Source organism: Centropristis striata, chromosome 5 (assembly GCF_030273125.1).
Source record: "Centropristis striata isolate RG_2023a ecotype Rhode Island chromosome 5, C.striata_1.0, whole genome shotgun sequence".
NCBI classification, from domain to species: domain Eukaryota; kingdom Metazoa; phylum Chordata; class Actinopteri; order Perciformes; family Serranidae; genus Centropristis; species Centropristis striata.
The window spans coordinates 3,750,762-3,822,850 of NC_081521.1; the positions used below are offsets into that span (position 1 = coordinate 3,750,762).

At 37.2% G+C, this 72,089-nt stretch overlaps 2 protein-coding genes across 4 annotated transcripts in view; one reads left to right on the forward strand and one right to left on the reverse strand.

Moving 5' to 3' along the window:
- Window positions 1–13,402: 13,402 nt before the first annotated feature.
- On the reverse strand, window positions 13,403–33,231 carry cacnb3b (calcium channel, voltage-dependent, beta 3b). The gene is made up of 14 exons (XM_059332904.1): window positions 32,968–33,231; window positions 26,448–26,567; window positions 24,960–25,082; window positions 23,539–23,660; window positions 23,257–23,309; window positions 22,411–22,430; window positions 22,083–22,163; window positions 19,201–19,259; window positions 18,896–18,996; window positions 16,919–17,070; window positions 15,633–15,728; window positions 15,369–15,539; window positions 13,880–13,927; window positions 13,403–13,775 (listed from the first exon to the last, which is right to left on the reverse strand). The coding sequence occupies exons 1-13, from the start codon at window positions 33,010–33,012 to the stop codon at window positions 13,898–13,900; spliced, it is 1,173 nt and encodes a 390-aa protein (XP_059188887.1). The 5' UTR covers window positions 33,013–33,231; the 3' UTR covers window positions 13,403–13,775; window positions 13,880–13,897.
- A 26,411-nt stretch (window positions 33,232–59,642) lies between these two features.
- Window positions 59,643–72,089, forward strand: part of LOC131971445 (adenylate cyclase type 6-like) — a 92,115-nt gene continuing 79,668 nt past the window's right edge. Inside the window, exons 1-3 of one of the 3 annotated variants that reach the window (XM_059332900.1) lie at window positions 59,643–60,449; window positions 64,458–64,651; window positions 65,822–66,716. In XM_059332900.1, the coding sequence (XP_059188883.1) occupies window positions 65,823–66,716 (894 nt within the window). In that variant the 5' untranslated portion in view covers window positions 59,643–60,449; window positions 64,458–64,651; window position 65,822. The remainder of the gene's footprint in view (window positions 60,450–64,457; window positions 64,652–65,821; window positions 66,717–72,089) is intronic. The other 2 variants (XM_059332901.1, XM_059332899.1) reach the window with 2 other exon arrangements.

The following is a 72,089-nucleotide window of genomic DNA, read 5'->3' on the forward strand; positions in this document are numbered from 1 at the left end:
AACTGAATCCATTATTATGATTAATGGATTTGTCCCTTCTCCCTGTCTAGTTATTTAATGTAAAACAGTTTGAGACGTCAGGGCAGTCAGTCAGTGCAGACTGGTTTGTCACCTGTGGCTCCTGTCACTGCTGCAAAGTGATTGATTAGATTGACTTGACTGGCTGGATCAATAGCAGAGCTGTCTGAGGACAAAGGGACTGATAGACCAATCCACTGTGGACTAATTAGTTTACTGTCATCTGCACTACAGACTCAAATCCCTTAGATTATTTATATATATATACACGCTGTATAAAAAACAACTGTTGTTTAATGTGAGTTTTATATGAATGGCACTTTACCGTGTTGTGTGTGGAAGGTTCTTTTAATTATTTTTTTGGTAATTTTGTGTCTTTTTAAAAATAATTTTTGTGTCTTTTTTTTGTAATTTTGTGTCTTTTTTTGGTCATTTTGTGTCTTTTTTTTAAAAGTAATTTTGTGTCTTTTTTAATAATTTAATGTATTTTTTGGTAATTCTGTGTATTTTTTGGTAATTCTGTGTCTTTTTTGGTTATTTGTTTCTTTTTTAAGTAATTTATTTTTTTCCCTGTCATTTTGTGTCTTTTTTTAAAAATAATTTTGTTTCTTTTTTGGTAATTCTGTGTATTTTTTGGTCATCTTGTGTCTTTTTCAGTCATTTTTTGGTCATTTTGTGTCTTTTTTTGTCATTTTGTGTCTTTTTTTTGTAATTTTGTGTCTTTTTTTAGTAATTTTGTGTCCTTTTTTGGTCATTTTGATACTGCCTCCAGCAGCCCCCAGGTAATTTGAGAGTGAGACCCCTGGTATAAGTGGTAAAATGAAGAGCCATTTGGGAGCCGGATCACTAGAAAGAGACCAGATTCCCATCACTATTAGATGTTTGTGGTCAGAAGGCAGTGTGAGCTGAGTGTCAGCCTGGTGGTCAGTGTAATCCCACCATGCTGACATGTAGTGGGAGGGTGTGAGACCCCTGATAGGGGACCAGCCATCAGCTGCCACAGGGTTCAAGTCAGAGGTCTCCCCTCTCAGACCCCCAGAGACAAACACACAGGCTCTGACTCTCACACCCTGGAGGTTGTTACTGTATGGAAACAGCATCTCATTGTGACGAAAAGGAGAATTAGAAGATAAAAGTCAATTAGCTGCCTCCCCCCTGAGTCTGGCAACCTACTGGATAATTGACTTACTGTTGCCAATCAGAGCTCTGGTTGTTTTTTGCCCCGGTGGGTCAAAGCAATTTGCCTTTGTTCACCAACAGCCCATATCACTGACACCACCACCCACACACACACACACACACACACACACACACACACCCCTCAGCAGGACCTGTCTGTGGTTTACAGCCCAATATGTCTGGTTGTCATCGTCAACAGCTCTGATTTGTGAGGGTTGTTTCTGTATGCCGAGGAGGACATGTTTCCTATTGCTGATATTATTTTATAGTATATTATGTTATGTTATGTTATGCTATGCTATGCTATGCTATGCTATGCTATGTTATGTTATGCTATGTTAAGCTATGCTATGCTATGGTATGCTATGGTATGCTATGTTATGTTAAGATATGCTATGCTATGTTATGTTATGTTATGTTATGCTATGCTATGTTATGTTATGCTATGTTAAGCTATGCTATGCTATGGTATGCTATGGTATGCTATGTTATGTTATGTTATGTTATGCTATGCTATGTTATGTTATGTTATGTTATGTTATGTTATGCTATGCTATGTTATGTTATGCTATGTTAAGCTATGCTATGCTATGGTATGCTATGGTATGCTATGTTATGTTATGCTATGTTATGTTATGTTATGTTATGTTATGCTATGCTATGCTATGTTATGTTAAGATCTGCTATGCTATGTTATATTATATTATGTTATGTTATGCTATGTTAAGCTATGCTATGCTATGGTATGCTATGCTATGTTATGTTATGTTATGTTATGTTATGCTATGCTATGTTATGTTATGCTATGTTAAGCTATGCTATGCTATGGTATGCTATGGTATGCTATGTTATGTTATGTTATGTTATGTTATGCTATGCTATGCTATGTTATGTTAAGATCTGCTATGCTATGTTATATTATATTATGTTATGTTATGCTATGTTAAGCTATGCTATGCTATGGTATGCTATGCTATGTTATGCTATGTTAAGCTATGCTATGCTATGTTATGTTATGTTATGTTATGCTATGCTATGCTATACTATGTTATGTTATGTTATGTTATGTTATGTTATGCTATGCTATGCTATGCTATGCTATGTTATGTTATGTTATGCTATGTTAAGCTATGCTATGCTATGTTATGTTATGTTGTGTTTTGTTATGCTATGCTATGCTATACTATGTTATGTTATGTTATGTTATGCTATGCTATGTTATGTTATGTTATGTTATGTTATGTTATGCTATGCTATACTATGTTATGTTATGTTATGTTATGCTATGCTATGATATGCTATGCTATGTTTTGTTATGCTATGTTATATTATGTTATGTTATGCTATGCTATTTTATGTTATGCTATATTATGTTATGTTATGCTATGCTATGCTATGCTTTGTTATGCTAAGTTATATTATGTTATGTTATGCTATGTTATATTATAACAAAATTGTGGTCGCAACATTAGCTGACATTTCATAGCTGCGTTACAATCGTGCCAATTCAGCACATTGCAGAAGTTAGCAGAAGTATTAAAAGTTATTATAACTTATAGGCCTAATGTAAAATTATAAGTTAGTATAACTTACAGTTGAGTTGACAAAAATCTGAATTCAGAGTTGAGCAAACTCAAAAACAAAACTTAAAATATTAAGTTTAATTGTCCCACTTAAAATTTTATCGAAGTTTGTTGCCTTGAAATTTTGAGTTCACCCAACTTTTCTTTTTTTTGCAGTGCACTAAACACTAATGCTTTTTGTCATCCGTGGAGAACAAAAAGAACAAAACAAAAAGAAGAAAAGTTGCAGTGGATGAACTCTCTCTAACCCTTTTAAAATCACTGCAGTGCATAGACGGAGCTGCTCTGATGGGACAGACAGGCAGAGAGAGACAGGTGGCCCTGAATAATCATAAGGCATAAATTGACACTTTCCAATATGTCTGCTGGTGGAGGATGAGAGGGAGGATACGGGGGAGGCTGACTGCTGGCAGGGCAACGCATCGACGCCTTAAACTATCACACCTCCATATATCTGGTGACACTGCTGCTAATTATCATCAACACAATGAGACTGACAGCATCAAAACACTAAAACAGACAAAAGCTGAGTCACAGTTAGAGATGCGAGCGTTATTTTCCTGCCACAAACAGAAACCGATGGTTTCTAGCAGGATTTTCACACGTGGTATTCTAGAAGTAAAACCAGCCAAAAAGAGAAGTGATAACATGCTACTAATAGATGATAAAATGTGGTATTAGGAGTACGGAGGCAGATGGATAAACGATGCTGCTGCCCAGATCGAGGTGGTAATATCATGGATCTCTGTGGGAAATGGAGCACCAGCTGAATGTGGATGTGAACGTGTGGCACATGGCTGCAGTGATAAATGACTTGAACAGATGGATGTACAGTGACTCAGCAGAAAAAGCATGTGTGGACTGATTAAAGACACTTGGAACATGTCTCAGGTCCCGAGTTGTTGTCTGCTTGTCTCTGACCTCTGGCTCCTCTTCGCTGTGGCCAAAAGTATGTGGACACTCTGAACATTTTACAGTTTTCTCAGTCACTTTGGTGCATTTCTCACATCAATATTAACAGTTAGTTCAACCTCCACAACATTTAGTCATGTGTGCTCATCATAGTAGCAGTTTCTCATTCCTTACAACACATTATTAAAAGGTGCAATAAAACGGACATGTGCAATACAATTGATATGTGCAAAACACTCAATTTACCTCATGTATAAATTATAGCATTTTAAGTAGCCATTTATTTATTTTTAGACTTATTTATTACATCACATGTCCTTGTTCTTGTTTTTGTCCTTGTTTAGCTCGGTATGTTTTTACTCATGTTGTTTTGTGTTATGATTGTCATAACTATGCACGTTATGCAGTGGCACTTTCAATTTCATTGTATAGTGAACTATATAATGACAATAAAGACTATTTGATTTTGATTTTGATTATAAATACTTTTGGACAGTCATCAAGTGCTTTCATACAACTCTCTGCTGATTTATAACATTATTATTTGCTTATGTCATGTCAGTCATAATTAAGTTTACTTGTGAATGCTGAATAGTCATTCCATATAAAACTTATAGTCCTCATTTCATTGCTTGAGTCATCACGTACAAAAATGTTGAACTAGTTGTCAAAATCTGTCAAGCTAATTTTATATATTTTCAAAAATCTTTATTTTTTATTGAAAATGTCTCTGGAATTAAACAGAGGGAGTTTATGTTTGTTGTTAATAATAATTTTGTGTATTTTAAAATAATTTTGTGTATTTTTTGACAAGTGATGTGAGAAATGCACCAAAGCGACTGAGAAAAACTGTAAAGCTAAACATCTCTTTCCAAACCACGGGCATTAATGTGCTCTTCTTCTTTCCTCAGGCTTTCCACTGCTGCAGGGATTTGCTACCATGCAGCCAAAACAGTGTGAGTGAAGAGTTGCAGACTGATAAAGTCTGGCGAGTTCATCCCAAAGGTGTTGGATACACTGCAAAAAAGGGGTACCCAGGGGAGTTCCTGGTGGCACACCTGGTAGAGCGCCTAACAAAGACGTCTCTCACTTCACTCTGTCTCTATTAAAAATGACCAAAATATATCTTTTAAAAAAAAAAGGCGAGGGTGTCTAAAACGAGATAAAAAACACTAAATCTGAGGGAAATGATCTTGCTGCATGGACAGATAATTTACCTTGACAAGATTTCTTAAATTAAGATTATTAAATGTAGAAATAAGCATGTTGAACACTTAAAATAGGAAATTAACTCTTAAAACAAGATAAATTAAAGCTGCAGAGTGCACTGCAAATGATTTGTTTCTTATCAAGATAAAAAAATAATTAAGATTTAGAAGTGTTAGATAATTTATCTTGTTTTAAGAGTTAATTTCTTATTTTAAGCGTTCAACATGATTTAATTAACTTAATTTAAGAAATCTTGTCAAGTGAAATTATCTGTCCATGCAGCAAGATCATTTCCCTCAGATTTAGTGTTTTTATCTTGTTTTTAGTTACACCTTTTTTGCAGTGTAGGGTTGAAGTCAGGGCTCTGTGCAGACCAGGTAAGTTCACCCACACCAAATTGCATGTGAAAACATTTTTGTTTTTTTTATTGACCTCTTTGTGCACGAGGGCACTGCGATTTAACCCTCTGAACCCCAAGTCTTTCAGGGTGTTTTTTGTTTTTTTAAATTTTACACACTGTGCCTTGAATCTCATTGCAAAATCTAAATATAAGCCCTGCAGCTCTATGAAATCAGCACAATCATAGCTAGAAGTGTGAAAAAAACTCAAAAATGAATTGTCAACCTTAATGTTCTTAAATTATATATTACAGGAAATTCTATGTAAAAAAATACACATCATATTACTGAATGTAAATTTAAGGGAACTCTCTGGGGTTTTTAAACAGTAAATGTCTAAATTTAATGTAAAGAAATGTCAAAAGAAATCATCAATAATGGTTAAAAATACACTAACCTTCATATTACAGCAAAGTAAAAGTCAACTTTTTGACAGATTATCTGTAAATTAACTTGTACTGTTATTACATTGTATTTGGAGTGAACTTACCTCTCAAAAAGCTGTTTTAAAGAGAGACAAAAGTCATCAGTGTGTGTTGTGTCTGGGTGACATTAGACTGATTCTTCTCCACTATAAAACAAGCTGCTGCTGCCCTCTGCTGGTGGTGAAAAGAAATAAAAAGACCACAGACAGAAATGTTACTTAAATGAGTGTTTTTTATTCACCCCCTGTTTTAAATGTGCTAAAGACAAAAGATGCACCCTGTCTAATCATGTGTGTCATAGTGTCTCGTCAATGCTAGACTTTGTATTGCATACAGAATTTAGGCAAGTGAAACGCAATAGGAAATGATAATTGTAGAAAATTGTGCTTTGGACATCCAAAGAATAATTTTGTGTCTTTTTTTGTAATTTTGTGTCTTTTTTTGGGTAATTTTGTGTCTTTTTTTGTAATTTTGTGTCTTTTTTTGGGTAATTTTGTGTCTTTATTAAAAACAATTTTGTGTGTTTTTTGGTAGTTCTGTGTCTTTTTTTTTGGTCATTTTGTTTCTTTTTCAAGTGATTTAGTTTTTTTCTGTCATTTTGTGTCTTTTTGGTCATTTTGTGTCTTTTTTAAATAGTTGTGTCTTTTTTTAAGTAAGTTTGTGTCTTTTTTTGGTCATTTTGTGTCTTTTTGGGTAATTTTGTCTTTTTTTAAATAATTTTGTGTCTTTTTTGGTCATTTTGTTTGTTTTTTAAATAATTTAGTTTTTTATGACATTTTGTGTCTTTTTTAAAATAATTTTGTCTTTTTGGGTCATTTTGTGATTTTTTTTTTTTAGTAATTTTGCGTCTTTTTTTGGTCATTTTGTGTCTTTTTTTTGGTCATCTTGTGTCTTTTTTAAGTAATTTAGTTATTTTTCTGTCACTTTGTGTCTTTTGCCCTCTGCTGGTGGTGAGTCATAGAGAAGAAATAAAAAGACCACAGACAGAAATGTTACTTAAATGAGTGTTTTTTATTCACCCCCTCTTTTAAATGTGCTATAGACAAAAGATGCACCCTGTACACATCATCATCATCAGACACTGTTGGATATCATTTATCTTGTCGACTTGTCAGAAACCACATGAAATGTTGACATCATCATCATCATCATCATCAGACCAGACAACTTGTTCAGTATTGGAGGCGGGTACAGCATAACATTTAGTGCATTTATTGCATCATAAAGCAGACATATAAATGATAGTAGTGCAATTATACCCCATCATAACTGAGGAGATATCTTGATAGTCCCAGCTAGTGTCTCGTCAATGCTAGACTTTGTATTGCATACAGAATTTAGGCAAGTGAAACGCAATAGGAAATGATAATTGTAAAAAATTGTGCTTTGGACATCCAAAGAATAATTTTGTAGAAATTTCCTGCAATAAAAATGAAGCAATAGAAGTAGCTAATATCTATTTTTTATTTTTATTTTTTTCCGAAAGAAGGTACTGTGCTCTCTGTGTTTCATCAAGTAGAAGTTATGTATCTCAAACCTGGTCCTTCAGAAATGGATGTGGGTGTCAGTGGAAGAAAACTTTACGGTGGTCTTAACCCGTTGATGCACAACATGGTCTAAAGTGACCTGACAGAGTTTTTATGTTCAATATCTTTGCAATAAATCATTTTCATCATTCAGTATTCCAGGTTTTCCTCAATTAGTTTGTTTTTGATCATCATACATCCTAATTTTATGTTTTCCTTTATTCATTTTTGCATAAAATCCCTTTTTGTGTCACTACTCTTCTAATGCACAACATGGGTCAAAAAAGACCCATATCCATTTTTTAGCTAAATTGCTTGCTAAGCTAACTACTTAGCTAACTTCTTGGCTGAGTAACTTACTAAGCTAACTACTGAGCTAACTTCTTGGCTAAGTATTTAGCTAAGTAGCTTGTTAAACTAACCACTTAGCTAACTTCTTGGCTGAGTAGTTAGCTTAGTAGCTTGCTAAGCTAACTACTTAGCTAACTTCTTGGCTAAATAGCTTGCTAAACTAACCACTTAGCTAACTTCTTGGCAAAGTAACTTACTAAGCTAACTACTGAGCTAACTTCTTGGCTAAGTATTTAGCTTAGTAGCTTGTTAAGCTAACCGCTTAACTAACTTCTTGGCTAAGTAGTTAGCTTAGTAGCTTGCTAAGCTAACCACTTAGCTAACTTCTTGGCTAAGTAGTTATTTTAGTAGCTTGTTAAGCTAACTACTTAGCTAACTTCTTTGCTGAGTAGTTAGCTTCGTAGCTTGTTAAGCTAACTACTAAGCTAACTTCTTGGCTGAGTAGTTAGCTTAGCAAGCTACTTAGCCAAGTAGTTAGCTATGTAATAATACAAAAACCGTTTTTCTTAATAAAGTATGAGAGGCAAAATGGAAATTATGATCTGTTGTTATCAAAAACAAGATATTAAAAGAATACTTGGAATATTCAATCATAAAATAAGTTGATATCAAAAGATAGAGCAGCAGCATTAAATAACATGAAGGAAATGAATGTGGGTCATTTTAGACCCATGTTGTGCATTAGAAGGGGTTAATATGTTGAGCATCAAAGGGTTAAATAACTGCAGTGCATCATTCTAAAAGAGAGGAAAATACATATAAATACATGCTTTCTGAGGCATTGAGTATAGAATTCTGTACTGTGACTTAAACCTTTCTACTCCCTGTCAGCATTTGTTGTTAATGTGCAATTTGATTATAACAATAACAATAATAATATCTGCATATTGAATATACAGTATGTACAATTAAGTATTGATACATGTGACTGGTTATTCTTTTCTCTGAGGAGTGAATGGCTCATGTGAGGATGGTCCTAAAAAGCCCTTCTGATGAAACAAGAATACAATATGTCATGCACATACTTTAGATTATTTACATTTTATGTGGTATGTTGGCTGAATTCTACAGTTTTACATGGTAAAAGCATTAATGAATAATAGAGATGCTTTTTAATTTTTTGTGAGCACTGTAAGATATTAAACTGATGATTCAATGAAAACAAAAGAGACAGTTTTTGGTTGCCGTGCAAAGTTTGGATGAAGCTCTTTGCAGCAGCAACATTAAACTACACTGAAAAAAAATAATGTATTTAATTTACAGTAAAATACCGGCAGCTTTGGTTGCCAGAAGTTCACCGTAAAAATACACTTAGTGGGTTTTCTACACTAAAATTAAATGTAAATATCAGCAAAAACTGTAATTTAGACTGAATATTCACGTTATTTTTTAGGGTAATTGTGTCATTCATTCACACATCATGATATTTCTCCATTAACTTGACATGGAAATGATATATTTTTACAGCAAAACTGTGTGTTTCCTACAGTTTATGACAGTAAAAGTAAACGTTTTGTGCTATTCTTTGATTAATGGCAAGGGTCTCAAACTCAAATTACTAAAAAAAGACACAAAATTACCAAAAAAAGACACATAATTACCAAAAAAGACACATAATTATTACAAAAAGACACAAAATTATTAAAAAAGACACAAAATTATTTTAAAAAGACACAAAATTATTTAAAAAAGACACAAAATTACCCAAAAAAGTAATTAAAGGGACCTTCCATACACAACATGGTAAAGGGACATTGATATAAAACTCACATCAAAGAGTTTGAGACCCCTGATTTACAGTAATTAAAAGTATCTACAATGGTGACATACAATTTTTAATTTTACGCCCTATTTCTGATGTAATTTCACAGTGTTTTACTGTAATTTCTACATATATTTTTTACAGTGTAGTAATATGAATGGAAGTTGTATATATTCTTAATTCATGTGGATGCATATTTATTGTATGTCTTGCAGTTTGTTTGCAGTGGGCAGAGGTAAAAGCAGAGGTGGATATAAGAATAACAGACCACTAGAGGGCGCCCTCCATATACTGTTAGCTCAGCTGGACACATGCATTAATTAATGGAGAAAGATAATGAGATAATAACTGTGAAGCTCCTCTGGTGTCTGAAGTTCGCCTGCTTCCTCAGTTATAGCTACACAGCTCAGGAGCTGAAATATGGGCCACCAGAAACTGAATCTGAATTATTTATATTTGAATTTGAATTGCTTAACTTGAATAATTGCATTAACCCTTTCGGCCCACCAGGCTGAAAATGTCCACTTCCACACAAAAAAAGGGATAAAACTTTACAGATTAATATTTTTTTCTACTTTTTTCTGCGTAAACCTCTTAAACAACTTCTGCCCTGCTCAAAACTACCAAACATTCAAAAATTTTGAGGATTTTAACCCTTTAAATACCAGTTTGATTGCACAATGTCACTGATGTTTTTTATGAAAAAAACACAAAATTGTAGTTATTTTCCATATACCGGTAATAAATAATTATCATTGGTTTTTATCACAGCCTTGGATATGTCAAAGATTAGCGAGAAAATTGATTTTGATGCATATTTTAGTTTTTGTGTAGTGTCAGATTTAAAAATTACTATCCTTTCAGACCCTTTGGGCTGAAAATGTGCACTTCCCAAAAAAAAAACGCAGATTAATATTTTTTTCTACTTTTTCTGCATAAACCTCTTAGACAACTTCAGCCCTGCTCAAAATGACCAAATGTTTAAACATTTTTGGCATTTTAACCCTTTAAATGTTTTTCAAATGCAGATATGTTTAATTGTGTTTTTAATGTATACACCTACTGTCTTTGGCAATGGTTTATCCAAAAAAGGACTTTGTTTCAGTCTCAGGTTTTTAGTTTTATTTTGGAAAGCATCATCTAAAAGCAGTTTGGTGTTGATGAAACGAATAAAACCTGAGATTGTGAATCTCTTTTTGGAGTAACCTTCATGTGTTTAAATATCAGAAATTCTCCTGATATCTGGTTATGCTACAATTTAGTTGTCTGGGTTTGTCAAAATGTCTCAGGAATAAGAACTTTAAATCTATGTGGGGGTAAAAAACAATCACTATTTGACACATTTTTCATTTATAATGAATAGTAAAAAAAAAATCTGCTAAATTTACAGTAAAATACCGGCAGCTGAGGTTGCCAGAACTTCACCGTAAAAAAAAAAAAAAAGTGAGCTTATGTAAATGTAAATATCAGCAAAAACTGTAATTTATACTGAATAATCCCTTTACTTTTAGGATAACTGTGTCATCATGGTATTTCTCCATTCATTTTACATGAAATCTTTATATTTTTACAGCAAAACTGTGTGTTTTCTACAGTTTATGGTGGTAGAATTTAAAGTTTTATGCTATTCTTTGATTTCCAGTAATTAAAAGTATCTACTAGCTAGTAGCGAAGTAGCTTGCTAAGCGAACTACTTAGCTAACTTCTTGGCTAAGTATTTAGCTAAGTAGCTTGCTAAGCGAACTACTTAGCTAACTTCTTGGTTACTCGTGGTTACTTTTAGGATAATTGTGTCATCATGGTATTTCTCCATTAATTTTACATGAAAATTTTATATTTATACAGCAAAACTGTAACAGTTTATGGCGGTAGAATTTAAAGTTTTATGCTATTCTTTGATTTACAGTAATTAAAAGTATCTACTATGATGATGTACAATGTTTAATTTTACGACCTGTTTCTGATGCAATTTGACAGTGTTTTACTGTAATTTCCACAAACATTTTATCTTATTTGCCTCCGACCATCTGCAAACAAACCACAGTTCTTGTAAATAATCCTTCCTAAGACGACCCACCAGCATTTATACATTCACAGCTGTGAAAAAAGATGCATATAGACTTTGCAAAGTCTGTGCTTGTCATGCATGAGTTTTGCATCACTGTTGCGTACAGATATGTGCTGATAGCCGAGATATGAGTTATAGATAGTTGTATAGATATTTCTTTGAACAAAAAAAATAAATTAAAACATAATTTAAAAGGCTACAGGATAAACAAGGACAGAAAGTAAGTGAAAAAGGAAAGAGGAAACTTTTCATTTCCTTGTGTTTCCCTCTCTGCTATAAACAATTGTGCCTTTGGGGAAACATTTGGTAAAGTGGAATGACTCTCAGAGAAATCGTGGAGGTGGACGACTTGGTTTTCTGTGGCTCTCTGCACTCTTTGGCCAGTGGGATAAGCAGGTTTATCAGAGCGGTAACCCTGGCAACCCTGGCAAACCTGGCAACCCTTCAAGTGGAAGCTAGAAAGAAAAAAAATGTCAGCTGTGGTTACCAGATCAATTCTGCAAAAAATACAGTCCAAATGTAAACAACTTTACAGAACAACTTGTAAATTTGACTGGTATTCAGTGTACAATAAATAATAACTGAATGTTAATTTACTGGTATTCAATGCACAATAAGCAAAATTTGCATGTCAATTTTGCAGAAATAATGGATAAGGATGATGCTGCTTTTGTACTAATTATTAATGCAAAAGTTATGACTCCAAGAAATAATTTTGTGTCTTTTTTAAAATAATTTTGTGTCTTTTTAAGTAATTTTGTGCCTTTTTTTGTGTCATTTTGTGTCTTTTTATATATATATATATATATATATATATATATATATATATATATATATATATAATTTTGTGTCTTTTTTGGTAATTCTGTGTATTTTTTTGTCATTTTGTGTATTTTTTTCTTGTAATTTTGTGTCTGTTTTTTTTTTTTTTTTAGTAATTTTGTGTCTTGTTTTGGTCATTTTGATACTGCCTCCAGCGGCCCCCAGGTAATTGACATGCAGATGTTGCTTATTTTGCATTGAATACCAGTAAATTAACATTCAGTTATTATTTATTACACACTGAATACCAGTAAAATGTACAAGTTCTGTAAAGATGTTGACATATGTCCTGTACTTTTTACAGAAATATTCTGGTAACCACAGCTGACAGTTTTTTTCTGTAAAAACAACGGGACATTTTTACATTTTGTACGTTGTGTGATACTGATTCTGTTGCTCTGCTACAGTTCTGTGTGCTAGCTAACATACTCTGGGGGTCTGAGCTCAGCTCGGCCAGGTGGGGGCGGGACTTCCTGTGTGAAAGTTGTGATAAAGGTTTAGGGTTGGAGGAGGGTGAGGGAGGGGGAGTGACTGCACGGCTCTACTGGCTAACTTTGTTCCCAGCAGGCGTGCAGCGGTAGAAAGTAGCGGCCCTGAGTTGTGGTGTGGCGGTGGGAGCAGGGAGCTCCTCCCGAGGGGCAGCAGTCAGTCAGACGGAGGCTCCTCTCTTGAATATTCCTCCTTCTGCTGCTTCTCTCCCCTGGTTTTGTTTCTCCTCTTCATCCAACTCACCAGCCTCCTGCTCTTTCTTTTTCTCTCACTTGCTCTTGCTCTCTTCTACGTCCCAGGTGTGGCCGTAGAAGGTGTGAAAAAAACTAAATAACTTTAAAAAGACACAAAATGACCAAAAAAAGACACAAAATTGCCAAAAAAAGACACAAAATTATTTAAAAAAGACACAAAATAACTTAAAAAAGACACAAAATGACCAAAAAAAGACAGAATTATCAAAAAGACACAAAATTACTAAAAAAAGACACAAAATTACTAAAAAAAGACACAAAATTATTTAAAAAAAGACACAAAATCACTAAAAAAGACACAGAATTATCAAAAAGACACAAAATTACTAAAAAAAGACACAAAATTATTTAAAAAAAGACACAAAATCACTAAAAAAGACACAAAATGACAGAAAAAAGACACAAAATTATTTTAAAAAGGCACAAAATTATTAAAAAAGACAGAAAATGACCAAAGAAGACACAAAATTACCAGAAAAAAGACACAAAATTATTTAAAAAAAGAAAAATTAAAGGGACCTTCCACACACAACTCATGATATAGAGGATCCAGGATATGGAACTCACTTCCTCCTGACTTAGTCAACCTTTCTCATTTATCATTGAAAAAATCTCTGAAAAACCTATTGGGGCCATTGGTTTTTATCACTCTTCTCTTCTTTGTGGCCGGAGGAGCTGGTGGCTGGAGAGAGCTGCTGCCCCCTGGTGGCGCCCTGGTCCCTGGTCCCTGCTGTGCTCTGTGACCCTCTAGTCTGACTCCAGCCGACAGCACAGGCTTTCTGCAGCGGAGCGGAGCGAGGGGAACATTTCAAGAGAGAAAACACCAGCTTCAGAAACAAGTCGCTAAAGACCAAAGTAAGAAATAAAATCAGTTGCTCCTCACCTTTATCCGTGGTAGTGATCATTCTATCAACTCTTGAGTCTCAGAAAACTAGTGAATGGACACAGAAGGCAGGAAATTAGGATTAATAATGCAGCTTAAATGCTAATTTTCATTTATCCTTCATTGGGGGCAACCCCTCATTTACAATGATGTCGAGAATACAGAGAAAACACAAAACAGCACAGACAAAACACATTAACATTAAAAACAGTTGCAGTCAAAGGCAGTTTGTCTATAGATAACATCAGCATAATCCAGAACTGATAAAAAGACTGAATGATCCGTTTCCTACAGAACAGGGGGGAGTTTGTTTTGTTTCTGTATAAGTATCCGATTTTTTGTTTTAATTTACTTGTAAGTATATCAATATGAAATTTGAATGTGAGTTTTTGATCTAACCAGACACCCAGATATTTGTATTGTGAAACCCTTTTAATGCTGGGACCTGTTAAAGTGGTAACATGTAGACCATCTTCTGCAATATGTCTGGCTCTTGAGAATATCTTGTATTTGGTTTTGTCTGAATTGAGAACTAATTTTAGATTGAGGAGTGAATGTTGTAGTTTGTCGAAAGCTTGTTGGAGAGTTTCAATGGCTTAATGTGCAGTATTAGAGGTGCAATACAGAACGGTGTCATCGGCGTAGAGACGGACGTTACAGTTTGTTATAGTGGATGTAATGTAGTTAATGAAAATGGTAAACTGGACAGGACCCAATATTGAACCTTGTGGGACCCCCTCTGTTAATGGTAAGAATTCTGAGCGGTTGGATGCGAGAGTCAGCAGTAACAGTACACTGTAAAAAATGTCTGTAGATTTTACGGAGAAAAACTGCTAAACCATGACAGTAAAAGACCGTAAATGATAAATAGGTTAATTCAGTTTCAGTAACAATGAAACACTGTAAATGTATAAATCAGCCAAAACAGTATTTTTTACAGTTTTGTTTTTTGTTACTCCATTGTAAAATAAACTGTAATATGTATTTAATGTAATATATATACAAGCCACCACTGTAACTTTTGCATTTATTTTTGGTAAAAAACACTCTTTCTCACTGTTAAATGTACTAAACAATGTAGTTTTCATTTATAAAGTATTTTCTTGTCAACTATATGCCAAAACAGCGTTTCTTTTGATGGAAAAACCTTTTATTTATACAGTAAAAAATGGAATAAAATGGCAATCTTAAACGTGAAATCAACAGTGCCATCACATTTTTACCATAATAATAAAAAAAAGTTCTACCGTATTTACTATGGTAAAGTTCTGGCAACCACAGCTGCCGTTTTTTTACCATAAAAACAACAGGTTTTTTTTACAGTGTAGTTTTCTTGCAGTCTAAACCCTGAAGTACTTTGATTACAGCATAGGACATAAAAGGTTGCAGTGTAAACAGAGAGGTGTGGTTTGAACAGTGGTGGTTTGGAGACACATGAGGCAGCAGCAAGACCAATAAAAGCATCAGTTGTGTTTGTGTCATGTTTTACCTGTTGGCTGGAGTTAGCCGAGGGAGGGGTGATCACGCTTTGGTCCAGTAAAGGGTTAACGGGGGCAGAACAGGGGAGATGAGTCGCACGCCAGTAAATGTCCAGATACTCTGCTAGATGCTCACATGCATCCTCCAGCTGGTTCTCATCCAGGATCACATCAAACATCTCCTGATGAGGCAAGAGAAGGATGGAGAGTCACACACTCTGTGTCCATAAAACATAAAACATCACCGTACATATTTATAAGGTTTCTATACATACAGGTGGACACTGTGCCAGTTTGTCCCCCGCCATCATCTGGACGTTGAGGTGTTTGCTTTGTGACTTCCCTCGAGATTTGATCAGCCGCTGCAGGACCTGAGAGACGAGAAACACACAAAGAGGAATGAGGATTATCAAATGCACAGGTCTGATTTGATTTCTTACAGTTTTGTTCTTTTATTTTGTCATATAAAGTCATTGGATATAATGTTTCTTCCTCCAACATAGTTATAACCCTTTGGAGTTTGAGGCTATTTTGTTGGTTTTTGACTATATTTCATTCTGCTGGTATCATCTTTTTCAGCACAACCTCACCTGATTATTATTTTGTCATTTTGACTTACTGGATCAACATTTTGAAACACAAAAAACACATAAAAATACACCAAAAAAATAAATAAATACAAAAATACAAAAAACATGAAAAACAAAGCAAAAACGCACACAAAATTACAAAAAAACACAAATAAAAACATACAAAAAAACTTTTTTTTGTACACACATAAAAACCATAAAAAACACATTACAAAAAAACACAAAAAAACACAAAAAGAATTGAAAAAATGACAAAAAACACAGATTTAACACATTAAAAATTACAAAAATACATAAAAAAAACAAAAAACAAACCACACACAAAAATACAAAAAAAACAAAAGTAAAATAAAACAATTTTTTTTTTAAACAAAAAAAAAACACACAAAAAACACACAGAACACACACATAAAAACCACAAAAAAACACACACAAAAATGACAAAAAACACAAAAAAAATACAAAAAACACAGATAAAAACACACAATAAATTACAGAAAACACACAAAAAACAGCCCAAAATCTCACAAAAAAACAGTAAACACAAAAGATTGCATTAAAAATGTTGAAACGCACACTGCAAAATCTCTGCAAAAAAAGTAAAATCATGTTTCACTTGGTCGTGGTGATTTTTGCCTGTGGAAAAGCCAAAACTTTAGAGTTCAGCTGACAGCAGGAAACATGCTGCTGAAGTTTTTACATCATGTTCCAAGGGTTAAATAGTAGTGTGTTGGATTTAGGACACAGAAAACTAAGATTTTTTGTGTTTCTGTTATCTTAGAATGAGCCCCTCATATCTGCAGAGGGAGCAGCTCTTCACATTTCTTCTTTTTTTTTTTTTTAACTTGATGATGATGAATCTGTTACCAAAATAGTCAAGCAGCTACTCAGTTATTCCACTGTTTCCCTATTTTTATTTATGATAATCAGCAACTCTTCTATGTGAAGTATAACTGTGTGCTGTGCTCTACTTTGGGCGAGGAGACTTTGACGTAGACGATGATGGGAGCCAGAGACGTCTTGAGGAGCTGCGCTGGGTGATTGATGGTGTCTGCGTCCAGAACCACCAGCTGGAGAGACTTGGCCAGCTCGAAGATCCTCTCGATCTCACTCTGCACCTCCGCTGTCAACAGATAAAAGAGAGGTGGAAGAGGCCGCTGGAGGCAGTATCAAAATGACCAAAAAAAAGACACAAAATTACTAAAAAAAGACACAAAATTATTAAAAAAGACACAAAATGACAGAAAGAAAACTAAATTACTTAAAAAAGACAAAAAATTACAAAAAAGACACAAAATGACCCAAAAAGACACAAAATGACCCAAAAAAACCCACAAAATTACAAAAAAAAAAAAAAGACACAAAGAGACCAAAAAAGACACAAAATTATTAAAAAAGACACAAAATGACCGAAAAACACACAAAAAGACACAAACTGAACAAAAAAGACAGAATTACTAAAAAAGACACAAAATTATTTGAAAAAGACACAAAATTGTCAAAAAAAGACACAGAATTTCCAAAAAAGAGACATTTTTTTTAAAAGACACAAAATTATTAAAAAATACACAAAAGTATTTTAAAAAAAGACACAAAATTACCAAAAAAAGTAATTAAAGGGACCTTCCACACACAACACGGTAAAGTGCCATTCATATAAAACTGGAAGAGTCACACTGCAAAAAACATCAAGCCTACCAACTATTTTCTTCTGATATCTAGCATTGATTTACGTACTGACCATAGCTTTCTGTTTTTAATTATTACACTGCAAAAAAACAAACATGATTCTGGCAATAAGATACAGTGATGATACAGTGGTTACAATTCCATATCTTGACATATATCATGATCCTGTTAGCAAAGTAATTTATTGAAATTTTGTAATCTAATTTTACAGAAAACTGTAACAACACACAGAACACATGCATAAAAGCTGCATAAAAGCTGAGCTCAAACAAGAGTTTTTTTTTAGTTTTAAGTTACTTTTTTATGCCAAATGAACTGTGGGATCTGAATTTGCAGCATCACAGCACAACTTTATGTGCAGTTTCTCTGCTACACTGCAAAAAAGGTGTGTCTAATAACCAGATAAAAACAGTAAATCTGAGGGAAATGATCTTGCTGCATGGACAGATAATTTCACTTGACAAAATTTCTTAAATTAAGATTGTTGAATCTAGAAATAAGCATGTTGAATGCTTAAAATAAGAAATTAACTGTTAAAACAAGATAAATTATCGAACACTTTGAAATTTTAAGTTTTTTTTATCTTGGTAAGAAACAAATAATTGTCAGGTCACTCTGCTCGGACCAGTTCATCGCTGCTTGCAGCTTTAATTTTATCTCTTTGTACATTTTTTGTCTTTTTTGGTAATTTTGTGACCAAAAACAGATGTATAAAGACAAAATGGACAAATAATCACACAAAATGACCAAAAAAAAGACAAAAAGACAAAAAGACCAAAAAAGGACACAAAAAAGACACAAAATGACCAAAAAAAGTAAAAAAACACAAAATAAGACACAAAAAGACACAAAAAAGACACAAAATGACCAAAAAAGACAAAAAACTTGACAAGATTTCTTAAATTAAGATTATTGAATCTATAAATAAGCATGTTGAACACTTAAAATAAGAAATGAACTACAAGCTACAATTGCTCAAAATAAGTATATTTGAATCTCTTTCAAGCTATCATTGGTTTTTCCAGTGCCGAGATATTTTTACTTCAATAACTCTGTAAGCATGTATTTGCTTAATTCTAGTAATTTATCTCTTATTTTTTGTCAGTTAGTTTTTTTTGCAGTTGCATGCTTAATAGAGCAACATCACTCACTAAAGTTCAGTCCAGACTTAACACCAAGGGAGATGATGCATCTATTCTTAGCTGGTATTAATCTTTATTTAGCAAACAAGGATCAAAGGCAACTCTCCTGTCACTCACCCAGACTGGAGCGCGTGTTGGATCTCTCCATGATGGCCTTCTTGTTGAGCACCGAGCGCTTCGCCAGCGACAGATCAGCAGTCACCCGCGTGATAGAGATCCTACGGAAGAAGAAGGAGCGTCTCATCACATCACATCTACAACTGTTCACTTCCAAAGGATGAGGTGAACTTGTGCTCCGCTGCAGCTAAAAATAATTCCTCAGCACCATGTGTCCTATCGACCATGAAACGTGATCGGCAGAGTCCCACAAACACTCAGCGGCTCGCTCAGAGTTACTGTACGCTGAGAGCTCTAATACCCACCTGCCATCGAACCTGTGCTTCAGGAAGTCAAACAAGGCTTTCTGCATCATGTCTGTTACCTACGAGACAGATAGGAGGAGAGGACAGGAGTTATTAAATATATACCCAGGGGTTTCAAACTCAAATTACCTGGGGGCTGCTGGAGGCAGTATGAAAATTACCAAAAAAAGACACAAAATGACAGAAAAAAACTAAATTACTTAAAAAAGACACATAATGACCAAAGAAGACAAAAAAATACTAAAAAAAAAGACACAAAATGACCAAAAAATACACAGAATTACAAAAAAGACACAAAATGACCCAAAAAAGACACAAAATGACCAAAATATACACAAAATGATTTAAAAAAAACACAAAATGACCCAAAAAAGACACAAAATGACACACATGCTTCACACTCACACACACACACATAAGCGCGCACACTCCTCCAGATACACACACACACACACATGCGCGCGTAAGTGTGCACACTCCTCCAGATACATGTTTCACACACACATTTTGAGGTTAAAGGTCATAGGTTGCTGTATCAATAAATACTTGAAAAGGAATGCTTGTTGTAGGTGTGCTCCTTGTATATTATATAGTATCATAACATTACTAGTATTAATTGTTTGAAATCTCTGAAGAATCTCATCATAGTGTACACACACCGGCAGTAGCCAACGTGGCCCTTTAAGAATTTCCCCAGAGGAAATTTTCTAGTTATACATTACTGTTTGCTTTTTTTCAACATTTCCTGTCCTCTCTGCTCTGTGTAAACAGATTTTCAGTGAATATTTGTCACGTTACCGATTGTCTCAGCATAAATCAATCATGGCTTCACTGTGTCGCCTTGGAGCATAATTTAATATTTTTAACAGGATCTAGTTATTCCGATGGTTTATTTTTGGCAATGTTTAATAAGAGACATGTAGAATAAAGTGATTTTGACAGAAATATCACAATCTTAAGCTTCGTTCACAAGCCATGTTCTGTTCAAGGACTGTCGGACAGTTACATTTTTGATGATAACGGCTAATGATAAACAGTGTATTTTTAGCAATCTTTTTGAGAAAGCATACATTTTAAGAGGGTTAAGCAGGCAATTTATTTATTTAATTTTATAACAAGCAGCATTTCCGTTTGGAGGGGGTCTTTAAGTGTCACATAGAGAGGGATAGTGTGTGTTTCCACTGTGAGCATGAAGTCAAGCAGTCTATTTTCAAACAGTCCTGAAAAATGGATGGCCTTCAGAATAAAGGATGTAATGCACAGTGGTGTTGCTCCTCCATGATGTAACAGAGAGATGGGGGAACAGCAACGAGAGGGGGAAAAGTGCAAGAGAGAGAGAGAGAGAGAGAGAGAGAGAGAGAGAGAGAGAGAGAGAGAGAGAGAGAGAGAGAGAGAGAGAACAATGTGAGCAACTGAAAATATTACAATGCACAAGAGAGACAAAGAGACGGAGAGAGGAAGAGAGGGAAGCAGGCCGGCGTTCACCACTGGAGCATCCCCAAAGCACATCACCAGAGAAATGCATAAATATTTCACACACACACACACACACACACACACACACACACACACACACACACAACAAACGGCTTGGCACACAGCCTGAACAGTCACACAGAGCCAGGCAGAGACATTCTGCTCAAAAACACGCCTCATAGTTCAACATATTCATACACAGATTGGTCCAAAATTGACATATTCTAAGATAAATTAAATTAAACCACGATGTGTTTTCATACATCTAATCATCCATATGTGAATATTACAGATGGTAGCTTATATAAAGGGGCATTCGTGCAGTTCTGTATGACTCAAAGTGCATCTAAGATTCCTATTGTTGTGCTATAATTTCATCAGGATGTGACTGTGGTGTTTAGTATCAGTGTTAATGGGATAATGGAGGCGAGAGCGATTCCCTTTAGATCAAACCAGGCAAGTCTATACTGGACCAGACAACGTAGACCAGATGAAACGGCAACAAACAGCAGCAGAGATACAGAGACTGAGCTCAACAATCACATGTGTATGTCACATCTCTGGTTGGTATTAACCATAATCAGAGTATAAAAACAATGATGATGCCCATATTAACACTCTGGAGGCACCAAAACCACCAAACTGGACTAAAGGACTAGAAAAAGACACAAAATGACCAAAAAAAGACACAAAATGACCAAAAAAGACACAAAATGACTAAAAAAAAGACGCAAAATGACTAAAAAAGACACAAAATGACAAAAAAAAGACACAAAATGACAAAAAAAGACACAAAATGACTAAAAAAAAGACACAAAATGACTAAAAAAGACACAAAATGACTAAAAAGAGACACAAAATGACTAAAAAAGACACAAAATGACTAAAAAAGACACAAAATGACTAAAAAAAGACACACAATGACTAAAAAAGACACAAAATTACCAAATAACCCCACAGAAGACACAAAATGACAAAAAAAGACACAAAATGACTAAAAAAATGGCACAAAATGACAAAAAAAAAGACACAAAATGACCACAAAATTACAAAAAAAAAGACACAAAATGAATTAAAAAAAGACACAAAATTACAAAAAAAAAAAGACACAAAATGATTCAAATTTGAGAGCACATTGCTGTGATTGTGATTATTTTATTATATGTGTGTTCTGGTCAGTTGAGCATGATTAAACATGCCGGCTTTAATATGGCCATAAAACAGCTTATTGCATTTTGGTTTTTTTTGAAGGTGTGGGGGATTGGGGCAAAAAAACTTTGGGAACCGCTGATCTATAGCAATAGCACAATATCACTTCAGTTAATCTAGTAAATGAAGCACATTAGGTAAGTTCTTAAGTAGTAACTAAGTTAGATTCTTCAGTAGAAGATAGATGTTTGTCTCACCTCGTATCCTTTCAGTGACGGACCGACCAGAACCACCGGCCGCATAGAAGGAACCACATCATACGGAGGAACGAGTTCAGTCTGTACAGGAACAGGTGGAAAATACACACAACATGTTGAGGTGAACTTACTGTAATAACACACACATTTAGCTCACACAGGCTGTGTTAAAAGAGAAGTAAAAATGCACTGAAATACATTAATTATTAATCTGGCAACCACAGCTGCCGTTTTTTTACCGTAAAAACAACAGTTTTTTTTGTATTTTTTTTACAGTGTATGGCTGTTCTTAAATAATTAATAAGGAAGAGCCCAGTGAAAAACATACCTGCTTCTGCTTCTGTTTGGCTTTCAAAATAAACAAATTGAACATTTAACAAGGAGGATAAAATCTGATAAGAATAAGTCATATTTGAAAATATTTATTTTTTAAGGCCTTGTAAATGAACATAAACATGCATGCCATGCTGGACAAAGACCATGTGTGGACCTCAAGGAAGTTCTCTTTCATTTGTGTGTAAATATTTCGAGAAAAAAGTTGCAAATTTACTAGATTAAAGTGGCAAATATGCATGAAAAAAGTCGCAGATTTACGAGAAAAAAGTGAAAAAAGCAACTTTTTTCTCACAGATTCAACACTTTAAATCTCATAAATCTGCACATTTTTTTCTTGTAGATTTGCCACTTTAATCTCGTAAATTTTTTTCTCAAAATATTACCCCCCTCCCCCGGGTCCGTATGTTTGTTTTTACACATTCTGGCAGTATGTAATATCCTCCAATATTCTCCAGGGTTGAAATTTGGAATTTGCAAGTATTTCAATGAGTGCCCTATTAAGGGTTAAGTACTTCACATTTCATTTAAAAAAAATGAAGAATGTAGGCTTATGTATTAAAAAAAGAAAGTAATAAGAATCTCAGATGTATACTTGGGCCAAAAAAGTTAAAATATTTACTTTAATTTCCCTACAAATCTGTAGAATAGAAATCTACTGCCACAAAGATATTCAGCAGAATGGGAACAGCCTCTTCACAGATATTAAAAAGAAAAATAAATCAGATTGACAAAGAGCTGTGACACTGTTTACGCCAAAAAAAGTTGGTAAACTTCAAATATTAGAGCATGCAGTCCCAGTAGAGGCCGACAGCAGCAGGACTGGTCCAGTCCCTGTTACCTGCAGATGGCGGGGTGGACCTCCAGCCTCCAGACGAAGCGTTCCCTCCTTTCCTGTGGAGCAACATAATGCAAAGCTTCATTATGCCAAAAATCCCCTCAGGAGGCAATTTAGAAAGAAGGAGTTTGAAAACGGAGCACCGTATGAGGGAGAACTAGTTACGCCACCAACGGGAAAAAAAGTTTTCAAAGAGGGTGTGAGACAGAATGCTGGTTAAATTAGGACAGAGAGAGAGACTACAGAGTGATTAGAGAGATCTATCAGAGCAGCGTGACCTCTGACCTCGCTGCTGCCTTCTGCTCCTGTTTTATCCTCATGGCTTCAAGTTTGACAGGACTCGGGATGAAAGTGATGTCTGCCCCTTCCTTCACCAGCCGACCGATCCACCAGTCATTGTTGTATTTCTGCACGACAGTGAAACAAAATGCTTCAACATGTGTCGACATGGATCCAGTTTAACAAAAAAAAGGCTTCAAGGATGTAACATGCTTACATTCACTGCATTACATTCACTTATGAGAAGTCGTCTCGGTGCATCTGAGGTCTTTGTTTTGTCTCAAAAGTTGCTCTCTCTGCGTGTCTCGATTACAAAAAGACCCCCAGAGGGATTTAGAGACTCTGGAGGTGACGTACGGATTAAACATGGGAGACTCAACTGTGGCCATCGTCACTGACTGTGCACAACGTCAGCAGCTGATCATAAACAAAGCAGCATGGCTAATTATGCACAGCGTCTCCACTGATCATAAACATAGTGATGGTGAATTAACCAGCATGGCTAACTGTGCACAGAGTGTCTGGTGCTTGTTGTAAACAAACAGAGATCGCTAAGTGAACACCTCCTGCAGCAGCAGCACATACACACTGTACTGCTACAGAGCTAACTGTTAGCCTGTTAGCACATACACACTGTACTGCTACAGAGCTAACTGTTAGCCAGTTAGCACATACACACTGTACTGCTACAGAGCTAACTGTTAGCCTGTTAGCACATACACACTGTACTGCTACAGAGCTAACTGTTAGCCTATTTGCAATTTGCAGACTGGACGCTAAGGGGTTAACATCCCCTCCGGCTCTGCAGCTGGGAGAGACTGCTGCAGGAGGACTGTGCCGCTTCGACTCGTTCTTACTCTTCTTAACAAGCCGCCGGCCCCCGCGATAACACCAGAAAAAGTCGCTGGATTTGTCTCCAGTCACTTTCTTGAAAAATAGTCGCTAAATATAGCAACAAAGGCTCTAAGTTGGCAACACTTCTTCGACAGCTTTTACAAATGGTTGTTGTCATGTGGAGTACTACGTCACATCCTGCTTAGCGTTCTATCCTATCAGTAACCAGGCTTTTTTCAGGGGAGAAAAAAGACCCTGCTCTTCTACAGGGACGAAAAAAGTCCAGACAAAAGTCCACTCCGGACGGTTCATATTCAAATTAGGGGCGTTTCGGTGAGTGAGACCCGCCTCATTCCGGGTATTGGACTGTAGTGGAAACACCCTTATTAACACGGTTAGTTAGCACTGTTACTGCAGTCTTGCAGGCTTCATGACACACACACATTACTACACATCACCTGAGATAACTTCTGCTGTAACATTACTTATTTTATTCTAAGCCATACTTTTCTCAAACTTATCCAAGTATGTGAGGTAGCTTTGGTGCCTAAACCTAAACTCTGAATGTGGTATATCATTTAAAGGCCTCTCACCTCTTTTATGTGCAGGAAGTCTTTGGTTTCAAAGTTAATAGCAGCACCTTGGACCGGACAATCTTCATCCAGGGCCCCACAGTAACTCACATTGGTTTTCACTGCAAATGCTACTGGTTTGGACTGTTGATAGACAAACATTAAAATATGTGTAAAAACATTAGAATTATTGCAGAGATGCCAGTCTGTACATGTGGGTTTTTAAAAGCTTTTTAAAATGATACACAGACTCAGCTGTTCTTTATTCTGCTTAATAATAATATATCATATTTCCCAAAGGAAAGGCTGAAGCAGAAACAGGAAGCTGAGAAAGAGAAGTGAAACATGGTTGATATGATATATGGCAGTACTAACCTCTGAGTTTCAACATGATTCAGCTGTTTAATACTGCTCCTCGGGAACTGAAGGTGAATTTAACCCTTTGATGCACAACATGGGTCAAAAATGACCCTCATTAATTTCTTTCATGTTATTTAATGTTTGATGTGTGTTTCTGTGCTCTATCTTTTGATATAAACTTATTTCATGATTGAATATTCCAAGTATTCTTTAAATATCTTGTTTTTGATAACAACAGATCATTATTTCCATTTTGCCTCTCATACTTTATGAAGAAAAAAAGTTTTTGTATTATTCCATAGCTAACTACTTGGCTAAGTCGCTTGCTTAGCTAAATACTTAGCCAAGAAGTTAGCTAAGTCGTTAGCTTAGCAAGCTACTTAGCTAAATACTTAGCCAAGAAGTTAGCTTAGTAGTTAGCTTAGCAAGCTACTTAGCCAAGACGTTAGCTAAGTATTTATCTTAGCAAGCTACTTAGCTAAATACTTAGCCAATAAGTTAGCTAAGTAGTTAGCTTAACAAGCTACTTAGCTAACAAATGGATATGGGCCATGTTTCACCCATGTTGTGCATTATAAGGGTAGTGGCACAAAAAGGGATTTGGTAACACTTTACAATAACCATCATTTATAAATGGTAAATAGATAGCTAATTAATGTAAGTTAATAGTTACTTTACCATTAAGAAACAATTCAATTCTAATTAATAATGTTTATTAATGGACTATTTATTAACGGTTTATAGTTGCTCTCATAACATTTTAAACACTATTTTAAGCATGTGTTAATGATTTCCAAATGATTTATATAGCTTTAAGAAAATGCTTGTAAAACATCTATGAAGATTAAATATGTAGACTTAATTGTAGTACTTTGTAAATGGTTAATATTTGGTTTATTAACCATCTATAAACATAACTTAGATAGTTATTGTAAAGTTTTACCAGGGATTTTATTCAAAAATGAATAAAGGAAAACAAAAATTAGGATGTATGATGACCAAAAACAAACTAATTGAGGAAAACCTGGAATACTGAATGATGAAAATAGTTTAGATATAGAACATAAAAACTCTGTCAGGTCACTTCAGACCCATGTTGTGCATCAAAGGGTTAAAGACAAGCTTTGACCTTTGACCCCGGGCTCTCACCTTGGCTCTCTCCAGCTGCAGTTGAGCCTGGCGCTCGGCTTCACGCCGAGACGCCTCCTGGTCCTCCTCCAGGGACAGGTCGGAATCCGAGGGTCGACTAGTGTAGGAATCGGCTGAACCCTGGGAAAGGAAGAGAGGAATATAAGTGTGACGGGCTGGCAGAGAGGAGATAAATCCAAGCCAACACCTCTAGCAGCTGCTGCTACTGGCTCAATATTACTCATGATATATAGTAACAGTATAAATAGCTCCAAACAGATAACCTACATCTCCCTCAATGTCTCCCATGTCTCTCTCCTTGTTCACCCTGTCTCTGAACCTGCCTGTGATCCAGCCTGCCAGGACCGGAGAGTTCCTGCAGCTTTCCAAAGCAGCCGTCTCAGGGGAACATGTGCGTGAGGACTGCAACAACACCAACAACCAGCACAGAGCTTGTAGTCTATTTATCCACTCATCCAGGCACACCAGATGTTTCAGAGTCTTCAACAAGGATTACAAAAAAACACTGGTTGTAGTTTTGGGACTATATATTTAGGGAACGTACTAGCTTCTTCCAGCTACGACTAAGTACAGACTTCTCTCCCCACTAATGATTTTGAGCGAGTCATCCATCACATCACACTACCTGTACATTTTAGGATCCAGTTTAAGTTTTCATTAATTGTTTTTAAGTGCTTAAATCAGGGGTCTCAAACTCAAATTACCTGGGGGCCGCTGGAGTCAGTTTTAAAATGTCCAAAAAAAGACACAAAATTACTAAAAAAAGACACAAAATGACAGAAAAAAAACTAAATTACTTAAAAAATGACACAAAATGACCAAAAAATGACACAAAATGACTAATAAAAGTCACAAAATTATTTAAAAAAGACACAAAATGACCAAAAAGAGACAAAATTACACAAAAAGAAAGAAATGACTGAAAAAACACTAAATTACTTGAAAAAGAAACAAAATGACTAAAAAGACAGAATTACCACAAAAGACACAAAATTATAAAAAAAAGACACATAATGACCAAAAAAGACACAAAATGACTAAAAAAGGCAAAAAAAGACACAAAATTACTAAAAAAGACACAAAATTATTAGAAAAAAGACACAAAATTACCAAAAAAGTAATTAAAGGGACCTTCCACAACGGTATTCATATAAAACTCACAATAAACTTTCATATCAAGATGGGGGCCACAAAATATCATCACAAGGGCCAAAATTGGCCCGCGGGCCGCGAGTTTGAGACCCATGGCTTAAATGGTCTGGCACCATCTTATTTATCAGAGCTTTTAAAACCCCACAGAGCACTTAGGTGGTCTAACCAGCTGCTCCTGTGAATTACAATGCGAACTGACTGTCATCTCTCTCAACTGAAACTTATGAAATCCTCAAAGCGCGTTGTGTTTCTGGCTGACCGAACTGCAGCTAAAAAGATGATCGCAACACGGTGGAAACCGCCTCATATACTAACTCGGTGACAGTTGTTGCTCAACTTCATAGATGTTGCTCTTCTGGAACTGTCCACAGCACGCGTCCATGGTGCAAAAGAGGAGGTTACCGCCAGGTGAGGTTACCGCTAGGCGAGTTTACCGTTAGGTGGGGTTACCGCTAGGCAAGTTTACCGTTAGGTGAGGTTACCGCTAGGTGAGGTTACCGCCAGGCGAGGTTACCCCTAGGCGAGGTTACCGTTAGGTGAGGTTACTGCTAGGTGAGGTTACTGCTAGGTGAGGTTACAACTAGGTGAGGTTACCGCTAGGTGAGGTTACCACTAGGCGAGGTTATTGCTAGGCGAGGTTACCGTTAGGTGAGGTTACTGCTAGGTGAGGTTACCGCTAGGCGAGTTTACCGTTAGGTGAGGTTACCGCCAGGTGAGGTTACCGCTAGGTGAGGCTACCGCCAGGTGAGGTTACCGCCAGATGAGGTTACCGCCAGATGAGGTTACCGCTAGGTGAGGTTACTGCCAGGTGAGGTTACCGCTAGGTGAGGTTACCGCTAGGCGACGTTACCGCTAGGTGAGGTTACTGCCAGGTGAGGTTACCGCTAGGTGAGGTTACCGCTAGGCGACGTTACCGCTAGGTGAGGTTACTGCCAGATGAGGTTACCTGTATACTGCAGGAGGGATGTTACACATGTCCTTATTCTTGCGATTTTAAACTTTTCTATAGTGATTTTTCTATTTAAATAAATGAATAAACGTTTAATGTAGCCCTTATTTAGTTGTTTTTGTCCCACTTATGAATTAAATGCTGACTCATCTATATTTACCACATTCGATTTATTATATCCCTTAAAATCAAGAGGGCTTCACGACCCCCCGTGGATCCTTGGCGCCCCACTGGGGGGGTCGGGCCCCCCTGTTGGGAATCACTGCTCTTAGATATTAAATCTTACTTAGATTTCAGTTTTTGCAGCTCACATCTCTAGTCTCTACACTTTTCCTCTCACTCCACCAGCATCCTCCTGTTCCCTGGTGGCTGCAGTCCCAGCTGGGTGCAGGCTGGAAGCTTCCTTACATACCAGACAGGAGCACCCACATGAGATAAATATAGCCCAATAACAACGTCATACTTTTTATTCTTTTATTTTTTTTACCTTTACTCCCTCTACCCGTCTCTTCCTCCCTCTTCTCTCCACTGTTCCCATCCCTCTTTGCTTTTTTCCCATGCCACTAAAAAAATCTGTTTTAGCTGAATCCAGCACAGAGTTTGTGGATTTCATTTGAATATCAAAGGCTGCCAGAGGTGGAGCAGAATCTGAAGAGTCTACAGGCACAAGAAACAAAAGCTAATTAAAGCTCATGGAGCTCTGCGGATGGATGGATGATGAGGAGATTCTGGAGTGCAAACTGAGTCTCTTTGGCACAAAATCTATACACTGTATATAGTTGTTAACTTACATTGTTTACATTTGATGAAACAGGACTAAAACTAAAAAACTAAAAACAAATTCCCTTAAAGTGGAAGCACAGGACTTCCTAACAAGCTTTAATAGTGCAAAAATATACTATAGATTTTCTTTGCTGTCTGCACTGTAAAAAATGTTTGTAGAAATTACAGTAAAACACTGTCAAATTGCATCAGAATTAGGCCGTAAAATAAAAAATTTAACATCAGCGTAGAAGACGATTGTAATTACCGTCAATCAAGGAATAGTGCAAAACTTTTGAACTGTAGAAAACACAAAGTTTTATGTTATTTTTTCATACTGTTGACCACTTTAAAACATTATTAAAAACCTATTTGTTCTCCTTGGCGATCAGTTCCTGGGCAAGAATCCTTTGCTTTTTACTTTTTATTTCCTTTTTTAACTCTAGCTCTGATTTTAAATTGAGTTTTCAAAATTACCAAAAAAAGACACAAAATTACTAAAAAAAAAGAAGACACAAAATGACAGAAAAAAACGAAATTACTTAAAAAAGACACAGAATGACCAAACAAGACACAAAATTTAAAAAAAGACACAAAACGACAGAAAAAAAACTAAATTACTTTAAAAAAGACACAAAATGACAAAAAAAGACACTGAATAACCAAAAAAAGACACAAAATTATTTAAAAAAGACACAAAATGACCCCAAAAAGACACAAAATGACCAAAAAAAGACACAAAATTACCCCCAAAAAGACACAAAATTATTTTGAAAAGAAACAAAATTATTTTAAAAAGACACAAAATGACCAAAAAAATACACAAAATTACTAAAAAGGACACAAAATTATTTTAAAAAGACACAAAATTACCCCAAAAAGACACAAAATGACCAAAAAAGGACAGAATTACCAAAAAGGACACAAAATTATTTAAAAAAGACACAAAATTACCCCAAAAAGACACAAAATAACCAAAAAAATACACAAAATTACTAAAATAGACACAAAATTATTTTAAAAGACACAAAATGACCCTCAAAAGACACAAAATTACCCCAAAAAGACACAAAATGACCCAAAAAAAATACACAAAATTACTAAAAAAGACACAAAATGACCAAAAAAAGTAATTAAAGGGACCTTCTACACACAACACGGTAAAGTACCATTCATATAAAACTCACATTAAACTTTCATATCAAGGTGGGGGCCACAAAATATCGTCACGAGGGCCACAATTGGCCCGCGGGCCGCAAGTTTGAGACCCATGTTCTAATACAAAAAGTGGCAGAAAAGCAACAGATTTAACAGAGCTGAGGGGTTCGATGGGTTCTCTCCAGGTCCTCCCTCTTCTTCCCACAGTCCAAAAACATGCAGCTTAGGTTTAATTGGTAACTCTAAATCCATAGGAGTGAATGAGAGCCTCTATTTGTCTGCCCTGGTGACCTGTCCAGGTTGTATCCCACCTCTGATTGGTTCCAGCCCCCCTCCACCGAGTTCTGATAAGCTGTTATATGAATATGTTGTGAAGGGTGTAAAAGATTGATCCAAGACCTCTGCTTCTATCTCTCGTCTCTTTGTGCCTTTCAACAGTGTGATAAATTCACTTATTACAGCCAATTATTACGTGGACCGTCACCTCATTAGTAACATTGACACATCTCTCAGTATTTCTCTGTTCAAAGTCGTTCCCAGTCAGACGGATTTCAGATTCTTGGTTGCTTTGCATTTCTTTTCATGTGAGTGAATGAGGAAGCCAAATGTATAAACCCAGCTTGTTGTTTCTCAAGGAGACCAAATAAGGACACTGAAACTAATGTGGAAATCAGATCCCAAATATCAACCAGAGCCGTTCTTATGCAAGCTTCTCAAGGACTTTTTTGTCAATATGAAATTGCTTTTAATTTTGTCTTTGAAATAAATACACACACTCAGTATGTGTTACAGTCATTCTGTTCCTTTGTGTTTTTGCATTCTTTCTCTGCTGAGTTGTTGTGGACAGATCGTAACACAAAGAGGGAATTTCATACAAAAAAACTTTGAATATTCTAACTGGTGGATATGCATCACTTTTTTTTAAATGTTGAAATTTCACAGTGGAGTCTAAGAGGCTGTTGCACGTCCAAAGTAACATCTTGAAACTGACAAAGCAAACAGAACCATAAATATGGGTTGGAATGACTCCTAAAACTCTAACAAGATACCCACACTGCAAAAAAGGTGTGTCTAAAAACAAGATAAAAACACTAAATCTGAGGGAAATGATCTTGCTGCATGGACGGATAATTTACCTTGACAAGAATTCTTAAATTAAGATTATTAAATCTAGAAATAAGCATGTTGAACACTTAAAATAAAATAAAAAATACTCTTAAAAGAAGATACATTATCTAACACCTCTAAATCGAAAGGTTTTTTTTATCTTGGTAAGAAACAAATAATCATCAGGTCACTCTGCTCGGGCCAGTTCATCGCTGCTTGCAGCTTTAATTTATCTTGTTTTAAGTGTTCAACATGCTTATTTCTAGATTTAATAATCTTTAATTTAAGAAATCTTGTCAAGGTAAATTATCTGTCCATGCAGCAAGATTATTTCCCTCAGATTTAGTGTTTTTATCTGGTTTTTAGACACACCTTTTTGCAGTGAACAGTTGGGATTTTGATATATATATTGCAATTTTTCCTAAGAAATAAGAGTTGTGTTACAAGCCAAATAAAGCATTATGATTTACCAGTTTGTCTTTAAAAACACCCACACTGCAAAAAAGGTGTGTCTAAAAACCAGATAAAAACAGTAAATCTGAGGGAAATGATCTCGCTGCATGGACAGATAATTTACCTTGACAAGATTTCTTAAATTAAGATTATTAAATCTAGAAATAAGCATGTTGAACGCTTAAAATAAGAAATTAACTCTTAAAACAAGATAAATTAAAGCTGCAAGCAGCGATGAACTGGCCCGAGCAGAGTGACCTGATGATTATTAGTTTCTTACCAAGATAAAAAAAAAAACTTTAGATTTAGAAGTGTAAGATAATTTATCTTGTCCATCCATCCATCCATTTTCCTCTGCTTATCTGGGGCCGGGTCGCGGGGGCAGCAGGCTAATTTATCTTGTTTTAAGAGTTAATTTCATATTTTAAGCGTTCAACATGCTTATTTCTGGATTTAATAATCTTAATTTAAAAAAATTAGTCAAGTGAAATTATCTGTCCATGCAGCAAGATCATTTCCCTCAGATTTAGTGTTTTTATCTGGTTTTTAGACCCCTTTTTTTTTGCAGAGCAGAGTTAAAACCCATGACATTCAACAGATGCTCCTCCCCCCCGCCGAGGTACAAGTTCAATGCAAAGCTGTGGAGTCGCCTATACAGAGCAGAGTTGAGACAGAAACTGTATGTGTGCAGTACAGCATGTCCAGAGAAGGAGAAAGAGGGAGGGAAGAGAGAGAGAGAGGAGAAGTGGGGAGACGCTGGCAAAGTGAGTGAACAGGAATAGACTTCAGCTGAGACGAGAGTGAGACGGGAGGGGAGGGGAGTAAAAAAAACAGAGAAGAAGAAGAAGAAGATGTCTCAGAGCAGACAGACAGGGGACTCATGAATGGAGAGTTTGCATGCAGAGTGATTAAACAAAAAGGGTTGCATCAACAGCGTACCTTGTTACAGATGAGTCCGGTAGCGCTCGAGTCGGAGGCAGACATGGTTGTGCTGCCAGCGCTCCTTCTCCCCCATTGCACAGAAAAGGCGGAACCCTCCTCCCCTCAGCCCGTGGTTACAGGGGGGAGAGAGAGGGAGGCGCGCTCAACCTAAGTGCTTCACAGCTGACGTTGCTGCGTTGCCTCAACAGCCATTTCCTATATAAAATTCATGCCCTGACTGCAGCACTGGTGTGTACACGCCCGCCTACTGGTACAGTACAGTGGGTTTCTTCAGCTCCGAGCCCGTCCTCGTGTAAGAAAAGGAGCTTTTCTCTGGTTTCATTCTCCTCCTCTCCTCCTCTCCTCTCCTCTGTATGCCACATCCTCTAATGCAGTGGTTCCCAACCTTTTTCTTGAGGGACCCACATTTTTACCATTGTAAACTTTGGCGACCAGGGTCCGTATGTTTTTTTTTTTGTTTTTTTACACATTCTGGCTGTATGTAATATCCTCAAATATTCTCTAGGGTTGAAATTTGCAAGTATTTCAATGAGTGCCCATATAGGGGTTAAGGACCAAAACACTTAAAACAAGTGAAACAGTCGAACATAAAAGATGCTGACTAGGAAGAACTATCTTATCAGACAAAAAATAAGCATATATCCCCTTGATCTAAGACAGTGGTTCCCAACCTTTTTCTTGAGGGACCCACATTTTTACCATTGTAAACTTTGGCGACCCCCCATTGTCCATTGCTTCTATGAAGCCGAACTCAGTGTGACTTTCATGGTACCCTCTCTTTTTCTTTTTGAGATATTCAGCATTTTCGTCTCCCTGACGCTTCGCCATTTTTCCATTAGCTCTATGTTTCTGTTGTTAGGTGAGGTTACCGCTAGGTGAGATTACGCTAGGTGAGATTACCACTAGGTGAGGTTACCGCTAGGTGAGGTTACCGCCAGGTGAGGTTACCGCTAGGTGAGATTACCGCTAGGTGAGGTTACTTCTAGGTGAGGTTACCGCTAGGTGAGGTTACGGCGAGGTGAGGTTACCGCTAGGTGAGGTTACCGCTAGGTGAGATTACAGCTAGGTGAGGTTACACCCAGGTGAGGTTACTGCTAGGCGAGGTTACCGCTTGGCGAGGTTACCGCTAGGTGAGGTTGCCGCTTGGTGAGGTTACCACTAGGTGAGGTTACTGCTAGGCGAGGTTACCGCTTGGCGAGGTTACCGCTAGGTGAGGTTACCGCTAGGTGAGGTTATTGCTAGGTGAGGTTACCGCTAGGTGAGGTTACCGCTAGGTGAGGTTACCACTAGGTGAGGTTACCACTAGGTGAGGTTACCGCTAGGTGAGGTTACCGCTAGGTGAGGTTACCTGTGTATACTGCAGGAGGGATGTTACACATGTCCTTATTCTCGCGATATAGCCTTTATTTTTAAACTTTTCTATGGTGATTTTTCTATTTAAGTAAATGAATAAACATTTATTGTAGCCCTTATTTAGTTGTTTTTGTCCCACTAATGAATGAACTGCTGACTCATCTATATTTAACACATTAGATCTATTACATCCCTTAAAATCAAGAGGGCTTTGCGATCCCCAGTGGATCCTTGGCGTGAAGTGAAATAAAACTAACCAAGTTGGTCTAATATTTACTTTCACCCTGTATCATTTTTAACTAGGGCATATATAGAACATCTACAAGTAATATGGAACAAAGACTGAGCCCGTTATGTAATCCATGATTAAAACGACAACCGAAACTAGAGATAATTAAATCGTAATATCTGTCAATTAGTAGCTCTCAGGTGACCGCCTCAACAGCACAAAGGGTGTGAAGTTAGCGAGAGGAGGACATGAATGGAGAGATAAAAAGAGCGAGAGGAGAGGAGTGGAGGAGGGCAGGGCTGTGCCCGCCTGCCTGTCTGTGTGCCCTGCACCATCCTGGTGACAGGAAGGTGATGCATGAGCCTACAGAACAGAAATGCAGCGGTGAGTCAGCAAGCAGCCATCTAGAGTCCATCAGAGGTCTTAATAAGCCAGCAGAGATGTTTCTATTGTAGGAGACAAGCCCTGTTGTTCCTGGCAAGCATGCCTTCTCTCCAGGTTGCCCCGGGCTCCGAGGACCCTACTTTATCGTCCATTATGCTGGCAGCATGCGCTCTTTCGCCCTCATTCAACTTTAGCTGCTTCAGAGTTAAGTGCACTCCACCGGGGCTTTTAGCAAAAATGTCTCGGGGCTACATATCTACATGGCTTTTTTCAAAATTGAAGGAAACCCAGATAGAAACATGTGCACAAAACAAAATGTTATTGTAAGCAACATGGCTCCCTTGGATGCCTCTGAAGCCGAGAAGATAGGGGGGACTACTTTCATCATTAGTGTTATGCATGAAGCAGCCATTGAGTAACAGCTTTTCAAACAGCAGGAGAGGGATGCAGAGATGGAGAGGGAGCAAAAACGCAAAATGCGAAAAACAAATAGAGCGCTATAGAGACGGAAAGAAGGAAAGATATCTGAATAGCAAATTAGATTGATTGAGCAAGAGAGGGAATGGTTTTTATAAACGCATGTCATGTCATTAAGTGTTTAAGCTCTTTAAAATTAACTGCACAAAGGGAGACAGAGGAGGGAAGGTGAAAGAGTGTGAAGAAAACAGGAGATAATAGAGATGAAGAGAGGAAAGTAGCCAGTACATCAGAATATTAGAGGCAGATATTAACACCAGAATCTTTACTTTTTTGTTATTTTTTGCTGTTCAGACGGTCTAAATATAGCTCTCCTCTCCTTCCACTCCTCCCATCACAGAATGGGGCTGGCAGTGGGGAGAGGATAGCAGAGGATTGTCAAAGTTCACTGAGTTTTGATGAATTCCCTCAAGAAAGAGCAAAGCAGATTTGAGACTGGCTCAGCTATATTCACTGTTGCCAGATAGCCCATCTGAATGTGAACTAAGTGTCTATATGGAGAACAACAACAGACAGAAAGCCACAGAAGCTTGTCTCTCTTCAGTCCACAGCATGTATTCAGTCTCTGCAGCAATCATATGATATGGGGTTTTTTTTTTTCTTCTTCTTCCCTCCAACAGGATAATATTACATCTAGCGTTGTTCAATCCTCCTGGTAATGTGATGCAGGTGTACTTCATAATGTTTCTTTTTTTAGCATTTTCCTTCAAAGTTCACACAGACGTTCGTTCACAATCAAGGCGGAGAAGGAACACGGTGACACAAGCTTATTCCCAAATTCCCATCACGACATGGTTGTTTTTTTTTTAGTGACGCAATATAGTAAATGCCAATTCACCTAAATCAGTCTTATAAAGGTCCTAAACTACCAAATTGGAACACTGATTAATAATTATTAATATAATTATAATCAAATTACATTAAATCAAATATATTTATATTTAGTAGTGGTTGAATGAATTTTGAGTTCTTGTCATAGAAGAGGTTGACATATCGTTCATGGTGTACAACATTAAATAGACAGCATTTGTATATTCCAAACATATATTTATTCTAAATAAACAAGTAATAGCAAATAAAAGCAGACATCTATGGAGTACAGAGGTCTACAAAGTCTATTCTAATGAAGGCTTACAAAAGAGAAATAAATGGAGTGCACTTATATAGCGCTTTTATCCAAATCGCTTTACACTACAGACTGCGCTCATTCACCCGTTCACACACACATTCATACTGGTGTTAGGGGCTACCAGGGCACACTGGTGCCACCTGCCACCATTGGGAATTCATTCACACACCGATGAACGCAGCATCGGAGCCATTTGGGGTTCAGTATCTTGCTCAAGGATATTTCAACATGTAGGCTGCCATGGTCGGGGATCGAACCATCGACCTTCCGATCAATGGACGACCACTCTACCAACTGAGCCACAGCCGCCCATTAGGGATATACACGGCTATATACATTACTTCAAAATCCTGTTTTATTTAACAAAAGCAACCTTATAGTTCTCAGTTGGTAAATGCTGTCAAAAAACTACAAAAACACCATCTAATCTGGGCAAAATGTGTTTTATATTTAAAAAATGGCAGATTAAAGATTAAAGACGACATTTTTGTACACTCATGGCAACATATTGTCATAAAGGGGATATGATATAATGGATATGATATCCAACAAAATAACATGCACTGTTTTAAACACATTTTGTTGCATAACTGATTACTGTTATGCAGCAAAACGAAAAGGAAAAATTTGGAAAAAATAACTACTAATAGCCACAGTTACACTAGAAACCTAGAAGATGAGTAAAGAAAGACACGAATTAGACCAGAACATCATTCTCCTGGTGCAAAACCCTGGGTTTGTGCCATTCACCTCCACTTAATGCATCTGTGGTCTGCATGTAACATGCAACGGACAACATTTTGTGGGATATATACAGAATTCATTGCCTTTATTTTGTAGGATAGCTATGAACTGTTTATCAGCACTGACTGCAGGGTTGCAGCAACATTTCAGTTGGTACCAAAAAAAGCATTAAGGTTTAATACTGAGCTCTGTATTTATTTTGTTGCTGAGCGTTGCAGAGTCGCCCAGTGCAACCACTCTGTTGTTCTGTGAGCAGCTGAGAAGCTCAGCACCAACTGGGAACTCAGTGGCACTTCAGAGGAAACAGATCCAGGTTTCCTCAACAAATCTGCAGATTTAAGCGCAGAAGCTTTGCAACCTTTTGACTTATGAAGATGGCACCTTTCTCTGTGTGTGTGCAGAGGGAGCTGAGGCAGCATTACAGGCAGAGGTGGATCATCCGGAGCCAGAGAGAAGGTCTCCTGACAGTGCAACCAGAGTAGGGCAGAGTGGATCAATAGGAGAGCCACCCAGATTGCTACTCCATCCTGTCCCGAGCAGCTCCTCCCTCCTCCTGTTCTAATGTTGCCTCAGGATACTTTCTCCCTGCCTGTAATGAGCCCTTGGCAGACTATAAATAAGCACTTACAAGTCACTTCAAAAACACGCAACACAACTGCTTCCTCACACCAAGTCCTCACTGTAACAACAGTCTGCATGGATGCTTGAAAAGGAGAACATCTTGCATTAAAAGTAATGCTAGTGATGCGTTGAGGACAATGTAATGATGTGAATCATCAGTGATGGGCTGACACAGATGTAGTGGGGGAAGAGGAAGAGGAAGAGGAGCAGGATGCAGCGAGCCCAACCAGGAATCTCTATCTTTCATCCGCGCTGTCGACTTGGCCTTGCCGGCTATGCTGTGCATACTTAGGCTTTCATCCCCCCGGGGATCCCTCAACCTGACTTCACCAAACTGCTTCAAAGTGCAGGAAGGCTAGAGCTAACCCACATAACACTGTGTACCTACAGTGCAGCGCAGAATGGCACAGCGCTGCTGCATCCTTCATTAAATCAGATGTGTTTGTTAGACTCTGACCTGATTTAAGTTTCAGCTAGTCTTGGCTAGTGGGCTGAGCTAACTGAGGGAATGTCAGGCTTATCAATATGTAATGGTGTCCTACATATGCGCACATTCTAGCTTTACATCTAAAATACGGCTTTTTCTTTTTACATTTTGAGTCGTTTTGGACGTTTTTCACAGGGTCGGTTTATCAAAAATAAAAGTCGGTCAAGGAAGATGTTGAAAATAATAGAATAGAGAGATGTCCTAGATAAAACCAGCCAAACACACAGATGTAAAAATGACACATCTTCACTACACACGACTTTGTTCTTAAGTACAAAAAAATATTAGCACAAAACCAGTGTTTCCAAACAGGAACTCAAACAGAAGCTGAACTGGAATCGTTGGCCCTCTAAACGTTGCTGGTTCATCAAATTTAATCAAGGCATTGCACACTGATGCGCCAACACACACATATGCATGCACGCACACACACACAAACACACAAAGCACTTGACTCCTCGCGGGACAGGCTTTTAGTGCTCTGTCTCATGCAGTATTTAATTGACCCCACACAGGAAGCCTAGCGGTCCCAAATGCACTCCTTCCCCCCACCAACAGAGAAAGCATGAATGCCTCCAAGTATGCCCACAGCTTCCCACCACTGCTCCTCTGTCACACAACTGCACTAAATGCCATTTTCCGATTTAGTGCAACTCAGACTTTCCACAGAAATGTCGCTGCTGAGGGTGAGGAGTTTGGACGTACATCAAAATTTGTTCAAAACGCTTCCAAAAATGTAGATGGAAATTCGGCCACGCTCCACTTTGACAGGCGCATACATCAACTCACATTCCTCAAACTTTCACTCACAAAGACTTGAAAGGTTTTTCTGTTTCTTCAAAGTAAAAAAAAAAAATCTTTCATTGCCATCTAATCAGGTATTATTGAGAAATAATGAATAGATCTAGGGTGAGGTTTATTCTGGCTATGAATGCAATTTGCAGCAGAGATTAGATGCAGTAGAGATAGCAGCGTACTTACTCAGTTGGAGGTAGGAGAGCACACTCCCCGTCTCTCTTCTCGCTCTCTGCTAGTCAGTCATGGTGTGCTCTCTCTCTTGGGTAACACTGAAGTGTACTGTAGCGTGCTTGTAAGCAGTCTATCCCTCTCTCTTTCTCTATACACCCCCCTCCTCTCTCATTCTCCACCACTCTCAGTACACAACCCTTTGCTACGTCAGTGAGGCTCTCTCTGCTCTGCATATCATCCTCTCTTCATCTCTACCTCGCCTGTCCAATGGGACTCTGTATCGCAACTGCATGTTAAGTTCATTCAGGACTCTATCACGACACAGCCGAGCTGTAGAGAACGAGATTACCAGGTGTTGTTGGATGCATCTTACAGCAACGAAAAGGCTGTGGAAAATCTCTTCTCACTGTTTCGTCATTATTGAACCTGGTCTCACAGGAATCCGTGAAATAGCCACGGATTCGCTTAACTCAAAATCCGTGGAATAGCCACGGATTCGCTTAAATTTCCATGAGACTGACACGGATTTCGCTACAATGCAAGTTAATGACAGTCATATCCCGTGGCTATTCCATGGATATTTTTTCCTATTGGTTTGTTCCAAGTCACGTGACTTTCAAGGTCCCGGCAGTCAGAACAAAAAACATGGCGGACAGTTCTCTCATTTTTAGTGAAAAAAATCAATATTTTGACTTCGTTTCTGCATAAAAATGGATTTTGATCACATTTCTAGTGAGAAATATATGTTTTATTTTCTAAATATTCACTCAGTGAATGTACATAATCACTTTGTATGTTGGAATAGCCACGGGATATGACTGTCATTAACTTGCATTGTAGCGAAATCCGTGTCAGTTTCACAGAAATTTGAGTGATTCCGTGGCTATTCCACGGATTTTTTGTTAAGCAAATCCGTGGCTATTTCACGGATTCCTGTGAGACCAGGTTGAATGATGACGAAGCAGTGACCATGTTGCATAATTTTATGTTGCAATAGACTTCTATGAAAATAGGAAATCATGTTAAGTTGAACTCAAGTATGTTAATAAATCTGCATTGAACATCATGGTACAATTTATGCTTACCTCGTATACTCTTCTATAATCATGTAACTCTTTTTATAATCATGTCTTGTACTACTTAATTTATATTATAATCATGTTAATATACATTATAATCATGTTAGGATGAATGACTTCATGTAATTATCTGTGTAAATGCTGTAATGCTGTAATTGTGTAATAATTGTTTGATTTAATGTGGACCCCAGGAAGAATGGTCTTCATCTCTATGAAGACTAATGGGGATCCAAAGGATACATTAACAATAAATAATAAACTGTTATCACGATGTGATATTCAGCAACACTTCCAATGCAGAAAAAGTGAGAATGCATCATCTTCTTATTTTAGTGACATCGATGGATTCTGGCCAAAAGTATGTTGACCCCTGAACATCACATCCAAATGTGATTAATGTGATCATTAATATGCTGCTGCCACTCCTCCACTCCTGATTTTGGCTGAAGACTTTCTGGCTCCCGTTCAGCCATCTGAGCATTACTGATGGTGGGTGAAGGTCATGGCTTACAATTTCTGTTCCAATTTTTTTTTTTGATGATGTTGAGGTCAGGTTTCAAATGATTTAAAACCAAAGTCAGGAAATCGTTTCTTTCTGTTAATCACTTTGTGCACGTCAATGTAGGGCTGCACAATTGATCAGATTTTTATCGTGATTGCAATTTTGGCCGCCACGATTAAATTAACCTGATCGTCTGTGATATTTTCATTCTAAAATTCGGCTCTCTTGCATATCTAATCAAGCACTTTCTACACCAGTAGTCCATCAACCACCAGGGGGCGAACGCATAGTTGAGGTTTCATGTAGCTGCCTAAATGAATAACGAGCGAGCGCTAAGCAGGAAGTGATGTAGTACTCAACGCCACAACAACACGCGCCATTTTTAAAATCAGGCGAAGCAGTGTTGCCAACTTGGCAACTTTGTTGCTATATTTAGCAACTTTTCAGACCCCCTTAGCGACTATTTTTCAAAAAAAGCGACTGGAGACAAATCCAGCGACTTTTTCTGGTGTTATTGGAGACTTTTGGAGACTCGTTTTTACTCTTTTTAATGAGCCCCACGGCTCGTTAAAAAGAGTAAAAACGAGTCAAAGTGGCACAGTCCTCCTGCAGCAGTCTCTCCCAGCTGCAGAGCCAGAAGGGATGTTAACCCCTTAGCGTCCAGTCTGCAAACTGCTAATAAAATTACGCATTTTAATCGCACTTATTTTTGCACCGCGGAACGTTTCTCACTGGCTGAGTTTCAGGCGCCCCGTGGATAATGGGACATTTTGTTACAAAAAAACAATGGATGGAAGCGTTGATAAGAGCATGGTTGTGTTGCTATGCAACAAGGAATTCACATATCACCGCAGCACATCCAGCCTCAAGTATCACCTCAATGCTAAACATATAGCAGCTAGCGGCTAGTTTGGTAGCTAGCGTGGATTGTGTTTTACTTAAAAAAAAGTATTCTAGTTTACAGAAGGTCTACCTACCTATAGGCTACCTGGATTTCTGAAATGTACTATATTTCTAAATATGCTATTGCTACACTTAATGGCAAAAAATGCACTGGTCTGTTGGACTTGAAGAAAAATAAACAATATTTTTGTTGCTTAAGCTTCAATGGTATACTAAAAATCCATTTGAAAAAAATTACTTCTCACTGTTCTCAGGTCAAATATTTATATGCGATTAAAATGCGATTAATTTCGATTAATTACAAAGCCTCTAATTAATTAGATACATTTTTTTAATCGAGTCCCAGCCCTAGAACTAACATATCAAGCCCAGATCATGAGTGGATGGTGTTGTGTAACTCACAAAGACTAAATATTAAAGGGGGAAATCCAACATTTCTACATTCCTGTCACATTGTTATTTCAGCCACTGTGGATTTCAACATGTCAAAAGCCGAAAGTTTAGAGACAGGAGAAAGTGTTGTGGTGGTGAGGGGATATGGGAGCCGTGTAAGTTGTCTCTGTTCGACATGTGGAGGCGTCCCCAGAGCAGCTCTCTGCTCACAGAGTCGGCTCTGTAGATGTCATGGATGTGTTTCATACAGATGTGAATGTAGGAGGTATGAAAATAACAAAACATAGAAATTAACAACACTGCAAAAAAAAAAGAAAAGTTGGGTGAACTCAAAATTTCAAGGCAATTAACGTTGGTAAAATTTTAAGTTGGACAATTAAACTAAATATTTTAAGTTTTGTTTTTGAGTTTGCTCAACTCTGAATTCAGATTTTTGTCAACTCAACTGTAAGTTGTACTAACTTATAATTTACATCGTAATAACTTTTAATCCTTACTTCTGCTAACTTCTGCAATGTGCTGAATTGGCACGATTGTAACGCCGCTATGAAATGTCAGCTAATGTTGCGACCACAATTTTGAGTTAGCATTGATACGCTAACGGCTACTCTTGTAGCTGTAGCGCCGCTAGCATCAGTTAGCCACTAGCTTCAGTTAGCTGCTAGCATCAGTTAGCCGCTAGCTTTCGCTAAACCTGTTTGTGTTTAAATGTTGAAAATGTGTAGGTTGCCTTTCCCGACAAACGACATACGACACTACACAACGCAACTCAGAATAAAATTCCTGTATCGTTTTAATAAATTTAATTAAAGTTTGATTACCTGTGGGGACTCAAGCTCAGGCAGCACAGCCACAATGAGACTTCAAGTGCATTGCCTACTCAGAAAGTTGGCTTTCCCGCATTTCACAACAAAGAATTAAGAGTTAGCAGAACTATTGCCTCTTGTTGTGAACCCAAACGTAAAGATATAAGTACCAACAACTCACCAACTTGTTTTTGAGCATACAATTGGCTTGCTTTGTTGTGCTAACTTACATTATTGCCCTAAATATCAATCATTCAACATGGTTTCACAGGAATCTGTGAAATAGCCACGGATTTGCTTAACCCAAAATCTGTGGAATAGCCACGGAATCACTCAAATTTCCGTGAAACTGACACGGATTTCGCTACAATGCAAGTTAATGACAGTCATATCCCGTGGCTATTCCAACATACAAAGTGATTATGTACATTCACTGAGTGAATATTTAGAAAATAAAACATATATTTCTCGCTAGAAATGTGATCAAAATCCATTTTTATGCAGAAACTAAGTCAAAATATTGATTTTTTTCACTAAAAATGAGAGAACTGTCCGCCATGTTTTTTGTTCTGACCGCCGGGACCTTGAAAGTCACGTGACTTGGAACAAACCAATAGGAAAAAATATCCATGGAATAGCCACGGGATATGACTGTCATTAACTTGCGTTGCAGCGAAATCCGTGTCAGTTTCACAGAAATTTGAGTGATTCCGTGGCTATTCCACGGATTTTGAGTTAAGCAAATCCGTGTCTATTTCACAGATTCCTGTGAGACCATGTTCCAATCATTTATATTTCCAAGTTTTACCAACTTAAATCACTGTTTCAGGCAAAAAAATACAAGTTGGCTTTTTTTTTTGCAGTGAAAACTTCTCAAGAGAAGAAGGTGCTTCATATATGTGGAGAATGCTGCATGCAGCGTGAGATCAGCGACATGCATCAAAAAACGAACAGCATAAAACCATGACTACGGTTGATGTGAAAATCTCCAGCAAAGTTGAAATTCATAATTCATAGGATATGTTGCAGGAAACAGTGAGGCGGAGAAGGGAAAAAAAGGAGAGAGAGAGCAAAAGAGAGAGAGAGAGAGCAGGCATTCATTCGAATTCTGCATGAGCAGTAGATGTGAATAAAACATGAATGAAGGAAGGTTTGAAAGTTAAACTCCACATCGCTTTGCGCTGAACGCGAGACAGGCAGCAGAGGAAGAGAGAGCAGCTTTAGGAGCTGCAGCCAAGCATTGAGTGCAGATGTCTGTCAGTCTGCCCCAGAAGAAGCGCCTCTGTGGGCAGAGCTGTGCTGGTGCATTATGGATGAGGGGCTATTTTAAGGCACCAGGGATGCTGCGTTTTGATTTTTGAGTGGAGGGAGATGACACCTGGCTGCTGCCAAATCCTTTCATGAAGGTTTGTACGCCGCTTGATGGTTTCAGACGTGCAGGTACAGCATGTGTTCCAACACAGACCTGATCCCTGTTTGAAGTGGAGCAGGGAGGAGGTAAAAGGTAAACTGACTGCTGGGAAGCCAGTGAAGTGAATGATTGGTTCACACAGACACTGTGCTTTATGTACTGATATAAAAAACATATACAGTATATTACATAACGTTTGATTGATCGTGGAGCAGCTTTTTTATCCACAATACAGAGAGTTTTTCAAGCTGCCATTGGAAATAGTCTAATAAGTCTAATAGTAATAGTAATAAAATTCTCCATAATACAAGACAAAAAAAAAACCCAAATGATAATGGTAAATGAGACATATATAATAAAGTGATTTTAACAGAAATACCACAATATTAAGCTTTGTTTTGGTTACTTTTTCTAATGGAAACTTTAATAAGCTATGATCAGTTCAAGGACTGTCTGAAAGTTAAAATTTCCGACGATAAGGCCTGGTTTTTTATGGCGATCATTTGAAGAAAACATGTTCCAGTTCAGGGGTTCAGAGGGTTAAACAGTGATTAAGGCATCTTAGGAAAAGCAAACCGATATTATTGATAAGTAATACAATTATTTGTCATAGGTATGCTAAGCTGCAAGTTTCAAATGGGTTTTCAAAATCCTCCACCAGGGCTGTGTATTGGCAAGAATCTGGCGATAAAATATACACTGGAGCAATGGATAGAACTGAATGTACGTATGAAATGCCCCCAAATATCTGCTTACGCTACAACCTAAAGTTTGATCAAATTAACTATTTGACAAGACAAGAGCCGTGTTTCCTTTAGGGGGAAGAGTGTCCACCAGGAAAGTCTCAGGCCACACCCTCTCAAAAGTCACTCACTCTGCGTGTCTCCATTACAAAAAGGCCCCCAGAGGGATTTAGAGACTCTGGGGGTGACGTATGGTTTTAGATCGTTGCGTAATCGATTATCGAAAGTTTCAAACGTGATCACATACACGACGGATTAAACACGCCACTGATCATAAACAAAGCAGCATGGCTAATTATGCACAGCGTCTCCGCTGATCATAAAAAATGGTGATAGTGAATTAACCGGCATCACTAACTGTACACAGAGTGTCCGGTGCTTGTTGTAAACAAACAGAGATCGCTAAGTGAACACCTCCTGCAGCAGCAGCACATACACACTGTACTGCTACAGAGCTAACTGTTAGCCTGTTAGCAATATGCAGACTGGACTCTAAGGGGTTGACATCCCCTCTGGCTCTGCAGCTGGGAGAGACTGCTGCAGGAGGACTGTGCCGATTCAACTCGTTCTTACTCTTCTTAATGAGCCGACGACCACTGCGGCTTGTTAAGAAGAGTAAGAACGAGTCTCCAAAAGTCTCCAATAACAGCAGAAAAAGTCGCTGGATTTGTCTCCAGTCGCTTTTTTTTTAAAATAGTCGCTAAGGGGGTCAGGAAAGTCGCTAAATATAGCAACAAACAACTGCTCTTCTACAGGGACAAAAAAAGTCCCGACAAAAGTCCGCTCTGGACGGCTTGTATTCAAATTAGGGGTGTTTCAGCGAGTGAGACCCGCCTCATTCTGGGTATTGGGCGGTAGTGGAAACAGCCTTAAGATATCTAACTTTTCAAATAATTCTGCTCAGGATCACTCTGAAGCAAGTTTCTCACCCCACTAAATGTTATATAACCTAAATATGATGGCACAAATTGCACAAGTAATTTGCAGCTTGTTTTTCAAGAGGAGATGTTTGATTTGAAGTGCAGAAACTGCTTCAATGAGAGACACTGGAGAGACTTTCAGCACTCGCATGATGAATCCAGTGCAGAAAGACTGACGGGACCCCCTGCTGTCTGCCTACCAGACACACACTGAAGCAAATGTTGCAATCATCTAGCTGCTCTAGAGGAACCTTTTCCCAGCTGGGTGCGGCTGGCAGCACGGGTCAAATCATGTGCTTCGACTTTTCAACCACCTTCAACACAGTCCAAACCCTCTGGGAGGGAAACTGGCTCACTGAGGTGCAGATGGTCGGCCCAAAGGTGTCCTGGGTCACAGATTATCTCACAGGTGGGCCACGATGTGTGTTCATTATGGAAAATACTTTCTTTCTATCTATATCTTCTATAAATCAGACCTCCGGGAAAGAGTGACGTAGAGTGTCATGGTGACCTCAGATTAAATGGCCTCAAAGTTATATTCTGCAGGAAATTTTGCTTCCTGTTTGTAAACACATTAACATTAAACGTTGGCCCCTCCTCCTCATCAGTTTAACAAAAGTTGCTTTAAGGGTGTTTTTACTAATGCCCAATACCCAGAATGAGGCGGGTCTCACTTGCTGAAACGCCCCTAATTTGAATATGAGCCGTCTGGAGCGGACTTTTGACAGGACTTTTTTCGTCCCTGTAGAAGAGCAGGGTCTTTTTTCTCCCCTGAAAAAAGCCTGGTTGCTGATTGGATAGAACGCTAAGCAGGATGTGACGTAGTACTCCACATGACAACAACAAGCGCCATTTGTAAAAGCTGGCGAAGCAGTGTTGCCAACTTAGCGACTTTGTTGCTATATTTAGCGACATTTCTGACCCCCTTAGCGATTATTTTCAAGAAAGTGACTGGCGACAAATCCAGCAACTTTTTCTGGTGTTATTGGAGACTTTTGGAGACTCGTTCTTACTCTTCTTAATGAGCCGCGGGGGCCAGCGGCTCGTTAAGAAGAGTAAGAACGAGTCGAAGCAGCACAGTCCTCCTGCAGCAGTCTCTCCCAGCTGCAGAGCCGGAGGGGATGTTAACCCCTTAGCGTCCAGTCTGCAAATTGCTAACAGACTACCAGTTAGCTCTGTAGAAGTACAGTGTGTATGTGCTAACAGGCTAACAGTTAGCTCTGTAGCAGTACATTGTGTATGTGTTAACAGGCTAACAGTTAGCTCTGTAGCAGTACAGTGTGTATGTGCTGCTGCTGCAGGAGGTGTTCACTTAGCGATCTCTGTTTGTTTATAACAAGCACCAGACACTCTGTGCACAGTTAGTGATGCCGGTTAATTCACCATCACTATGTTTATGATCAGCGGAGATGCTGAGCATAATTAGCCATGCTACTTTGTTTATGATCAGCTGCTGGCGTTGTGCGCAGTTAGCGAAGGCGGCCACAGTTGAGTCTCCCGTGTTTAATCTGTAGTGTATGTGACGTCACGATCGAAACTGTCGTTTATAGACTTATAGAGTCGTTTTGAAGGGAGACCAGTCGTAGTGACCAGTGTTTGTTTTTTTTGCATGCGTTTATCAAAGAATTAAGAAAAGCCTGCATACTAGAATACCTTTTAAGAAAGCAAGTGAGCAACCCTCACAGCAAACACAAAAAGACAAAACAGCAGAAAATAAAAAAATGAAACATTAGAATTGTTGCATTACCATTTCATCACTTTTTTCTTCATTATAACAGGTTTCTCTGTTCTCATTCACCAGCTAATAGTGGATCACTTTATCAAGAGAGAATTATTATGCTTGGAAACATGCCGGGAATGCAATTCTTTGTCATTTAGATGAATTATATTTCATCATGCACATGAATATTGCATTTGCAGCTAAACTTAAATCATTTGTTACATACAATAGTGTTGCAGAGGAATCTAAAACCGCTCTAAATGTCCTTTTAAGGTTTCAGTTCCAACGATGTCAAGATATCACTCTTTGATTTATTGACCTAGTGTGTGTGTGTGTGTGTGTGTGTGTGTGTGTGTGTGTGAGAGTGTGTGTCCAGGGAATATTAGTCAAACTGACGTTTGGTTGTTTTAATAAGATATCTATCTCCCTTTTTAAAAAATATTCATAAATAATGTTATTTCATCATGCTGTCAAAGGAATATCAATCAAACTTGTGTTGGTTTATTCGTTTTAAGAATGTCTCTTATCTGTTTTTGCAAACAAACTTGTCCCTTTTTTCTTTCCTTCACATGGGAAAGTTTAGAAAAAATATGAATATGAATATTTTCTGGTGTGTTTCTGTTGGATAATATTATTGTTATAGATATACAGCATAAGCATGTGGGTATAAGTCAAATATAGTCATAAATGTAGTTAAAAACTGCTTTATCGTTCTGACTGTACACTGTAAAAAAACCCTGGTGTTTTACGGTAAAAAAACGGCAGCTGTAATAAATATGTTGCAACCTTTTTCAATATTACGGTAAAATATTAGCACTGTTGATTTTACGTTTAAGATTGTCATCTTATTCCATATTTTACCGTTAAAAAAAGAAGTTTTTCCATCAAAAGAATCGCTGTTCTGCCATATAATTGACAAGAAAATACTTTATAAATGCTGCATGAATTAAAGATTTTACCGTTAAACATTGCAGTATATTTTGTTATATATGGTGTTTAGTACATTTAACAGTTAGAAAAAGTATTTTTACAAAATATAAATGCAAAAAATAAATGCAAAAATTACAGTGATGGCTTATATGGCTTATATATATATATATATACAGTATATTGCCGGTGTATTTTACAGTAGAGTAATGTTTGTTTTGTTTTTTTTAAACTGTAAAAAAAAAAACCTGTTTTGGCTGACATACATTTACGGTGTAACATTGTTACTGAAACTGAATTAACGCTCTGGAGTCTCCAAAAGCTCCAAATAATCCAGACTTGTTGCCTCCAGACTAGAAAACAAAGCAGCGTGGAGCCCTACTGTAAATTTACCTCTAAAGTTCTGGCTGTAAACTCCATGAGGCCAGTTTCAGTTTGATGATGATATACCAAGTAAAACTGGAGACAAGCTCAAATAGATTTAGTATCAAATGATAGAACTGGATGGAACCCTCTTATATGTTAGATTTGACACCTTTGTTCACATTTGCAACATTTAAAATTCTTTATTGAGCATGATAGTGTTTTGAAAGTAAAAAAAAGATTCAAAATCACATTTTATGTTGGACTAAAGAACTAAAAAAGACACAAAATGACCAAAAAAAGACACAAAATGACCAAAAAAAGACACAAAATGACCAAAAAAGACACAAAATGACTTAAAAAAGACACAAAATTACAAAAAAAACCCAAAACAAAGTGACTAATTAAAGACATAAAATTACTAAAAAAAAGGCACAAAATTACCAAAAAAAGACACAAAGTAACTAAAAATGACACAAAATTACCAAAAAAAGACACAAAATTACTAAAAAAAATCCACAAAATGACAAAAAAAAGCCACAACATGACTAAAAAAAGACACAAAATGACCAAAACAGACACAAAATGAACAAAAAAGACACAAAATAACTAAAAAATAAACAACAAAAGACACAGAATGACCAAAAAAGACACAAACTTACATACAAAGACACAAAACAACTAAAAAAATATAGGATACAAGATGAAAAGGATTCAAAAATTGACAAAATAGCCCAAAAAGACTCCATAGAGGTAACTCATTTATCATTTTACTGTCATGGTTTATCAGTTTTTCACCCTAAAATCTACAGACATTTTTTTACAGTGTATGTATGAGGTGACAAAATCATCATTATAGCCTGAATGCAATTACTGCAGCTGATTCTGGAGCTAATTATCACTCTCAGAGTCTAATAAATGATAAGATGGAAGCATGGACATCTCCACGGTGCTGCATGAATTGTTTACATCTGTTGCTCTATAGCTGACCAGTTATTTTATTCCAACACTAATGTTTATTCTCCCTGTGCAGCTCATGTGTCTCTAATGTGTGCTGGCAGACTGACACAGCATGCCGAGACTCCTTTACTCCGGAGTGAAAGATTCCCAGTGAGGTCATCATCATCCATCCTGCCTAATTTAATCACCGCTGTCCCAACAAGCTCCTGCCTGCATCTTATTATGTCTGAAGATGATAATGAACGTGCATCTCCGTCCCAAAGCCGTTTCTTCTCATGCATTCGTTAAATACCTCGATCATGCATTAAAAAAAAGAAGAGAAAAGCTGCAAACAACCCACCTCGTTGAGCAGAAAGACGCTTGAATTGGTCAGGGACATCCGCAGTTAACGGGGATCTCGTTCACACCATCCCAACTTGAAGAGGGAGAGAGAGAGAGAGAGAGAGAGAATAAAAGCAGCTTTTCACAGTAAAAGGCATCAACTAGAGGCAGCAGAGCACCGCGCCTCGACTCCAACTAACATTTTGCCAGCAGCTCGGCTGCTACTGGAGCTCCGGAGGCATCTGCGCTGTAAAATCTCTTGTTTCTGGATCAGCGACATGATCAATGAGTGTACACGAGGAGGCCATAGGCACGGACACACACACACACACACACACGTATGGATAGATTACAGCTTTCTCTATCAATTATGCAACAGCAGCACTTTTCACACACAGACAAGTCCCCGAGAATTTCTGCAGCTTTTCCTTTTTTTTTTTTTTTTGTATGTTTTTGAAGGTGAATATTTGATGATCATGTCACCTAAAGCTGCTGAAACAGTGGATTCTTTTAAGTCACTTCTTAAAAAACATTTTTACAGACTTGCATTCTGTTGGTCTTTCTAACTTGTGTGGTATGTGTGTGTGTGTGTGTGTGTGTGTGTGTGTATATATTCACCAAAAGGTATTCATTAAAACAACAGTCAACAGATTAATGACTGAAAATCATTATTTGGGGCATTAATTGGATCTTTCAAACACATCATTTGCCAGTAAGAAAATAAATATACATACATATATATTGTAAATGTAAATGTAAATGTTGTGAAGTGTTTGAAAGATCCAATTAATGTATTTTTATATAACACACACACACACACACACACATATATATATATATATATATATATATATATATATATCTTCTTCATTGTTGGTTTATTATTTTTGCATAAGTTTTATCCACGTTTGTTCTGTCAAAGCACTTTGTGAACACTGTTTTTAAAGGTGCTATATAAATAAAGGTATTCAATTCAATTCACTTTATTTGCCAGACTCATGTCCAAAAGCCACGCAAGACAGGACAGATAAAAACAAACAAAACAAGACAAGCAAACAAACAAGAAGAAAAAACAAATACAATAGTTAAAATACATACAGACATTTCAGCCAGTGTTCTCTCAGTCTGGATGTGTACCTGGAGCAGCTCACAAAGGGATTTATGAGAGTACCACCATAAACTTAAACATCAAATTTCTTAAAAGTGCTTTCAGTGTGCTAACTCCTACAGATACAAACATCTGACTAGCACTCCGTCCTCTGGGAACCTGCAGTAAAATTCTCATTACATCATTGTAGGCAACTTATAACTTCTGCATGCTGGATTTTTAGTAAGAAGACCACATATGGGCAGTATAGAAGCTTTGAACAGAGCCACTTTAACTTGAGTAGAACAGCAGCTAAACGTACGTGCTATGGTGTTTGCCTGTGCATATAACTTACAACACTGTCTGTATATGTCATCATCATCATTCATATCATCTACAATACAAGGTATTTCATCTTTTTGCAGACCTCAAGACAATTATTGGATAGTTTGAACACAGGGAAATTAAGCCATTTATCCTGTTTCGTTCTGCATATTCGTATTCGTTCATATTATTATTATTATTATTATCTAATTTTTTTTATTAGAATTTGACTGGAGTCGTGGGGGATTTTACTCATATATTTTGGGATTGCCCAAAGATTTTAGATTCTTAGAAAAATATTCAAAAGGAAATAAAACATGTTTTGGGCATTAACTTTACTCTAAATCCAGCAGGGTACATGTTGAGTCTAGTCCCAGATAATGTTATAGATGGAAACTTGACTTCGTTACTGAGAATTCTGCTTTTAATAGCGAAGAAAACAGTTACAGCCTCTTGGTTAAAGCCACAACCCCCCAGTATAACAGAATGGAGAGAAAGAGTAAAAAATGTATTCATCATGGAGAAAATCTCAGCAAGGTTACAGCTTAAACCAGACAGGTTTGAACAAAAATGGCTACCAGAAATACAGACAATGGCAGAACTTTAGTCACCTCTTCTTTTTCTTTTCTTTTTTTCCATTTTAGTTTTTACCTCCTTTTAAGAAGGAGGAAGAAATATTTGAAGATAGGATGTGATTATGATTATATGTTAGAACTGAAACTCTAATAGCATCTCTTTATGTGGAGTCCATGAAAGCGCCGGAGCACAACTTCTTCATGACGTAAAAAGCAGCATGGAGTCCTGCTGTCAGCTGAACTCTACTGTAACATGATTTTACTTTTTTTTTGCAGAGATTTTTCCGATTTTGCAGTGTGCGTTTCAACATTTCTAATGCAATCTTTTGTGTTTACTGTTTTTTGTGTGATTTTGGGATATTTTTTTTGTGCTTTTTGTAATATTTTGTGTATTTTTATCTGTGTTTTTTGTAATTTTTTCATTTTTTGTGTTTTTTTTTTGTGTTTTTTATGTGTGTTCCGTGTGTTTTTATGTTTTTATTGTAATTTTTTTGGTGTGTTTCTTGTGTGTTTTTTATATGTGTTTTTTTTGTAATGTGTGCTTTTTTTTAAGGTATTTTTTGTGTGTTTTTTATCTGTGTTTTTTGTGTGTTTCTGTAAAAACAAAATTGTGTTTGTGTTTTTTACTTGTGTTTTTTGTAATTTTGTGTATGTTTTTGTTTTTTTATGTGTGTTTTTTGTATTTTGTGTTTCAAAATGTTGATGCAGTAAGTCAAAATGACAAAATAATAGTCAGGTGAGGTTGTGCTGATAAAGATGATACCAGCATGGCATGATAATCATTATTTAAGTTGCACATACAGGCAGAATGAAAAAGAGTCAAAAAACAACAATATAGCCCCAAACTCCAAAGGGTTAATGTATGTGTGTTTGTCATCTCATGTGAAATAAAGTGAGTAAAAAAAAAAAAGAATTTGACTGGAGTCACATTAAACTAGGGTTGTCAAAAGTATCGATACTCAAAAAAGTATCGATACTAAAATGTTTTATCCAGATACAATACTTTACTGTAAGTATTTAACCTGTGGTTCTGTTAATTTTTAAAAATTTTTTTATTATTATTAATTTAAACAAAACACAACATAAGTCACCAATGGACAAACACAGTAAAAAAGAAAAAAAAAGAAAGAAAAACAACAACAACAAAATCACAAAACCAACCTAAATAAATAAATAAATAAGAACTTTAACACATTAAATAACATTAAAACTAAAACTAGACACAAATAAACATCAAACATAATTACCACATAAAACATACAGTATATCAGTAAACTTAATAACCAAAGACAAAATATTCTGTTCTGTTCATTTTTACATGTTGCATTTTTCTTGTTAATAAAAGTATTTCTGTTAAATTTTGGGGTCTTTGTTTTTATCCTTGTGGTATCGAAAATAGTATCGAGTATCGAATATTTTCCTGAGTATCGGTATCGAGTTGAAAATTTTAGTATCGTGACAACCCTACATTAAACTGGAGGCAAATGTTCAGCAGGATTTGTAAGAAATGAATGAAATATTCTCCAGCCATCTCCTGCGGAAACTAGTCCTACATTACATACAGAGATGATAATTATAGATTGTTACATAATTATCAGTGTGAGAGCTTCTAATATTTCCTTTTGTTGCACTTATGAGACATCCAGAGCTGTAGAGATGTGTCTTGTGCTGTTTGAGGGTGTGAGGGTGCAGCAGGGCTGAGTTGCGGGTCTTCTCGGTTTTCACTGATCAGCACTTCCTGTAAACGCCTTCAGCCACTTACACAGAGCCAATCGACCGCTGCAGCCAGGTAGCTCACACTGACAATGTCAAGAAGAAGGAGAAAGTCACTGGACACACACACACACACACATACACACACACAGTGGAAATACACCATTTATTGTAGAAATAAGCTGTAAAAACAGGCATTGTTGTAAAAACATTTTTTTTAAAAACACAAAACACACTTAAATTTTTCTTTTTTTCTTTTTTTTTTACAAAAAATACACAAAAATACACAAAAATCACAAAAAACATTAAACACAAAATATTGCATTAAAAATGCTGAATGCACGCTGCAAAATTTAAAAAACCTGCAAAAACTTTGGTAAATCTTGGTCATGGTTGTTTTCACTTTTCCTGAAAAAGAGTTGACGCACTAAATTAGACATGGAAACTTGTAGAAAAGCCAAAACTTTAGAGTTCAGCTGACAGCAGGGAAACATGCTGCTTCGTTTTTACGTCGTGACGTCATGAAAAAGTCATGCTCCGAAGCTTTCGTGGACTTTCTGGAAAATAACTTTTTTTTCTTACAACGTATGGTGCTTGAGTGTGTGTGAATGAGGGGCCCAGTAATAAAGGGACAGTTTGAGGGTCCCAGGTGGCAGGAAGTGTAAAGGATGTAAACAATCAGACAGGAAGGATTGTGCTGTTTGTTGTGAGGACCTGCAGCAGCAGTTACTCTGCTCCTCACACTGACTACCTGACTGAGTCCATTTTTATGTCTGACCTTGAGAGATTAATATCAGCAGATCAGGGAGGAAGGGAGCACAAGCTGAGCCGGCTCAATAAAGGATCAATGAAATATTGTCAACCTGGAGCTCAGAGCTCCCTGGACACAAGACACACTGCTGCCTTTTCTAATATGTCAGCTTATTGTCTGGAATAGTTCCCAAATACATTATTCCTGTTGTCATGACCTAACTCAGAGAGTCACGGCTAAAAAGGGAGTCCACACGACACCATCAGTTTAACCCTCTGGAGTCCACGAAAGCACCGGAGCAACACTTCTTCATGACATCACAGCGTTAAAAACGAAGCAGCATGGAGCCCTAATGTCAGCTGAACTCTAAAGTTTCCATGTCCAATCTAGTGCATTAACTCTTTTTCAGCAAAGGTAAAAAAAAAAAAAAAAAAAAAACCCACCTCGGCCAAGTGTACGTTTTTGCAGGTTTTTCCAAATTTAGCAGTTTGCATTCAGCATTTTTTATGCAATACTTTAATGTTTTTTTGTGTGTTTTATGTGTTTTTTATAAAAAAAATAATAATAATGAAACATTTTTATATATATATGTGTGTGTGTGTGTGTTTTCGGTGTGTTTTATGTTTTAAAAAATGTGTTTTTTATGTTTGTTTTTGTAATTTTGTGTGTGTGTTTTTGTGTATTTTTTTGTGTTGAAAATGTTGATCCAGTAAGTCAAAATAAAAACAATAATAATCAGGTCATATAGGTGAGGTTGTGCTGAAAACAATGATACCAACACAACATGGTAAAGATTTTTAAGTGGTTTATATACAGACAGAATGAAAAGGAGTCAAAAACCGACAAAATAGCCCCAAACTCCAAAGGGTTAAACAGTTCTTTATTCAATCAAATTAAATCAAATTAGACCAAATTCATCAATCATAAAGGATTTGAAGTTATGGAGTGTAGAAGCAGTGGATGAGCATGAGTGAGAAGTGTGAGTGTTCAAGTGTTGATAATGTAGAACAAAGGCAAAGGACAACCTAATGATAAGGCTTTATTTTTGGATAGGGACAGTGCACATTAACCCTCTGGAGTCTATGAAAGCATCTGCACATTACTTCTTCATGACGTGACATTCAAGACATAAAAATGAAGCAACATCGAGTCTCTCCATCAGCTTCCCTCTAAAGTTCTGGCTTGAAACTCCATTCCAGATTTTTTTTTGATGATATTCGGCCAAGTAAAACCAGAGATGATGTCAAATATATTTAGTATAAATTATAGAACTAGATATTATCCTCATTTTACCTGTTATATGTTATATTTGCAACCTGTGTTCATATTTGCAACATTTAAAATTCTGTGTTTTGAAGTATACTTTTCAAGATCAGATTTCATGTTTCCTTAGTTTCTTTAAGCCAAAGTTAAAAATTAATTATCAGGACATTTAGGTGAGGTAATGCTGAAAAAACTGATAGCAACATGGCATGGTGAAGATTTCCTAACAGATTTTTTAACGGACATAATAGCCAAAGATTTTAGAGGGTTAATGAACATCGAAAATATCTCTGTAAACATGCCGGATTATAGCAAAGCTGCTAGTTTGCATTCGTAGTCCCTAGAATGATAAAAAGACACCATTTATTGTAGAAATAAGCTGTAAAAACAGGCATTTTTTTCTAAATTTGAACTATCCGTTATCCTTAGCTCTGTTTACACAGAGCAGAGGGGAGGGGACAGGAGAGGCTGCAAGTAGAGGTTGTAAAAATGCAAATAGTTCAATATGTATAGCATGTGGAGTGTGTTTTATATATAGATTCAACTTTATTAATATAACACAACACATACCAGACCCAGACAGGATTTAACTCTGCAATAAAAAGTAATTTTTCAAGTCGTCTCAAGTCCAGTTAGTGGTCAAACTTTTGATGTGATTTGAGCCATTGTTTTAGTTTTCCTTTAAAAGAAGAGTATGTGGGAAAAAATGCACTGCATGCATAACTTAATGTTAAATAAACTGAGTTTCAGGATCGTACTGTTTTCCTGATTGTAACTGCTGATATCATAAGTCTGTATATGTCTGTTTTCACTTTTGTCCTCTTAAAAGTTCAGTTTTTCGGTTTATAAGATTTTAAAAACTTACTTATGGGTTTTAACTCTGTTGATGGCACACTTTTGATGTGATTTGAGCCATTGTTTCAGTTTTCCTTTAAAAGAGGAGTATGTGGGACATTCCCTTATAGTGGAGGGAAGACTTTTCTTCATGTCAAAAAGAGACACAAAAACGACAAAAAAAACCTCACAAAAAGACACAAAATGACTAGAAAAAAGTCACAAAATGACAAAAAACTCACAACAACAGACACAAAATGACCAAAAAGACACAAAAAGACACAAAATGACAAAAAAAGACACAAAATAACTAAAAAAGACACAACAACAGACACAAAATGACCAAAAAAGACACAAAATGACATGAAAAAGATTCAAAAATGGACAAAATAGTCCAAGACTCCATAGAGTTAATTTATCTTGTCAGTACTCTAGTCAGAATAAAAAATCAATTATCATTAGGTCATATAGGTGAGGTTGTGCTGAAAAAAAAAACATACCAACATGGCATTTAAACATTTTAAAGTGGTTTATACAGGCAGGATGAAAAGGATTAAAGACTCAATGAAGGCTTCATTTTACTCCCATTTCCTGCCAAAATGGCAGCATAAAAGTCATGTGACATCCGGAGCTGTTTTAACTCCTACAGCATAAACTTCTCTACTAGCTTTATTTTATATTAATGTACATGTAATGTGTGTCACACAGTAGGTGTATAGAGTAATGACCTCTTGTTAATGTTTAATGTTCTCTGCGTGATCATGCAGGGTGTGTAGTTGTTTTAAAGGGAGAAAAGTCAACACATTGTGCTGTGTAAACACCAGTGTTGCCAAACTGGTTTACAGATTAAACTTCATCCTGTAACAGACTGCTTACTGGCTGGTTGCATAGCTGTTAAACCTGATGCTCTTTATTGTTTTTACTGTTAAGATGGCCTCCTCTAATGAGTGTAAAAGCTGGAGAAGCTTCAGTTTGACTGTTCTTAATTATTTATTGATTGTTTTTATCTTTTTATCTAGCTTTTTAAAACTTTTTATTATTATTATTTACTTTTTCTTCTGCTCATGCATCTTAGTTTTACAACATCTTCTCTTTTATTTATTTATTTGCTACTATTTATTAGTCTGTTTATATATATATATAAACAGACTAATAAATATTTGCATAATATTTACCCATATAATAAATCAATTTCCAGGTTTGCTGATATAAGTGAAATGTGCACTTTTTGCGGAGATGAGCCAGAGACACCTTTATATTTATTTTATATTTGCCCATTGTCATCTATATTTTGGAGGGATATGGAAAACTTCATCCTTGATAAGACTGGACGGACCCTCATTTTTTAACCTAAAGATATTATCTCAAAATTTTGAATCTAATGACAAAACAGTATGCTTTATAACAAATCGTGTGCTTCTGACGGGAAAGTTTCACATCCACAGGGTGAAGTTTTCCAAATCCCTCCCTAAACTTTAACGTTTTCACAAGAGAATTAAAATGTTATATCGAAACTTTAGAGTTGATGATAGAGTTTCATACACAACCTGGTCTCACAGGAATCCGTGAAATAGCCACGGAATCACTCAAATTTCCGTGAAACTGACACGGATTTCGCTACAATGCAAGTTAATGACAGTCATATCCCGTGGCTATTCCAACATACAAAGTGATTATGTACATTCACTGAGTGAATATTTAGAAGATAAAACATATATTTCTCGCTAGAAATGTGATCAAAATCCATTTTTATGCAGAAACTAAGTCAAAATATTGATTTTTCACTAAAAATGAGAGAACTGTCCGCCATGTTTTTTGTTCTGACCGCCGGGACCTTGAAAGTCACGTGACTTGGAACAAACCAATAGGAACAAATATCCATGGAATAGCACACCGAAAACACATACTTTAAAAAAAATAAAAACCACCCACAAAATTACAAAAAACACACATAAAAACACATTTTTTGAAACATAAAAACACACTTAAAACACATAAAAAACACAACGAAAACACACATAAAAACACACAAAAACAAACAAAAATTGACAAAAATCACACAAAAAACATTAAAGACAAAGTATTGAATAAAAAATGCTGAATGCAAACTGCTAAATTTGGAAAAACCTGCAAAAACGTACACTTGGTCGAGGTGTTTTTATTTTTATTTTTTACCTTTGCTGGTAAAAAGTGATTCCACAGATTTTGAGTTAAGCGAATCTGTGGCTATTTCACGGATTCCTGTGAGACCAGGTTCCTCATAAACTCTTAAAAAACTTATTTTCAGAAGCCCCAGAATAATATAAAGAGAAGCACCTTATACCCTAAAAAAAAAAAAAAAAACTAGCAGTAGTTCCACATTTCCTCCACTGGGTGGTGCTGCAGCTCTGTTTTTATGTGCTGTTTGAATGCTTTAGTAGTTTTCTTTAAAGGCACTTAATATGTGTGTTGTGTTATAATGTGGCTGAGACTGTTTGCTGATGTGAAAGTGGGAAAACTTAGTGAAATATAAATGTTAAACACTGCAGCAAATGTGTAATACCACATCAGTCATGCCGCCTCTAGGGGGACTCCTGGGTCCACGAATGCAGCTTGTGTGAGAGTGTGTGTTTGTGTGTGTACGAGAGAGAGAGAGAGAGAGAGAGAGAGAGAGAGAGAGGGAGGGAGAGAGGGAGTCGGGGAGGTCGAGGCGGTGGGAATGTACTGTAGCTCTGGCTGAGAAGAGCGAAGGTTGTCCGGCCACATTTGCAGCGTTTCCTCGCGTCCGAGTGATCCAGAATCCACCGCGTCCTTCCCGGCGCGCTGCCCCGCGTCTGGAGCGTCACATAGCGGCTGCGTGAGGACCGAACACGGGGCTGAACTGGAGCTCCACTGCGGTGTTATAGTTACTCATGTAACGAGGATGTCCAATGGTAAGTAAGTACTCTTCGGAGCTTTTTTCCCGCGGCTGTGCTGTGCTGGAGCTCTGCACAATGTTCATATTGTTGCGGAATGTATCCGGGCTGGACTGAAACGCAGTAAACGGATCCAGCAGTCGGGAATAAATGTCAACAGCTGACTTGTAGCCTACTACAGTGTTTTGCTGTGACGAATGCGGCGTTCAGGAGCCTGAACTGTTCTGCAGGACTGTACAGACACTCAGTATTGGACCTTACGCAGACACAATTCATTTACGCATTTAATAACCGCTATTAAAAGGGCAGATTGGAGGCTGCAAACTGCGTTTTGGCGCACCAGTTCTTCTCCCCCAGTGACCTGTTTGAGTCTAAACACAATGACGTTTCTACTGAGGGAGACAGGCCCAGTATGTAGACCCAGTTATCACTTGGCTGCACATCCCTCCCTGCCTGCCATATCAGGAGATCCAGTGCCAGGATTCAAGTTGCCCGGCGGAATGTTTTACTCCTGTAATAAGTTGTCAGTGGTGTGTGTCGAGCTGCACTTTCTCCTGCAGCCCACAGACTCGCAGCTGACTCCAAAGCGACCCAGTGGTACAGTGTCTCCATGTGTAAATGTGTGTGTGGAGGCTTCATTTTTAACGCTGTAGGCTACTTGGAGCGTCCTGTTATGTAATGCGCTTCGGCCGACTGTCCGCATCCAAACAGCCTGGCTGGGCCTACACGTGTGATTGCTAAACATGTTTGTTGTTCTAAAAACATCAGGCTTGTGTTAGGAGGGCTGCTGGTCAGAATCATGTGCAAGATGTTTTTAGGAATGTGCACTGAGACGTAAGTAAAGGCATCACCATCTTCCTAATGTGTCATGCATGCATGCATGCAGGACAGGCTGACTCAAATCGGCCCATATGTGGCACCGATTATATTCATATTCCTCAGCAGATGCATGCATTTACAGATTGTAGGATATTACATAAGAGCCGCATGCCGCTGCCTGACCTGTCGTAAATGTATCAGAGGTGAGGGGGGATTAAGGTTATTGCTGCAGGAAGCAGCAGCTCTGGGCAGAAGGTGAACTAGTGGCCGTAGATTTGTTTTATCCCAGCCTGGCTCATAAACTCATGCTCCCAATATGAGCTATAATGCTGGTTGCAGTGCCATTTAGGGTTATTTATTGCTATTATTTTAAAATTATATAGGTATAGTGGAAAATGCTTCCCAAACAGAAACATATTTATGATCTTTAATACATAAAAAAATTGTTTTTTAGTCAATTAATCAATCAGACTTTATTTGTATAGCACGTTTCATACAAGAGAGATGTAACACAATGTGCTTAACATAAAAAGGAGAAAGTAATAATAATAATAATAATAATAACAAAACATAGAAACAAGCAAACACCCTCCATCCCATTAAAAACAAAGCACAAACTGAGGAAACTCCATATCAACATGGATAAAAAAAATAAAGTAAGGTAAGATAAAATAAAATACAATAAAAACAAAAGTAAATAACAATAACAATAAAAAGTAAAAAAAAAAAGCTAGATACAAATAATAAATAAATAATTAAGAAGTAGAGCATGATAAAAAATATAAATATATTAACAGACTAATAAATAGTAGCAAATAAATAAAAGAGAAAATGTTGTAACACTAAGATGCATGAGCAGAAGAAAAAGTAAATAATAATAACAATAAAAAGTTTAAAAAACGCTAGATAAAAAGATAAAAACAATAAATAAAGAGATTAATTAATTAAGAAGTAGAGCATGAAAAAAATATATAAACAGACTAATAAATAATAGCAAATAAATAAATAAATAAAAGAGAAGATGTAACACTAACATGCATGAGCAGAAAAATCTCTAAAAATGCTTCAAGTAAAAGTAAAACCAAATTAAAAAGATAAATCTTAAGTTTGCTCTTAAAAATATGACCAGTCTCTGAAAAAAACCTGTTTTTAATCCATGTGAAGCCCTTTCACTGATTCTTTTAAGGTGGTCAAGCGACTCAGATCCCGAGCTGCTGTTGATTGTAAACACGACCATGTGTGCAGTTCATGTGCGCTCTTCTCTTCACTGTTTGTTTCAGCTCGGCCTGGCAGAGATTTGCTTATTAAGTTTAGAGGTTAGCAGTGTCCTTGACATGTGCTGCCAGAAGCCAGTATAGTGAGTCATCAAAGCTAATGGGGGAAGCATGGACAATTTAATCTGGACTGGAGAGCTCTTGATCTCTGATGGTGCCCACTCAGTGGGCCTTTGTTGTCAAATAGAGCACACCCATTCCTGCCCACTCAAGATGTTGGGGGCAGATTGCAGTGACAGAGCGGAGCAGAGAGCTGTCCACCAGGGAAACACTGCTCCAGAAGCCCCCTGTGGTAAATGTTCACAGGTCCAGCAATCGGTGGAGAGTTTGTTGAAAGATGTTTAGCGCTTTACATTAACCCTTTGATGCACAACATGGGTCTAAAGTAGGGTTGTCACCATACTAAAATTTTCAACTCGATACCGATACTCAGGAAAATGTTCGATACTTGATACTATTTTCGAGACCAGAAATATAAAAACAAAGAGCCCAAAATTTAACAGAAATATTTTTATTAACAAGTAAAATGCAACATGTAAAAATGAACAGAACCACAGGTTAAATATTTATAATAAAAAACAGTTGTGCAAAAAGAAACTGCAACTATGATAACAAGCTTCAGATACTCAATACTTTTGAAAATGAGTATTGTATCCGGATACAACGTTTTAGTATCGATACTTTTTTGAGTAGACTGGGGTTGACCTGATATGTATGAGTTTTTATGTTCTATATCTTTGCAAAAAATTATTTTCATCATTCAGTATTCCAGGTTTTCCTCAAATAGTTTGTTTTTGATCATCATACATCCTAATTTTATGTTTCCCTTTATTAATTTTTTAATAAAATCCCTTTTTGTGTCACTACTCTTCTAATGCACAACATGGGGGAAAAATGACCCATATCCATTTTTTTAGCTAAGTAGCTCGCTAAGCTAACTACTTGGCTAACTTCTTGGCTAAGTAGCTTGCTAAGCTAACTACTTAGCAAACTTCTTGGCTAAGTAGCTTTCTAAGCTAACTACTTAGCTAACTTCTTGGCTAAGTAGCTTGTTAAGCTAACTACTTAGTTAACTTCTTGGCTAAGTAGCTTGCTAAGTTACCTACTTAGCAAATTGCTTGCTACTTAGCTTAGCAAGCTACTAAGCCAAGAAGTTAGCTATGTAATAATACGAAAACGTTTTTTCTTCATAAAGTATGAGAGGCAAAATGGAAATAATGATCTGTTGTTATCAAAAACAAGATATTTAAAGAATACTTCCACTATTCAATCATAAAATAAGTTGGTATCAAAAGATAGAGCACAGAAACACACAGCAGCATTAAATAACATGTTGTGCATCAAAGGGTTAAACTCTGCTCCTTCTTTACTTTCTCTGATGCAGAAAAACTCGTCCACGCTCTAATCTCCTCCAGGCTTGATTACTGTAACAGCCTGCTCATCGTATACCAACAAACACCTTCAGAAACTTCAATTCATTCAGAACTTTGCTGCCCGAAGTCGCAGATACGACCACATCACCCCCGTTCTTCAGATCCTACACTGGCTTCACATGACCTCAAGAATTCAATACAAGATCTCCCTCCTCACCCACCTTTGCATCTACGTGACGTTTAACAAAAAAACTAGGTCACATGGAGCGCTGCTATCAACTTCACTCCAAAATACAGACTTGAAACTTTCTCCCAGTTTTTGTTTGACATTCCTAGCTCATGTAAAACCAAAGATATGATAGTTTTAATTTGATAATACAGAAATATTTGAGCGTTGGTGGAGCTTTGTGGTTTTTATTGTAGTAAATAGTATCATTTTTCAACTCGGATTTCCTGATATTTGGGCTCAATGTGTTAATCAAGGTGTTTAAAGTAAGTTAAAAAAGGTGTCAGATCATATAGGTGAAGAAAAAATGGATACCAAACATGGCTATAGTAAACATTTTTATGTGGTACATAAAGGGCAAAATCAAAAGTATTCAAAAACGGCCAAAATATGCTCAGACCCCAGAGGGTTAATCTACTTTATTACCTGTGCCTTTTTTATCTACTGCTGATTTTAGCGTGTCTAATTTTCCTCTTAGTCTTTTGTTTATTTTGTTTCTGGTTTCTGTAGCACTTTGAGACTACTTTATGAAAAAGTACTTTACAAATAAAATTTATTATTATTATTATTATTATTATTATTATTGATGACAAATTTTGCCAGTGGTCCCCAAGGACTCTTGAGGCAATAATTGGAGGAGATTTTGTTGTCACAATTTAGTGTTTTGTAAACAAACAAAGCAAGCAAACCGTTTCCATGGAAACGCTGTCCCAGGCCAGTGAGGGTGGGGGTTGGGGGGAAGGAAGGTGATGAGTTCAGAGTGAAACAGACAAGACAAAAGTTTCCGCCAGAGAATTACACAAAAAAGACATGAATTAATAAGCACAGCAACCTCTCCAACAGATGTGATGCGGCGGATATGTGTTAGTTTTGACATTGTGTGTGTGTGTGTGTTTGTGTGTTTTATTTCCAGGATGACAGGTGGTCTACAGAGGCTCTTGGGGGTGTTCAGGGCTGACACACTGTTTCTACAAAGAAGGACGAGTCAAACACAGACACACCTCTGATGCCTCGGGCCACTCTGAGCTCATGGTGTGTGCTCGCTGGGATCAACTAGTGGCCCGGCCAAAGAGCACCGTGTTACTACACACAGACGAGCCCACACAGGTGAGAGGATCCGCATATAAAATCACACTTTGCATGCAGGACTGCAGTAAAGTTTATGTAAAATATATAATAAAATTCTTTGTATGTTCTCTTAAAAGATAACCGCAATACACTTGAGTTAGGGCTGGGCGATATAAAAGATATATTTTTAAATGTGATATGGAATTAGACCATATCACATATAGCGATATAGTTCAAATTTGCACTGTGGTCCTTGCTCCAGGCAAGCTGCAGCTTTTATTTAAGATATTTTTTTTATTTAGATGTGCACTTTATTAAGAAAAAAAAATGTTTTAAGAGTTAATTTCTTATTTTAAGCGTTCAACATGCTTATTTCTAGATTTAATAATCTTAATTTAAGAAATCTTGTCAAGGTAAATTATCTGTCCATGCAGCAAGATCATTTCCCTCAGATTTAGTGTTTTTATCTTGTTTTTAGACACACCTTTTTTGCATTGTAGCAGAGAAATTGCACATACAGTTTTGCTGTGATGCTGCAAATTCAGATCCCACAGTTCAGTTTGCATAAAAAAGTCAACTTAAACTAAAAAAAACTCTTGTTTGAGTGCATGTTCTGTGTGGTCTCACAGTTTTCTGTAAAACTAGATTACAAAATTTGAATAAATTACTTTGATTTCAGCAGGGGTCTCAAACTCAAATTATGTGGGGGCCGCTGGAGGCAGTATCAAAATGACTAAAAAAAGACCCAAAATTACAAAAAGAAAAGACACAAAATGACAGAAATAACCTAAATTACCTAAAAAAGACACTAAATTACAAAAAAGACACAAAATGACCAAAAAATACACAGAATTACCAAAAAAGACACACAATTACTAATAAAGACGCAAAATTATTAAAAAAGACACAAAATGATTTAAAAAGACACAAAATTACCAAAAAAAGACACAAAATTACCCCAAAAAAGTACTTAAAGGGACCTTCCACACACAACACGGTAAAGTGCCATTCATATAAAACTCACATTAAACTTTCATATCAAGGTGGGGGCCACAAAATATCATCACGAGGGCCGCACTTGGCCCGCGGGCCGCGAGTTTGAGACCCATGGCTTCCAGGATCATGATATATGGCAAGATATGGATTTGTAACCACTGTATCATATTGCCAGATTCATGTTTAACCTTTTAACGTCCCTGTTGTGTCCAGGATGTCGTGGGCCAGAGGCCTCTTCGTAGGCAGAGTGGATGATCGAAAGACAGCATGGGGAGAACGCAACGGCAAAAAGAGGAAGGACAGCTCGTCACTGTGCAACCCCCACTACATGAGCTGCCTGAGGGACCCTGAGGACCTGGAGCTCCCCAATGCGCCCCCCCAGCATTACCACTGTGGAGCCGGCACCAGCGGCGGGGGCAACTTCGGCCTGCGCTGCGGCTGGCAGGAGGACCACTACGGCAAGAGGATGGTGGGCACAGATCTGGGTCTCAAGGCCGTGGACCTGGGCTTTGAAGACGGGGAGCTGAAGGGCAGGAAGGGGGAGGAGTCAGGGGAGGTAGCGGAGGGGGGCTGCAAGGCCATGAGCGCCGCAGACTGCTGGATGCGGGTGGCGTGGGTTTTCCAATCTAAGAAGTTCCAGTCGGCCAAACTGGAGCGTCTTTACCAGCGGTACTTCTTCAGACTGAACCAGAGCTCCCTCACCATGCTCATGGGGGTGCTGGTGATCGTTTGCGGGGTCATGCTGATCTTCCATTGCATCAACAGGACCCCCAACGTGGCCTACGTCTCCGTTCTCTCCGTTGCCATGGCTCTCTTCCTCGCCATGATGGTGGTGTGCAACCGCAACGGCTTCCACCAGGACTACATGTGGATTGTGAGCTACCTGGTGATCGGGGTGCTGGTTGTGGTGCAGGTTTTTGGGGTGCTGATGGTGCACCCCCGCAGTGCCTCGGAGGGCGTCTGGTGGACGGTCTTCTTCATCTACATCATCTACACACTGCTGCCAGTCAGGATGAGAGCGGCGGTGGTCAGTGGAGTCGTGCTCTCCACCATCCACCTGGTGACGGCCTGGCAGCGCCACCAGGACCCAAAGTTCATCTTCAGACAGGTGAGTGGCGGCTAAACACACAGGGATGCATGGAAATGGGAAATGGAATTTTGAGTTCTTGTCATAGAAGAGGTTGGCATATCATTAACAGTGTACAACATTAAATAGACAGCAGTCCGTGGCCTAGAGGTTAGGAATCGGGCTTGTAACTGGAAAGTCGCCGGTTCGAATCCCGGTACTGACAGGTCTAGGACTGAAGTGCCCTTGAGCAAGGCACCTAACCCCCCTACACAGCGGCCCACTGCTCATTGCAAGGCAAGGCAAGGCAAGTTTATTTGTATAGCACAATTCAACACAAGGTAATTCAAAGTGCTTTACATACACATTAAAAACAGCAAGACACAATTGAAAACAGTAAAAACAGTCAATTAAAACAGGGAAATAGAAATAAAAATATAAATAGAATAAAATAAGATACAGCAGGATAAAAAAAGAGATAAAATGATAAAAAGCACAAGTCAGCATGGTGTGTTCACTTGTGTGTAAAAAGGGATGGGTTAAATGCAGAGGTTGAATTTCCCCATTGTGGGATTAATAAAGTAATCTTCTTCTTCTTCTTCATTTGAATATAATAATAAATATATTTATTCTAAATAACCAAGTAATAGCAAATAAAAGCAGACATCTATGGAGTATAGAGGTCTACAAAGTCTAATCTAATGAAGGCTTACAAAAGTGAAATGAATGGAGTGCACTTATATAGCGCTTTTATCCAAATCGCTTTACACTACAGACTGCGCTCATTCATCCGTTCACACACACATTCATACTGGTGGCAGAGGCTACCCGCCACCGGCGCCACCTGCCACCATTGGGAATTCATTCACTCACTGATGAACGCAGCATTGGAAGCAATTTGGGGTTCAGTATCTTGCTCAAGGAAACTTCGACATGTAGGCTGCCATGGTCGGGGATCAAACCACCGACCCTCCGGTCAGTATGTGACCGCTCTAGCAACTGAGCCACAGCACATCAGTTCTAAAAAAAAAAAAAAAGAGGTTGCTTGTTATTCTGTGCTCTGTGTAGAGAGAGAGGTTCTATTTTTGGTATTTTGGTAAATAGTTTGTCATTTGAGTCACTTTTCGAGCAAACAGTTGCATGTATGTGAGTTTAAATGTGACTTTTACTTGCTTTTTTAAATCTCATAATTGAGTGTCTTTGGGTTTTGGACTGTTGGAGAAAACAAGGAATTTGGAAATTTCACCTTGGGCTCTTGGAGATTGTGGTTTTCCGGTGGTGTCAAAGTGTTCCGGCTCATTGATTCGCATCATTCAACCACAATGGTCGCAAGATTAAAACACTAAATCTGAGGCAAATGATCTTGCTGCATGGACAGAAAATTTCACTTGACTAGATAATCTTAATTTAAGAAAAATTTGTCAAGTGAATTTATCTGTCCATGCAGCAAGATCATTTCCCTCAGATTTAGTGTTTTTATCTTGTTTTTAGACACCTTTTTTGCAGTGTATTTTTGGTATTTTGGTAAATAGTTTGTCATTTGAGTCCCTTTTCGAGCAAACAGTTGCAGGTATGTGAGTTTAAATGTGACTTTTCCTTGCCTTTTTAAATCTCATAATTGAGTATCTTTGGGTTTTTGACTGTTGGAGAAAACAAGGAATTTGAAGATTTCACCTTGCTCTTGGAGATCGTGCTTTTCTGGTGGTGTTCCGGCTCATTGATTTGCATCATTCACCCACAATGGTTGCATTCAATCAGTAGTCAAATAACTTCACTGCAAAAAAGCTCTGTAGCAGTACAGTGTGTATGTGCTAACAGGCTAACAGTTAGCTCTGTAGCAGTACAGTGTGTATGTGCTAACAGGCTAACGGTTAGCTCTGTAGCAGTACAGTGTGTATGTGCTAACAGGCTAACGGTTAGCTCTGTAGCAGTACAGTGTGTATGTGCTAACAGGCTAACGGCTAGCTCTGTAGCAGTACAGTGTGTATGTGCTAACAGGCTAACGGTTAGGTCTGTAGCAGTACAGTGTGTATGTGCTAACAGGCTAACGGTTAGCTCTGTAGCAGTACAGTGTGTATGTGCTAACAGGCTAACGGTTAGCTCTGTAGCAGTACAGTGTGTATGTGCTAACAGGCTAACAGTTAGCCCTGTAGCAGGACAGTGTGTATGTGCTAACAGGCTAACAGTTAGCTCTGTAGCAGTACAGTGTGTGTGTGCTAACAGGCTAACAATTAGCTCTGTAGCAGTACAGTGTGTATGTGCTGCTGCTGCAGGAGGTGTTCACTTAGCGATCTCTGTTTGTTTACAACAAGCACCAGACACTAAAAACTGTTCCTATTGTTTGTTTAAAAGTAGTGCAATAAAAATACAGATGTTTTCCCTAACATGATGAATAATCGTGATTAATGATCATGATTACAATATTGATCAAAATAAACGGGATTATCACTTTTGCCATAATTGTGCAGCCCTACCACACACTTAAAATGCAATAAAAGACAAAGTTATGATGCATAACAGATTGACAATGTCAGAAGGCAATTTCAGTGTAAGTGGTGGGATATGAAATAAAAATAATACATTCTAAAGTTCAGTCAAAGTGAATATGAAGCTTCAGAAATCTGAGTTAGACAACCCCAGTGGGAATCTTCCAAAGTTAGTCGTTTTAGTACAAAATTCCCATCACAGTTTCACACTAGAAAGAATTTGGAAGAGACAGAGTTGATTTGTCCGACTGCTGCAGCCAGCATCAGATTTGGCAGAACACAATAGACTGTTGATTTTGTTCCCCATCACATTCAGTCACATGAATCATTTCATGGTTAGAAGGGAAAAGAAGAACAATAACTCCTTTACTGTACACTGTATGACATGTAAGCATTGTTTTGAGACGGACAACATGCAAATCCGTCCTTTGATAATTGTAACAGAAATGTGATTGTAACATGTATTACTTTTTCTTTTTTTTGTGATCAACTTTTTCTTTATTTCAAAGATAAGTGAAAATTTACGTACAAATCGGCATATGCACATTATAAGAAAGAAAGATAGATTAAAAGTCATATGTCCATTATACCAGTACATACGCCACATTCAGAGGCACATCAATGAACAATTTAAATCAAATCATTGTGAAGAAAATAAATAATAATAATAATAATAATAAATAACTAAACACAAACAAATAAATCAAATCAAATAAATAAATCAAAAACACCAGATGAAACCCACCCACTCCCTGGATCCAGACTATATATCTATATCTATATCTATATATATATAAATCCAGATTATATATACTGTTGCTGCCATTACTATTATTACTATATACTGTAACATACTATTATTATTATTATTATTATTATGATTATTATTATTATTATTATTAATAATAATAATATTATTATCATTACTATTATTATATATTATATATCATATGATTTTATTTTATTTATAATTATTTATAATTATTTTATCTATTTTTATTTTATATTGTTACTACATTATTACATATTATATTATATATTATATACTGTACTGTACTGTATATCATCAGTATAATTATAATTACCATCATCTTGCCAACCTACCAACTGATCTTCTTTTTTTAACTTCTTAAGTGTCCTTGTTCTATTCTGTGTTTTTTTTCTATTGTTTTGTATTTATTCTACCTCAGTATTTTATTCTACTGTATTTTTATCTATCTATCTATCTATCTATCTATCTATCTATCTATCTATCTATCTATTTATCCATCTATCAGAGCAGGTAACATGTATTTCTAAACATGCAGCCGTCTCTGAAAATGAAAGTGAGCATTTATATTCATGAGAAAACAACCAGACTCATGTGTGAGACTCATGCTGGTCACTATTATCACCATGCAGCAGAGCACAATGTTGTTACTGTATCCACCAGTGGAAACGCCCTACTTTCTCTTCCCATCAATATAGGACAAACATTGTACAGAAATCCCTTCGACCGCTTTTCCATGTCAAAGGTGGCGTACTAAAAGTAGATGGTGCTGTAGATCTCGGCAGTTTTTCAAATGAGATTTTTAATGAGCCTATGTTTTGTGCTGTAGGGCAGCCATTGGCAACTCTGTTGGGGTTTGTGGAAGGTCATCTGGGTTGAATGAGCCCGTTTAGCAGCATTGTGGAGGAATATCATGATAATGTAGCATGGTGCCATTCAGGCCGCAATTCCCTAAAACAAGGAGGCTATTGTAGTGAAATGAAACAGGGTGGGGTGGGATACTGGGATTGTGCAATGAATTTGATGGAAAAGAACATGATTAATCCTCGTAGTAGAGGCTAGGGAAACAAATTAAAAGCAGAATTAGACTTTTATAATATAATGACTGCAGCTTATATTCGTTTTCAGATCCTCACTGATTTTCTTTTAATGTTCAGTGGAGACTATATTCATGAACCTCCTAAATAGAAGTAACTTGCAGACCTTTGCCAAGGCTAATGGTGCGTTCACATGCTCCTTGGATTGTCCCATTTCCTGGGATGAGTGAGCTTTAAGTCCACATGTGGAAACAACATGGACGCTGTGTGTTGTAAATTAAAAACTGTAAAAATATAAAATTTTCATGTAAAATTGTGTCACAAGGACACAATAACCCTTAGAATAAAGGGACTTTTCAGTTAAAATTACATTATTTTGCTGATATTACATTCAAATTTACAGTAGAAAACCCACTCACTGTAATTTTTACGGTGAACTTCTGGTAACCACAGCTGCTGTTATTTTACCATAAATTAAACAGTTTGGGGTTTTTTTGCAGTGTATTTGACCTTATATGAGACATTTATAATGACTGCAGCTCCCCCCCAAAAAATCTGTCTGTTTTATGTTCGTTTTCAGATCCTCACTGATTTTCTTTTAATGTTCAGTGGAGACTATATTCATGAACCTCCAAAATAGAAGTAACTTGCAGACCTTTGCCAAGGCTAATGGTGCGTTCACATGCTCCTTGGATTGTCCCATTTCCTGGGATGAGTGAGCTTTAAGTCCACATGTGGAAACAACATGGACGCTGTGTGTTGTAAATTAAAAACTGCATATCGCCGTAGAAGACGCTTTTAATTACCGTAAAACAAGGACTAGTAAAAAAATGTTGAAAAACTTTAGAAAACATACAGTTTTACTGTAAAAATATAAAATTTTCATGTAAAATTGTGTCACAAGGACACAATTACCCTTAAAATAAAAGGACTTTTCAGTCAAAATTACACTATTTTGCTGATATTTACATTCAAATTTACAGTAGAAAACCCACTCACTGTAATTTTTACGATGAAATTCTGGCAACCACAACTGCCGGTATTTTACCATAAATGAAACAGTGTTTTTTACAGTGTATTTGACCTTATATTAGACTTTTATAATGACTGCAGGTCCCCAAAA

What these genes read in the sequence shown, in the direction of transcription:
- cacnb3b (XM_059332904.1), bottom strand. Translation starts at nt 33,012, where the DNA reads ATGTCTGCCTCCGACTCGAGCGCTACCGGACTCATCTGTAACAAG. An exon ending in CAACACGCGCTCCAGTCTGG is followed by an intron (nt 17,071 to 18,895) that starts GTGAGTGACAGG and finishes ATCTGTTGACAG; the next exon opens with CGGAGGTGCAGAGTGAGATC. An exon ending in TCAAAGTCTCCTCGCCCAAA is followed by an intron (nt 15,729 to 16,918) that starts GTAGAGCACAGC and finishes CTCGTCTCTCAG; the next exon opens with GTCCTGCAGCGGCTGATCAA.